At 43.2% G+C, this 65437-nt stretch overlaps 2 protein-coding genes across 2 annotated transcripts; one reads left to right on the forward strand and one right to left on the reverse strand.

Annotated features, from left to right (window-relative positions):
* Positions 1-12513: 12513 nt before the first annotated feature.
* On the forward strand, positions 12514-30279 carry PCNX4 (pecanex 4). Its single transcript, XM_064713954.1, has 12 exons — positions 12514-12672; positions 15376-15470; positions 15784-16509; positions 18161-18340; positions 18429-18943; positions 19741-19841; positions 19990-20112; positions 21491-21854; positions 25316-25419; positions 25843-26879; positions 27365-27551; positions 28314-30279. Exons 3-12 carry the CDS (start codon positions 15821-15823, stop codon positions 28563-28565), a joined length of 3552 nt encoding a protein of 1183 aa, XP_064570024.1. The 5' UTR covers positions 12514-12672; positions 15376-15470; positions 15784-15820; the 3' UTR covers positions 28566-30279.
* Positions 30280-31242: 963 nt separating this feature from the next.
* Positions 31243-51534, reverse strand: DHRS7 (dehydrogenase/reductase 7). The gene is made up of 7 exons (XM_064715323.1): positions 51348-51534; positions 46057-46209; positions 40124-40230; positions 39576-39815; positions 33610-33732; positions 31980-32195; positions 31243-31459 (listed from the first exon to the last, which is right to left on the reverse strand). Exons 1-7 carry the CDS (start codon positions 51481-51483, stop codon positions 31424-31426), a joined length of 1011 nt encoding a protein of 336 aa, XP_064571393.1. The 5' UTR covers positions 51484-51534; the 3' UTR covers positions 31243-31423.
* Between the last annotated feature and the right edge of the window lie 13903 nt (positions 51535-65437).

The following is a 65437-nucleotide window of genomic DNA, read 5'->3' on the forward strand; positions in this document are numbered from 1 at the left end:
ACAGGGTTTCCAAAACCATGGACTGAGTCTCCTCTGATTCCCTAACAGCACACTGAAAGGCAGGACTGCAGACAGAAACCAGCTCCTTTTTTCCTTCTTTGCTGAAGAAATAAAAGGGGAAATAATTATTTAATGTTTTATTTGTCCATGGCTTTTTGTTGTTGCTATTTCAATTGCCACAGCAATTCTGTCCAGTCCTGGGTCTCAATGTGCTGCTCATGGTTCCTGCTGATGACAACAGGGGGAGAAACCACAGATGGACAGAACCCAACAGATCAAAGAGAAGGAAATAATAAAACAAGCCAGGTTAGGATGTGTTTGGGGGGATTCAGATCACCTGAACTTTCACCTTAGAGAAAATAAAACTCCATTAATATTAAAGACAGTGCCAGTTTCAGACTACTTTTAGACCACTTAAGCTAAGGTTTTCTTTACCCACAAAAAGAAAGTAAATGCCACATAAAATGTGAATTTTCTTCAAAGCCGTTAGTCTATCAAAAGGGAAAGGAATTAAATGATGTTTTAAAAATGAAAGCTTTTGATTTAACTCCAGTATTTAAAATGAAGAGTATTAATTGTTTTTCATTCTTGATCTTTAATAAGATGTTAAGAGGTTTCCTAGTGGCATTTGTGGCAATGGGAATAAGTCAAATTGGCAGAAACCCCAAACCACATTTAGCTGTTCCCTATTGTAACATTGAACAAAGGTTTTATTAACATCTTTCCCCTTGTTGGGCCAAAAGTCCCTTTTCAACACAACCATAGCCTTGAGTCTTCAATTTGCTGCTCTGTGGAGAGGATTTATGCCTTCAGATCCAGCATGTTGTTCAGCATCTGTTTACATTCATCCCCATCAAAAGTTACCTATGAGTAGCAGAGATGGTTAGAAAAAGAATATTTTTAATAAATCAGCACCATAGTGTGCTCATGTCTCAAACTGGAAGTCCTTGCCCCAAACATTGAGCATCAACTCTATCCCAGTCCAAACCAAAATTGATTAATTCACTGCCTTTTCAAGACCCAATGTACTGCCAGTCCTTGCTCCTTGATGAATTTAAGATGAAACATCCTTGGAAGGACAATCTGCTGTCACCTGGAGAGAGATATTTCAAGACCATGCATCTAATAGTCACATTTAAAGAGAAACCAACAGTTTGCAGTCCTTCACAGTGAGGTGGTGATGGCACCCAAGGCATTTGGCTCCTCCAGCCTGGAGACACCAGCATCTCACTCACACACCTCCCTCACCAGCACAGCTCCCTCTGTTTGACTGAGCCCTAAGGTCAGCCTTCCCCCTGTGTCAAATTTCCTAATCCACTTTAATATCCAAACACGTCAGCATTTCCTGATGCACTTTGTGCTTTGCCTCAAGGGCACAAGAGCACGTTGTGGGAAATGCATTCCCTTCCTTCATGGAAACAGCCCTTAACCTTGTATCATCTGTGGTTCATGCACCTTTGTGGCCTCAGGGCATTGCAAAGAAGAATTCCCCGTGCTCTTCGTGTCCTTTCACGTGCTGGGTCTCATGGAAAAGATGAAAACAATGAGACTAGTGTGCTTTTATAAATGGGAATAACAAACCCCACTGATTTGGCATGGATTTCTAGCACCTTTAATCTGTTTTCTCACAGCAAACAGCAATTTCTCAGCTTCTTCACCAGCATCTGTGTTTCCAGTTTGTGTTGCAGCTGCAGCTGCAGAAAAGGGAATAAAAGGGGCTGCTCTCCTACCTCGAGAGGGCACCACGAGACAGCTGAAAAAAGGCATGGAAGCAAACAAGCTTTACCTCAGGCACCAAATATTCCTGTCATGAGGATGTTCAATTACAGTAATTAGCAATAATCACATAAGCAACAGGAGCTTCCTTTACCTCCTTTCACCCCTTGGAAGAATGGAGTCTGCTTCATTAAAGCCTCTGCTTCCTGCCTAATCCCAGGGACCCGTTCAGGGGTGTTTCCTTCGCAGACCGGGGGACCTGGATTCACCAGTGCTGCTGCCAACATGCCAGGACAATGTGAGAACTGCAGAAGGAAAAAAACATATTGTAGTGACTCATCTGACTCTGAAATGGAAGTTTTAAAAGTGAGGGAAAGTGTGAAGCATTAACAGGGACTATTAAACACTGTGTGACTGTGGCTATGCTTTCTGAAACTACTCTGACCTACTTATAAGAGATGAGCTCTGTCCATGAAGCAGGATTTGGGGTTTTATTATTAATAATTATGTTTTTCCTCCTACTACCTTTCCAACTTAGTTGGACAGTACGTGATTTGCAGGGGCAAAGATGAAGTTAGCAGATCTACAGGTCACAAGAAATCACATCTGTTTAAAGAAAATATTTTTTTACTATTTTAGATTGGATGCATCTCAGTCCAGTACCTTAAACTCAAGGCCATTCTTCTACCTTTCAAATGAAGCACTCTGAAGGGAAGCCATGGGGAACTGCACTTGCAGGGAATGCAGAGAGCAAGGCAACCCCAGGCAAGGCACTGGGCTCTATCCTGCCATGCAAGGAATGGAGCTGAGGTGTTTTCAGGAACCCAAAGAGATACATATATCCATACCATTAAGATCCTCTACCCTGATATTCTCCAACAGTCAAGTTAGGAGTGAGCAGATTAATTGTAAATTCCATAAATTAATTTTAGCAACATTTCTACTTCCTTTCTCTGCTTCACCCCCTTTAAAATGTTGTTGTTCTAGTCCCACACCTTTCTGACAAATCTAAATTTTGGTACTATTGATAAATTTTCAGGATAAAACCTGAAAGAAAATGAAGACATTTCAAACCAGAGAAGTAAAATAAAAAATCTAAACTATGTTAACGTTAAAAATTAGTCAGTAAGTTTGGGTAAAGAAAGGTAGACAGAGGGTTCTGAATGTGCTTAAATTTCTCAGTATGGATGAAGGAACAGGCCTGGATTTTTCTGATCTCCAAATGCTTGGAAACACATCAAAAAAAGGCAGCACAAAAGCATCCTCCTTCCTGACTTTCCATAAACCAGGAATGTGCTCTCAATGTCTTGAGTGCATTGTCTGAGCCATCCAATAGAGACAGGAAAGTCTGGATTCAAGGTAAAGCACAAAGTAACAGATTTCACAGTTGGGTGTAAATTCATGTCATGAATCAATGACTGTCCCATGTGAATAGCAAATTAGAGCTAAAAAATAGGAATTCTCAGACAGTTCTATTAGGCTTTAGGTCCTTGTACCCCAAAATAGCATGTAATACTATAAAGGCAAAGAACAAACTGGACATATTCAGGACATTTGGCAATTCCAGTCAGTGACATTTCACAACCAGCATTTTGCTGTATCCTCTGTACCCAGGAAACCAGATGGACACTCTACATTCTCACCATTGGTAAGCTGAGGGCAGAGACAATGAGATCTTGCTGTTGGAAAGAGCAACCATGCAGAAAAAACCAACATACCACGGAAACTATGGATTTCACATAAATACACAGAAAATAAGTGGTTCATTTGTAACAAAGAGGATTCCATTAACACATATTTATTTTGGGGGCAGCATTGCCATCCTTAAAGCATAAATGCTACAAATGCAACACTTTAGGACTCAAATTACAACACAGAGAATTAAATAACTGCAGTTTCTTGTTTCAGTATAGATTTACACAGGTAATCTTTGTATGGATTGCCTTTGTCCTCTTTTCAAGAGTTCTGACAGCCTCCTCATCATCAGAGATTATGAGGTCTTACAAGTGTGAGGGTCATGAAATAAAAGATGATGTGTGGGTTTTGTGGGAACCTTAGACACTTCCATCTCCATCCTTCTATCCCAAGCATTTATTTGTAAACACTTCCAAATGGCAAATGGCAATATCATCAAAGTCAACTCAAAGAATTGCAAAGTCACAGAACCACAGACTAGTTTTGGTTGGAAGAGGCCTCTGGAAATCATCAAGTCCAACCCCTCTGCTGAGGCAGAGCCGCCACCTGGAGCCGGTGACACAGGAATACATCCAAGTGGGTTTGGAATGACTCCAGGGAGGGAGAATCCATGATCCTCCTGGGCAGCTTGTTCCAGTGCTCTGCCACCCTCAGTATAAAGTTCTTCCTCTCATTGTGATGAACCTTTTTGTGTTTTAATTTATGGCCACTGCTCCTCATCCTGTCACTGGGCATCACCAGAAAGAATCTGGTACCGTCCTCGTGGCATCCACCTTGGAGATATTTGTACACATTTATGAGATCCCCTCTTTGTCTTCTCCTCCCTGGACTAAGCAGGCCCTCATTTCTCCCCATAAGAAGGATGCTCCAGACTCCTGGTCATGTTTGTGGCTTCCACTGGACCCCCTCCAGAAGCTCCTTGTCCTGCACTCAGATATTAACAGCCCCAAATACCAGTACAGGATGAGACCAACAGCATGGAAAAGAGCTTTGGAGGAAAGGCTCTGCTGGGCATCAAGCTGACCATGAGCCAGCAAGGTGACCACTCAGCAGAGAGGGTCAGCAGCCTCTTGGGGCTGCATTTGGGAAAGTACCTGCAGCAGGTCAAGGGAAGTGATCCTTCTCTCTTCAGCACTAGTGGGGGTCACATCTGCAGTGCTGGGTCCAGTCCTGGGCTTTCCAGCACAAAAGAGATGTGGACATAGTGGGATGAATCCAGCAAAGTGCCAGGATGATGATGAAGGGACTGAGGAATCTGTTATATAAGGAGAAACTGAAGGAACAATTCAGTCTGGAGAAGGTCAGAGAATTATATCAATGTACATAAATCCATGATGTGAAGGAATAAGAAGACAGAGACCGACTCTTCTCTGTGGTACCCAGTGAGCAGATAAGAAGCAATGCAATGGACATGGAGAGGAAACTCCATTTAAATATGAGAAGTTTATACTGGGAAGGAAATCAAACACTGGGAAAGGTTGCCCAGAGTTGTTTTGGTGTCTCCATTCTTGGAGATACTGAAAATCTGAGAGGACACAGCTCTGAGAAACCTGCTGTAAGCAGACTCTGCTCTGAGCAGGGCTTGACCAGACAACCTCCAAAGGTCCATTCCAACCTCAACACTTCTGTGATTCTGTGACTGCCGAGCCAGTTTTCTTTCCAAGTTACTGATGTGTTTGGAAACAGGAAGAGCCACAAGCTGTATCAACAAACTTTTGTGACTGGAAAAGCTGAATTAATTGCTAGAATCACACCAGTCAGCTGGAGAGGACGTGAGTTTCTGTTGGATGGGCTGCCAATGTAAACATTATTGTTGCAGAATCTGAGCTCTAGCGGAGGGCTGGGTGCCAGATTTCTTGATGTGCCTTGAGAACATCGACTTTGTTAGCCACAGTAGCAGCCTGATAAGAGCTGCATGTGATAGCAGTGGGAGGGGCTGGCTGAAACCAGGACTGAGCCTGTGCCACTGGATCTGCTGCAGCAAAAGGGGTACAGAGACCTTAGCCCAGCCAGAAAATCACCCTGTGGCAAACAAGTGCCAGATATAGAAAAGAACCATGGAGATGGTTCCAGAGCAGCCAACCTGGCCTTCTCATACTCTGGGGGAAGCTATCAGCAACCCTCAGATCCCCCTGTTCATTTTTATCTGCCACCCAGCCCCTGGAGGAGAAGCATTTCAGGAACATTCATTTCAGCAGAAATACTGTGCTCTTCCATGGCTGCAGGTGGAGTGGGAGTAATGGGCAGGCACCAGAGCAGGAGCAGGGAAGGGATAAGCAAAACTGAACGCTGTGAAGGGGTGGGCTGGCAACTGAACCTCTTGGTGCAACCATCCAAGCCTCTTCATGGGTGGAAAACAGGAGTGGAGAAAAAATGGCCCCTCCCTTCCAATTTCAGGTTAAACGATGAGCTGTTTGATTGTGATAAGGGAGATTTTGTTTCCAGCTTTGCCTGTTTGGAAGAGGGCTCTTTTAAGCTCCAGTTCCTGGAATATACTTAAGCTTTCACCTTTTTTTTCAGGATTAACAATTTCAGAAGAAGCAATGTAAACATAATTCATAAAGATACAAACTAAGAAGCAACACTCCTCACATCTCAAAATCCTTCAGCCTAGTTTTTAAGTCCATCATGTAAGTTAGGGAAGAAAGTCTACCTAATTATTTCATCTGCAAAGACAGACAAAAATACTATTTTAAAGTACATCAAGTGTATTCCACAGCCCATTTTTAGATCTAATAGTGTGGTCTGCTGCATCAATCATCATATGGCTGTAGGTTTCACGGATTCAATTGCATTGCTTGCCTGCCCCCTTGTATACAGATGACATGAAATGAAACAAACTGGAGCTAGATGCTATGGAATTATTTATTTTGAAAAATGATTGCACATTTTTAATCATGTTTGGCATGGTTAATTAAGTAGACCTGCTCAGGAACAAAATTAATCTTTAGGCTGGCTTTATTTTTCATTTTGTAAAATACTATGTCTCGACATGTTGAACTATCATTTATTCCCAACAACACTGGTGTTTGTGTAGCACACTCAATAAACATCCAACAAAGGACGTCCTCTGCATTTTGTTACTGCTCAAGCAATTTTCACTTCAAACCAGGTTATTCTTTACTCCTTGCTCTCTTGTCCAGTTCTGCACATCAGATGTATATAATTGCCATCCTCCAAATTGCATACACAGCCAGTTTATTTCTCACATCCAAAACAGAAGCACAAGAATAAAGGCTGACTAAGACAAGTATAATTGCTGTTCATAGAACAATCCTCAGAGATTCAAAACTAGAAAAGTTTGTGAGCATATATTTAATTTAAAACATGCTTGTATTTCCATTGCCTTTGAGAGAATCTGTTTTATGTTAAGGCTTCTACAGAAATTCTCACACTTGAATTACACACAAGCTAAAGAACTTCACTGGAGCAAGATCTGAGCACCTCACAAACTGAGCAGATTCATTTCAGTAAATGCAACCTTCTTTGTCTTTCAGAAACTTAATTCCTTTATTGTCTTTACACTGCAATAGATTCACACTTCAATGTAAGATCTAAAATGGAGAATAGAAATATGACATACATATTAAGTAAAATTTCAGATATGAGAGTTTCTAATCTGCAAAAAAGCTTCACTGGAAGTTGTTCGTTCTTTGCAAATTACCTGTGACAAGTCAGAATTTCCCTGATCAGCCTCTCAAATACTCAGTGTCTGTTCAGAGGAGTATCTAAAAACTCATCATGCCCAGTCCTTGACGAGGAACAAGAATTCAATTCAAACTGAAAAGAGGCAGTGCTGGGAGAGGTTCTGACATTCAGAAAGGGTAGCAGGATAAAAGAGAGAGAAAAATGACAGACTCAGTCTGCACCATTACTAAAATTAGATCACTTCTTTTGTTCTCCTGAACCTTCTGCTCTATTTGCCAGGAATCATATTAGCAACAGAAACTGTGAGAATCTGTCCAACCTTATTAGAGAAGCTGGGCACAAAGAAATTATGAAAATCTCTCCTAAATGTACTTGCACATAAAAGAGAAAAAGGAGAGTTTCAGAATTCTTCAAGATTAGATCAGAACCAATGTCAGAAAAACTGGACATCAAAATAACAGAGATTAATTAACAGTATTGCAGTGTGCTGCACATCAGCACAGATCAGAACTTTACCATTTCTGTCTTTTTATTATTTTTTTTATTTATATAAGTTTCACTACTTGGGACAGACCTAGACAGGCTCTTCACAATAGCAACCAGTTTACCCAAAATGCTTTATTGTGTAAGATACAGTTCAATATTGCCACCCAAAAGAGATGTGAAGGTCCAGCTTTGCTCCTGGGGAGGATTTGGATGGTTGCCTGGGAATCCTTCTCCATGTGGAACATAATAGTTTATAATGCTGTAGGGGTAAGAGAGGATTCTGGTGTATACCAAGGAATCATAGCTGAATTCTCAATATTGTTGGAATTTCACAAGAGGGTCTTCACACTGAGACATTCCCTGCCTGGGCTGCTGTTCTGAAGACACAATTAGAAACAACAGGTAAGGAGTAATTAATACTTTAATTCAGGCACACAAGGGAAATGTGATTGAGTGATGGGATCAGGCTCCGTCTCTAGTCTGATTTCACTAGAATAGCTGCTAGTGGTTTTTCCATAGCCCTGTCCATGGCTTTGTGGTTAGGACATCTTTCAGGAGTGAGCTAAGAAGGTCCTTGGCCTCCCTCCTCTTGGGATGGGCCACTTGAACCCCTCAACAAGGCAGTTCCTGACACCAAACCACTGCTTTTTGCTCCTCCTCAGAAGGTACCAGCCCACCAGGGACATCCCAGTTCTGAGTGGATCAAGGCACTTTTTGCACCATCACACACCAGCAGCTCAGACCTGCTTCTGGAGAGATGTTTCCTAATGACCACTGCAGCAGCTCTACACTTAACGAGCATCCAACTCCCTCCAGAGACACCTCCTGCATTCCCAATATCCCACAGAGCCCAAATGTTGCACTGAGATCTCTGAATTTTCTTGTTCAAGAATATGCCTAAGTCTTTGAGAAGCTGGATGCTGGATACTGGTGACCTGAGCCAAGTTTTAACAAACAGCAAGTGTGTATATGATAATTTTTAATTGGGTGAACTGTCAAGGACACAGGAGACACTACTTTGTTGGTGATTCAAACATTCCTGCTCCACTGGAAGCTACAAAGTGTCCCAGAGCTCCAGCTGTAAGAGCTTGTGTGTCCCTGGAGCAGAGAGTGTCCCACATGATTGTCACCGTGATATTTTCTGAAAAATCTTCTTTGCCCAGGATTTTTCTGCTCAGAAGCTGAGGACCCTCAGAAAAGAAATGTAAACAATAATTATCTGATTGCTTTGGAACGTGGTCTGGAGGTTACTTACCAACAGGTGCATCTTTGATTGGTTCCATGTGAATTATGTTGACTTAATGACCAATCCCAGTCCAGCTGTGTTGGGACTGTGGTCAGTCACTGGTTTTTATTATTTTTTCCTTTCTAGCCTTTTGATGTATCCCTTCTCTTTCTTTAGTATGGTGTTACTATAGAATAGAATAGAATAGAATAGAATAGAATAGAATAGAATAGAATAGAATAGAATAGATATTATATATAGAATCTATATTATTATATATAGAATAGATATATAATATATAATATATAATATATAATATATAATATATAATATATAATATATAATATATAATATATAATATATAATATATAATATATAATATATAATATGTAATATATTATATATTATAATTTATATATTATAAATTATAATATATTATATTATAATTAATATATAATAATATACATTATATATTATTCTATATATTATTATATATAGAATAGATATATAAATAAATATATATTATTTATTATTATATTCTTATTATAGAAGAATATGGAGTCAGATTCATCTCTTCCCTCATCCTGGGACCCTCACAACCACCACACACGATCTGTCTCTGTTTATATCCACACACTGGGGTGTAAATGACAACTGTGAAGGCTGCATGGCCACAGGACTCTTGCACCCTGTCAAGCTAAAGATGCAGAATATCCCATAGTCAATCCTGGGTTGTCACTTACGATTCCAGTAGTACAAAAATTTGCTGTTTGTAATTCTCTCTCTGTCCCTTTCTCCTCGGATCAGTGACAGATTCTCAAAATACAGCAATGGAAAGAGACTTCCAAGAGAAGTGAGTCTTTCCCAAAACATACAATATTTAACTAGATTGCTTCCATAATCAAGATGTCTTCAACATGAAAGGCAAAGAGGAGGGAAAAAAGGAAAACCTACCGTGATAAACAACAAAAAGAATTCAGGTCAAAGCTGCTGATTTTAAGATTATCCTACACAAATTAAACAGAAATCTGCAAACTTAGTATTTTATCCTTCATCTGAAGAATATAGCTCTTATAAAATCCAAACTACTTTGTGTATAAAGTTAAATTGATGAGAAACACTCTCATGTTTTAATGTTGTAAAAACCAGCTAGGTAGGAATACTGAAATGACTTGAAGCATATGTTCAGCTGCCATGCAGGAAGGGCATCTGAAAGGGAGCTGATGCTTCAGTTACTAACATTTATTACATGGATGTTACCCTGGAACTCTTAGTGGTTGCTCAGAAATGTCAACAAAAGCCTTTCCCTTTAGGAAAACATGGGTATCTTCCACATGCAGGAATGGGGAACATTTTCCTAAAGTTTATTTTAAAGGGATAAAGTCACCCAGAAAGGAGTGAGCTCTTCTGCCAACCTACGGCCACGTTGTCAAAAGGCATTACTGCCACGGCAGCCACAGGAAAGAAGTCATGGGTAACACACATCCAGCACACACAGGTCTCCAGAAACCTACACAGACTCAGGATGGGTCCCCTGCAGGATACAGGACAGATTGAGTAAAACAAGAAGTCAGATTTTACTCTGATATCCTCCCTTTGGGAATGCCAGCCTGCAGATTGCAATAAAACAATAATTAACTTCGGGCATCTGGAAAAAGTTCCATAATCTGATTTGATAGTAAACTTATTTTTTGCTCTAGCAGTAAATGTCTTAAAAAAAAGATCCTACAAGTTCTATCTTTCTTAATAATCAAGAACTGCAAGAAAATCTGTTTCCCCTACCCTTACAGCAACACACAAAGATGCATTTCCAAACAGAAAACACTTATTTTTTTGGTTTATCTCTGAAGAGAAGAAAGGTCAGTAAGAAAAATATTTGTACTTGTACTACTACAAACAAAGTCAACATTAAAAATATGGAAATGTTCATATTCAGGGAGTTAGGACTAACAGACTTTTCACAAACTGAACAGGCAAGCCAAAAACCAAGTCCAAAATCTGGAAATGGTTTATGTGTATCATAATTTTAAGAGGATCAGGAGTCCTGTTAAATTCAGTGAGATAGTTCATGTTTCCAGCTATATATTGTGTGATATCCAGAAAAAAAGACAGCTGGAGGTCAGCAGAATTTACCTTGAACAGTTATTCTGTTGGCAAGTTTTATCTTATTTTATATGAACAAGAAAACTCTTAGAACTCTTAAGAGAAATAAATTACTATGCTCCCTTCACCAGTAGTCAGTTTGCACTGCCTGAAATTCTGATTTATTCTTTTTGAGCAAGAAGTGAAAATATAGGAAATGATTCCTTGGAGTTTTGAAGGAGCTTTATGTGAGTTTTGAAACACAAGCAGCAGAACTTGCAAAGAAATAAATCCAGTGACTGCTTCCCTCACTCCGCTGTTGTTATTTAGGATTTAAACATTCCAGAAGAGAATTGTCATCTTTACAAAGCTGTAACTGAATTGGCAAACTGGGACAGGATGAAACTTGACAACCAAAAAGTAAATACCTGCTACCCATCTTTAGGGAATTGCAAAGAAATGCTATTTACCTTGGAATACCTATGAGATATAAATAATTTTAATAGGATTGCAACAGATGCATTTGAAAGAGGGGATGAAAAAATATTAGATCAAGGATAGTGAAAAAACCATATTTTTTTAAAATTGATTGTGCAAGAGGATGGAATTATCTGTGCTACTGAAGTACATTTAAAGGAAATTCAATAAAGACAAATGATCATCGTCCTCTGGTGATGTTTCCAAGGTTTTACACTGGATTCCCCAATCCAACTGCCTTTTTATTATCTCTGAAGAATAAAGATTAACAGACCTACAAAAATGTTATGATGCTTCTGATGAGAACTGTTCCCAGTCAATCCATTGTCTAAAATTCCAAGCACATGCTTGTGTGTCAAATTACATATTCAGATTTAAATGGATATAACTGTTCCTAACTATCTACATGGTGATTGTTCTAACAGGGATTAAGGTAGATGTGTGCCCTGGTGTTAATACACTGAATTATACATTTTAGTATTATTAGATATTAATTATATTATGCGTGCTGACTCTGTTAAATATTCTCAGTGTTTAACGGGTGTAATTTGAAGGGGCAGCATTTGGATTTATATTTCAGTTTGCCACTGAATGCTAGAAGAAAACAGAATTAATTTGGTTCTGAGGCTAAAACCAGTGTTCATATATTGAATTAGTTAATACATAAATGCCATTAATATTCAAGATTAGTGGAATTTTTAGGGTTATTCTGTTATGGTGTCAGAATGCTGGGGACCTTCTCGCTCTCTTTAACTCCCTGACGGGAGGGTGAAGCCAGGTGGGGATCGGGATCTGCTTCCAAGGAACAAGGAGCAGGATGAGAGGACACAGTCTGAACATGTACCAGGGGAGGTAAATTGGACATTAGAGGAATTTTTTCCAGGAAGAAAGATCAGATATTGCAATGGGCGGGCCCCGGGAGCGGCGGAGTCACGGTCGCCGGTGGTGTTAGAGACTGGTCGGGCACTCAGTGCCATAGTATGGCCATGGACTGGACTCGATGATGCCAGAGGTCTTTTCCACCCGGATCCATTCTGGGATCCTGCCCTCACCCGTGAGGGAGCGGGAGCACCGCGGCCCCTCAGCGCTGCGGTACCGACCCCGCCGGGAGCAGCGCCGGGAGCGGGGCCGGGGCCGGCCGGAGCCATTTCCCGCAGGCAGCGCGTCCCCACCGCCTCCCTCAGGCGGGCAAAATGGCGGCGGCCGCTGAGGGGCGGGAAAAAGGGGCGGGCAGAGAACGGCAGCGCTCCGCCATCCTCCTCCTCCTCCTCCTCCTCTATCTCCCAGCGCCCGCTCGGCCCCGTGCCCTGCCGCCCCCTGCCCGCTCCGAGCTCGGGCCGCAGGTAGGTGCCATCCCCGCCGTGGGTTTGCCCCCGGGCCCTTCCCCTCCGCAGACCGCAGAGGTGTTTTTGTACTCGCTGGGTGTTGGGTGTTTTTATTCAGAGCCTGCAGAGGAGGTGAGGGGAGCTGGGTGGGTGGGAAGCATGGTGGCCCCGGTGGGAACCCCTCTGGTGAGGGGCAGCGGTGCCGCGGGGGGAAGAGGCCAGCGACCTTCCCAAAGGTGATCCCGGGATGCTCATCCCATAACTGATGGGATGTGCGGTCCTAAATGCGGTGTCCCCTGGGGAATGGAGTCAGCACTGCTGATCCTCCTGGCTGCAAGCTGGCCTGCAGCAAACTGGGGTCTTCAGCCATGGATGTTCCTCCGGGGAATCCTTAACCCGGTGTGTGGGAGCATCTGGATTTTGTGGGATGCCACAGCCGCCCCTCCACCTCCCACCTCCCTTATCATCTCCAGCTTGGCTAGCAGGTGCTTTTTAACCCCTGCCCTTAAACACCTGTAAGACCACCGAGATAAGGATTTTTAAACCAGTGTTTCAGCTGCTTAGGTGGCAGACAGCTGTACACAAACTCTGTAATCTGCTAAAAATAAAAGCAAACCAAACTCGGCTGATCTGCCATCAGCCCACGTGAAGGATGGTGTTCATTTAGAAAAAAAATCGTGCCCTCCTGTGAATTCCTGCCTGAATTTGTGGCAAGGTTTGTTTTTTCCCTTTTGTAATAATGAGGTTATTGCAGGGAAAACTTGTGAAGTGACTTTATGGTGTTAAAGCCCTTTTTCCATGCCTGCTGTGATACCATCCAAGTGGCACAGATCCCCCCGGTGATGACAGACTGTTGTGTTAGGGCTTGTTTGGGTATCCAGGCAAGTTGTCAAAGTGGGGCCGGGCCTGTAAGTCAGGAATGTGCATTGAAGCCAGGTCCTGTAAACACTCACAAATGTGTGCAGCCTCGTTGCTAGGGCTTTGCACAGAAATAACACACGGGTGAGTCCCTCTTTGAAGTCCTGATGTGCTACCTGAGTAGTTCGAAGCCAGGAGAACAGCAGAGGGAAGAGTTTCCATAGTTAGCAAGCTTCAGTAAATAAATTCACCTCTTTTTATGGCTCGTTCTGGAGCAGAGCCAAGTGGAACTATATTGTTTATGTGCGTAGATTCTTGTGTCTCACACAGAGATGCCTATTGTTTACACAGAAACTGTAAGGGGAATGTTTTGTTAACATTTGGTTAGCAATATAAACTGACAAACACAAATGCAGACTGGAACTTGAAACAAAAATAGCCTTTCTCAGAGCAGAAAAACACAGCTGCCCAAAAACTGTTTTTCAAGGAAAACTCTGCACCTATTGGTTCTCTATTTTCTTTTTCAACTCAGCTTCTGTCATTTCCATGCCTGTAAATCTTCTACTGCATGTAGCTATCCCAGCAACTTAAGCTCCATGCCCATGCACCCTCTAAACAGTGCTTATTTTTCTAAAGAAGATTGATTCAATTGTGATATTTTATAATTACATTTGAAATTTGGTTTTAGTTGGGTGTGCCGCTGTTGCATTCTCAAATTCCTGAGCTGACTGGGATAAATTCCCCTGTCCTTTGTCAACATGTGTCTTTTCCATTAGTTCCAGCAGGACTGACTGCTGCCTTCTTACATTTGAGAAACTTTCAGTGGCTTAAAATAGTAGGATCAAAAAAACCCTGTTTTTTCAATATTTTATTGAAAAAAAACCCCAAAAATCCGCAGCCTACATAAAGAGTGGTTACAGAGCCTGTGGGGTTCTGCTTTCCATGATGAAGTATATTGACTTAGTGGATGTAGAATGTAAATTTTCAGTCATGATAATGCATAAAATCTCATTTGCACTGTTTGCAGCTTCATTCCCCAATGATCAGCATCTACCAACATTCAAGTGACTGATACTGTTTAAATAAATGAGGTGAATTGTTCTCAGAAGGGCTCAGAAATGTGTGGTATTGTGGCAAAAAGGGATCCCAGTAGTTTGAGGATTCTGTGGCAGCCAAATGTTTAATTTTTAATGTCTCACCAGTGATGGCAGTGGGTGTTCATCAGATTGTACAGCTCCAGTGGAAGAAAGTCAGAATTTCTGTCCTTGCACATCTCCTAATGCACACAATCTATTTTATAGAGTTATTATTAATGACATTGGCACTGCTTTTTTTTGTGCTGTTTTTTTCACCCTATTTCTTAGCTTGAGTATTTCTGCCTGTCACTCATAGATTCTTGCTTTCATGATTAGTAGCACTGAATTATATTTGAATATCACAGTTCTCACCTTACATTCATTGTTTCTACATTGCCTGATCCTCTGTAAATGAGCATTCAAACCTATTTCTGTTTGATGGGTTGTTTAAAATGTCTACAAGTATCTTTTTTTCCCTTCTTTCAGCTTTTTCCATTGGCACCATGAAGAATATATCCTAATTCTGCTACAACTCACAAATATTGTGTTTGATTTTTTTTTTTAATTTATAAGTTTTAGAAAGCAGAAAGTGAACTGCTTATTTTAGTTTACCCTGAGATCATGTCCTGCAGCAGGGCTGTGTAGGGAGGATGGTAACAGTGCTGGTGTGGAAAACAATTTGTAATACTTTGACTTATTTATGTTGAAAAAGCTTTATTGCATGTAATACTTTCACATATTTATGTAGAAAAAGTTTATTGCATAAAGTTATTTTCTTTTTTTACAGAGACCTCTGTGTGCCTGAGTCCCTGCATTGTGTGGCTGCTCACTGGAATCACAGATTCAATACACAGAGATCCTTAACAGGATTTGGAATTGGAGGTCTGTGCCAAAGTGGGATTGCAATCAGATTGAGTGGGAAGAATGTCAGTTTTAGGAAGGTATTCTGATGGGAAGATGGGTAGGTTTTGTCATCTCCCAAGAGCAGGTTATATATTTTTATTTGCACCCTTCAGATGGAAGAATGTGTTCACATTTTAAAGTAGAGGTTTGCTTATTGTATTCTGAGAATTCTAACAGCAACATGTCAGAATTCCACTGTAGCTTGGTAAATAAAAGAAGACACAAGAATTCCTTGGGTTCTGAATTCCACAGTCAGTAATGTGTCCATGTTTTCCTTCCTGTTCTCCTGCAGGAAAGATGATCCCCAGCCAGCCCTGCTGAGCCACAGGATGGGGCCAGATGTCCCCCTGCTCAATGACTACAAGCAGGAGTTCTTCCTGAAGCGCTTCCCTCAGACCCTGCTGGGAGGCCCCAGGTTCAAATTAGGCTACTGTGCCCCTCCCTACATCTATGTGAACCAGATCATCCTTTTCCTGACCCCATGGCTCTGGGGAGGAGTGGGGACACTCCTGTACCAGCTGGGGGTGATGCAGGACTTGTGCACAGCAGCCCTGTCAGGAGGACTCATGTTTGTTACTGCTCTTGCTCTTCAGATGACAAACCTCTATGCAAAGCAGAAAACAGTGACAGTAGAAAGAATGCAAATTCAGAGTACCCTGACAGATGAAGATGAGTTTGAATTTTCCAGCTGTGTAGGTTCAGAGACAGTAAAATTTATTATTCCTGGCAAGAAGTACATAATCAACACTGTATTGCATTCCCTTCTGGCAGGGGTGTTGTGTGGGCTGGGAACTTGGTATTTGCTGCCAAACAGAATAACCTTGTTATACAGCAACATTGGAGGAACTGTTGTGATCTTTGTGTTTGGATGGGTGACCATATGTATAGGAGAGTATTCATTAATCATAAACACAGCCACTGAAACAGCCACTTTCCAAGCACTGGATACTTATGAAATCACTGCTCTGATGAGACCTTTCTACATTTTTGTCTTTATTGCAGTGGATCTTGCATGCAGGTAAATGTAATAATGGATTTAACCACTTTAAGTGATGGTTATTCTGTGTATTTTTGATGGGAAAGGTTAAATTATTTTTCCAGGGAAAATTTATTTTGAGATTCTAATCAAGTGTAGTAACTTCAAAGGAAGAGGATTGATGCACATGTGATAAAATTTGATGTTCTATGCTGTCTATAAAAGGTTCTTAAAATTTTATAGCATCCCATGTAAACTAGGAAGAGCAGTTTGTAAGAGATAGGTTAAAACTTATTTTCTACCATGTCATTTTTCATATTTTTGTATTGGAGCATTTGCAAATACGTCCTTTTAAAGGATGTGCTTTGAAAACACATGTTCCTGACCTGGAATCATAAATCTAAACACTGCAAGCTTCAGGATTACTGGATTTATGTCCAGATTTCATCCTGGAATACTTTCTAATTTAAGCTCTGTAAAGTGATAGCACAGGCTTTTATACAACAGGCAAAAAAAAGAACCCAAAACCCTTGAATTTTGTTTTGATGAATGGATATGCAAATGGGAATATTGCTGTGGCTTTGTGATGCAGATTTGGAACTTGGATTTTTAAATGCTTTTCCAATACCAAAGAGCTTTGTCAGTCTACAAATTAGGAGAGTCACATTTCTGTTTTTCAGATGAGTGTCTCAGCTGAATTATTTGTAGTATCAGGGTCCTAAAACAAGATGCTTTTAGATTTACTCTCTGCATTCTTTCTCCCTGTCAGGTGATATTTATAGCACTTTATCACATGTAATATTTTATGGATGGGTAACTTCAGATACATTTAAAAAAGCATGTTTGAATTTGCTGGTTTTGCACTGGGAGATGTCCTTGTTAATGATTTACCCTAATTGCCACCTCAGGTGAGGTATGAGAATTCCACATGTGGTCTTGGACTCCAAATCCTTCTATTCCATTTCCTGAGGAGAAGGTTAAGACATTGTCAAAATTCCTGATAAAATTCCACTGAGGCTTGCTTACTTATTAAAATGGAGAGGGAAACCAAATATCTTGGCAGTCTACCACCTTTAGTTGGTAAACTACATCTAGGTTAGAATTTATGCAAATTTCTAATGCTGATCTTTGTGTTTTTGCAAGAAGATGTTGACATTTTTATGTAGAAATATATTCCCTCTTTAGGAATATACAGTATTATCTGGAGGAGGTGTACAGGCAACATGCCAGTTCTAGTGTTAAAGCTTAGATCTTGGGCCTTGAAATTGCATAAAATTCTGCTTTTGTGTCTCTGAAAAAACACTTTGCAATTTTTTGTTAAACAGTTGAGGCCTTGGAGCCTGTAGATGTTTATTTTTTGCACGAGTATTTTTTCAGTGTATTATCACAGCAGTAGCAAAAATAATTGGGATAATTGCATCACTGTATTCATCTGAAGGCTTCAAAACTTTTAAATGAAAATTTAGTCTGTAAATGAAAATTTAGTGTTCTGGTGTTCTAATTAATGTGTTACTGTCCCAAGCATAAATATATTTGCTTATTTTTCCTTTTTAAAGATACTCATTGGGTTTTATAGGTTGAATGTGTAAGGTTTTTACTTTGGGATTTGCTGTAGCAATTAAACAGGAAGTCTTCCCACACAGAAGTTATTTTTCCTTTCACAGAATTCAAATGCATTTCTTCTTTTATCCAGGTTTGCTGTCAACGCACCCATTCTAGAGCAGACAAACCAGATTTTGCACATCCTGTTTCTTTTTCTGCCATTCTTGTGGGCAATGGGAATTCTGCCCCCACTTGATGCACTTTTTCTCTGGGGAATGGAACAACTGTTGGAGTTTGGACTAGGAGGTTCACCAATGTCAAGTAACACCAAGTAAATGTTTCTACAATTGTAAAATATATCAGTGTTGTTTATAACCTTTTTCTTTTCAAGCAAATCTTCTTTATTTTCTCCTTCACAGGTTGTTAGTAATGTTTCTCATTTCTGCTGGAACAGCAATAGCATCGTATTTCATTCCCAGCCCCCTCGGTGTGATCCTCTTCATGACTGGATTTGGGTTCATACTGAGTCTTAACCTAAGTGAGATTGGGTTTGCCTTCAAACACACCATGATCAGCCATTTAGCCTCCAGCAAAGCTAAAAATGCTCACAGAGGTCTTAGATTACAATTTGGGTGGAGGGAATTTATTTTCTACGTGACTGTGTTGGCGTTTGCTCTCACAGAAGCAGGCCTGCTGCATCAATTTGCAGGCTCCTCATCATCTTCCCAAGGCAGACCCCAGGCCATAGCAAGTTACATTCTGATCCTATTACTTGTAATGATGTGGATTCTTAGAGAGATTCAGAGAGTTTACTTGTTTGGAGTCTTCAGAAACCCCTTTTACCCAAAGGATGTCAGGACTGTGGCTGTGTTCATGGAGAAGCAAAGAAGGCTAATGAAAGTTGGTGTTGTCAGGAGGATTTTACTAACACTAGGTAGGAATACACCACTGTCTGTTGTTTGTTAGATGATGCTTGTAGGGAGATTGAAACTCTAGAATTGCTCTATGTGCAAGATTCTGTGAATGAACCAAGGGCAACCAAGTGGCTGGAAATACTTGTTGATGTCTTGTTAAATTGTCTATTGAGGTCAAAGTTACTGGTCCAGCATATTTGAAAGTGATTAAATTTGGAAGTGATTTATTTCTTTTATAGGGGTGAACCTAAAAAATTGAGCCTTTTAAAAGCCCAGCTGAGAAAGCAGGGCCTTTTAAAGGATTTTAGTTACAACTGCAGTACCATCTTTTGAAAAGATGTACTTGGAAACAAAATGAGTTGAAAGTCTTCAAGCTGACTAAATATTTGGTTCTTAGAGCTTGCTGGTAAAGGAAAGAGCCTCCTTTCTCTGGTAGGTTAGAGACAAATGCATCTACTTTGAGGGAATAAATATTGATTTAAATTATTTAATTTCATACAGAAGTATTAGTTTGGGAAAGTAGATTGATGACTGCTATTCCATGTTTATTTGTACTTATTTGGAGAAACAAATAAAGGACAAAAGAAGTAATAGCAAGTAAGAGCTAAGCATCGATGTAAATGTTTGTTGTCCAAGGCCATTAGTGCAAACAAATTGTTCAATATTGTTGGAGTGTAATACAAAGAGGAGTTTGTGTTGATGAGGGGAAGGTTTCTCTTTTTCTGCTGGGATTTCCATTCTGCAATAAGACTGCTTACCTCTGTTTGCTTTTTTTTACATTTTTGGAAGGTCAGTGATGCTTTTGTTTCAATTGCAGTGTCTCCGTTTGCTATGATAGCATTCCTGTCACTTGACCATTCCCTACAAAACCTGCATTCCGTGTCTGTTTCCATTGGATTCACAAGGATGTTCAGGATGGTAATTTGAATTTTAAATATGTTAGCCTTAGAAATGCTCTTCTACATGACTTGAGAACCAAAGTGACCTGGAAGAAATATCCCAGGTTATGAAAGCAGAGATAAGTAGATGTGGTTTTTAATGTATTTCTAACATATCTCTATTTTAGGTCTGGCAAAATACAGAAAATGCCTTACTAGACATGGTGGTTGTGTCAGCAGCACAAATGTTGGTGGTTAATCCAGACCTCTGGTGGAACAAGAGCCTTGATACAGGAATCAAACTCTTGCTGGTAATTGTAGGAGCGTGGGGAGGTGGGAGGGTCGGAGATGAGAGATCTCTGAAGCCAGGTTGTGGAACCTGTGGTTTATTGCAAAGGGCCTGGGTGGTTTATTGCAAAGGGCCTGGGTGGTTTATTGCAAAGGGCCTGGGTGGTTTATTGCAAAGGGCCTGGGTGGTTTATTGCAAAGGGCCTGGGTGGTTTATTGCAAAGGGCCTGGGTGGTTTATTGCAAAGGGCCTGGGTGGTTTATTGCAAAGGGCCTGGGTGCAGGGCCCTGCTTGGAGCCGCCAGCTGCAGCTTGGAGCAGGCCCGAGAGAAGAGAGGGGGAGAGAGAATGAGAGGGTGAGAGAGTAAAAAGGTAAGAGAATGAGGTTCCCATTACAATAAATCTTCTGTGTTGAATATTCTAATTCTCACTAACCAATCTAGTACAATATACAAATCCTATAGCATTTACATACAGCCTATAAGAATCACTACATTACTATACTGTGTTACATTTTAAACCCTAAAAACTCCTCTTTGGGCCCCTTCTGCCAAGCTGGCAGGGTCTGCTCTGACCCTTGGGCCTGTCTGCAAACAGAGGGTGTTGTTCCATCAAAAGGGGATCACATTCAGCTGGCCACACCATTGTTTTCCAGTTGTTCAGTAACTGAGGTATCTCAAAGCTTGCTTTCATTTCAATCTTGCTTATAGTTTCCATATTCTCAAAATCTTTTGCCAGACAATCATATTTATAAGGCTTTCCTTATAAATATGGAAATGGGTAATGGTCATATTGTAAAATTAAGCAGATAATTGTTTTCTGAAATATCTATTTCTGTTGGAGAATTACAACAGGGGCCAAGACCCAGCAGACAGAAGCTAAAAACTGTACTAAGATATATTCTCACACCAGGGAATGATAGCCATGCTTCATTTTCATAAAATTACTGTATCTGTGCCGAGTGTGCTGCAGGCTACAAACCCTGTGCTTCCTGCTGCAGGTCGGCCTCCTGTGGGATCGGCTGCTGCAGTTCCTGTCCAAGCTGCACTTTGTCATGGCCATCTTCCTGTACTAAGATATATTCTCACACCAAGCAATGATAGCCGTGCTTCATTTTCATAAAATTACTGTAGCTATGCTGTGGCTACATACTCTATGTAGTAGAGTGTGCTGCAGGCTACAAACCCTCTTCTTCCTGCCCCTGAGCCGCAGGTCGGCCTCCTGCGGGATTGGCTGCTGCAGTTCCTGTCCAAGCTGCACTTTGTCATTGCCATGTTCCTGTACTAAGATATATTCTCACACCAAGCAATGGATAGCCATGCTTTATTTTCTTTAAGTTACTGTATCTGTGCCGAGTGTGCTGCAGGCTACAAACCCTGTTCTTCCTGCCCCTGTGTCCCAGGTCGGTCTCCTGCGGGATCGGCTGCTGCAGTTCCTGTCCAAGCTGCACTTTGCCATGGCCATCCTGCTGACCTCGTGGACGGAGAAGAAGCAGCGCCGCAGATCCAGCGCCGCCCTGATCGCGCTCAACGTCGCCTTCTTCCCCGTGCTGCTGGCCCTGGTGGCCGTGGCGGCGCTGCTCTCCTCGCCCCTGCTGCCGCTCTTCACGCTGCCCGTGTTCCTGGTGGGCTTCCCGCGGCCGCTGCGGAGCTGGCCGGGCCCCGCGGGCGGCACCGCCTGCGTCTGCTCCGACACCGTCTACTACCGGCAGCTGGTGCCCGGCCTGGCGGCGGCGCTGCAGTCTGCGCTGGCGGCCGGCGGCCTGGGTGCGTACAGGGAACGCTCTGCAATGATGCAGATAAATAGTGCAGCAAATGTGCTTTTCCAGACAAAACTTTGGCATCAGATCCCTCCCAATGCCCCTAAATTGTTTGGATCGGATCCCTCCCAATGTCTTAAACCCCTTGGGATTGGATCCCTCCCAACACCTTAAACCCCTTGGGATCAGATCCCTCCCGATGCCCCAAACCCTTGGAATCAGATCCCTCCCAAGGCCCTAAAACCCTTGGGATCAGATCCCTCCAAATGCCCCAAACCCCTTGGGATCAGGTCCTTTCCAATGCCCTAAAACCCTTGGGGATCAGATCCCTCCCAATGCCTCAAACCCCTTGGGACTCGATCCCTCACAACGCCCTAAAGCCCTCAGGATCAGATCCCTCCCAGTGCCTCAAACCCCTTGGGATCAGGTCCCTCCCAAGGACCCAAAAGTGTTTGGATCAGATCCCTCCCAAGGCCCCGAAAACCCTTTGGATCAGGTCCCTCCCAATGCCCTAAAACCCTTGGGATCAGATCCCTCCCAAGGCCCTAAAACCCTTGGGATCAGATCCCTCCCAAGGCCCTAAAACCCTTGGGATCAGATCCCTCCCAAGGCCCTAAAACCCTTTGGATCAGGTCCCTCCCAATGCCCTAAAACCCTTGGGACCAGATCCATCCTAATGCCATAAAGCCCTCAGGATCAGATCCCTCCCAACACCCTAAAACCCTTGGGACTGGATCCCTCACAACGCCCTAAAGCCCTCAGGATCAGATCCCTCCCAGTGCCTTATACCCCTTGGGATCAGATCCCTCCCAAGGCCCCAAAACCTCTTGGGATCAGATCCTTCCCAATGCCCCAAACCCCTTGGGATCAGATCCCTCCCAAGGCCCCAAAACTGTTTGGATCAGATCCCTCCCAATGCCCTAAGCCCCTTGGGATTGGATCCTTGTGAAGGGAGGAGAATCAGTGGTTGAAAACCAAGTTTCACAGCTGGGTTAAATCTGATATTCAGAGATTGCTCAGGATGAAGTGGTTACTTTTATCCTTCTTGTACAACCAACAATAGGACAAAGGGGAAGAATAGAAAAGAATAGAACAGCTACAAGTTGCAGCAGGGGAGGTTCTGGTTGGATATTGGGGAAAATTTTTTCACTGGACAAATGTTTAAGCATTGGAACAGGCTCCCCAGTAAGGTGGTGGTGTCCCCATCCCTGGGAGCATTCCAGAAACAAGGAGATGTAGCAGGTTGTGAAATGGTTTCATGGTGGTATTCAGTCAAAGGCTGGGCTTGATGATCTGGGAGATCTTTTCCAGCTAATGATTCCACAATGTCTGCTTGTTACAATCCTATAAAAAAAGAAATCTTTGGTTACCTTTAAGGAGAGACTAAATGGGGGTGAAACAGTATCAGTCCTAATCTTTGTGTACTGAATAAAAAGAATGGAATGCATTCATCCCACCTAACTGGAGGCAGTAAATTGGGTTTAGACAGCAAAAATAAGGATGTGTGTCAGCCTGCTGTCTGTAGGTCTGTCTGTCTCTGCATCCATCCCGTTACTCAGCATCCAGAAGGTGACTTTGTGGTAACTGGTTATGGTGAAATACATGATGTAGCCTAAATAAACAGCTGAGAACAAACCCATTGATAAGATTTAATGTCTTATCTTGTGCAGGCAGTTGGGGTGGGATTGTAGCAGCACTTGTGGGTTTACGGCCTGGTAAAGGCATTGTGATGGGATTTTCACAGAATTTGTGGGTTTACAGCCTGGTAAAGGCATTGTGATGGGATTTTCACAGAATTTGTGGGTTTACAGCCTGGTAAAGGCATTGTGATGGGATTTTCACAGAATTACAGAGGCAGAGGTGAAGAAATGCCCAGTATTTTCCCCAGCTGGAGACAGAGTAACTGTTTTAAAATTGCAAGGTCATTTTCTTGAGAAACAGCCTTTGTGTAACCTAAATAATCAAAAGATTGTAGCCCTTAGACAAGAGGCAAATATTTACATGAGCCTCTTAGAAAATGGCTTATGGCTGGAAAAAGTGGCCTAATATTTGAAGGCAGTGGAAGTTAACCTTAATCAGGCTTTTCTGAAGAAAATATCCAGGTGCTTTACTGGGAAATATGTGCTGCACTTGCATCACTGGTTAGAGAGAGGTACTCAATAAAACCAAGAAGTCTTTTTTCTCTAAAGAAGGATACTTCAGTTTGTCTACTGTTTTCTACTTACAATAGATATGTTTATTATATTAATATGTAGCTATCTGTCATATATATATTCTATCTATCTATCTATCTATCTATCTATCTATCTATCTATCTATATTTTATAAATATACATATTTTAATAAGGGTTTTTTCCCCCATTGCCATCATGACTGTGGTGGCATGTATGCCTTAGAATAAATAATTTAAAACACTAGTCTTGAGGGGTAAAAAGTCTCTTTTTTAATGGGAAAATCTGTGAATGAATGTCTTGAAGCAAGAAAAACTCTGGTGTTCTCAGATGAGTTCAAAAGGAAGTGATGCCACTTTGTGTGTCGCTAATTTAAACCCAGAGTTTTTTCTGCGTAAAGGAGTTTTAGTAGTTTTAACTGCTAGCAAGAAAGGAATTAAAGTCTTTGCAAAATGTTAGCAAGAAAATGCACTTCATTAGCTCAGTGGGTTAGAAAAGGTTACTTAAATTTTAACTACTGTTTAATGGTTGGTTTCACTGATTTCACCTTACAACATTTTAAAACTAAAATGTTCTGTGAGTGGTCACCAGACATGAGTGACAGCAGAAGCAGGTCATAAACTGGCAGCAAATGTCATGCTTAAGAATAAAACCATTGTGTTATGGGATTGACATTCAGATATGGTTCAAATACAGAATAACCACCAGTTCTTAGGAAATTTGGCATTGCTTTTTTTTGTGACAGAGGTTAAAAAAAAGTTTGGGTGGTTTTTTTTTTCTTTTGAGTACTAATTTGCTGTTCTTCAGGACCTGATTTTCAAATTCCAGTTCAATTATATTTTTATTTCTGTGATAACAAATAAACTTCCCACTCCACAGCAAATTGGGCCATTAGGAAACTCCTGTGCTATAGAATGATTCTGTAATGTATTCTCAGCAAGGAGGACCTCAGGTCTCCAGAGAACACTCCAGTGGGAACTCTGTGGTTGGAAATGCAGCCAAAAATGATCTTTAATCATGAAAGTCATCTCTGCAAAGGGAGTTGAGGGTGGAGTTGTTTAACCCTGGTCTGGTGTGAATAATGTAGTCCTGCAGTTGTGTGAGGTTTTCCAGCTTTCCACAGCTTTTTCAAAGCTGCAGTTTCAGCCAGTTTTTCCAAGATTTTAAGGTGCTAGTTATTTCTAAGGTGCCAGTTATTTCTGCTGATGCAGAAATATTTTGTGTTTGTGTCAAATCCTTCCCTTGGCATGTAGAAAAGGTAATGAGCAGTTTTTGTTTGGTTTCTTTTCTTGCCCAGGTCTGTCTCTGCCTGGGTCTCATTACTTGTGCCGCTTCCAGGACAGGCTGATGTGGATTTTGGTGCTGGAAAAAGGCTTCACATACTGTGGTGTGAACATTAAGGTAATTGCATGCTGAGCACTGAGATGTTGATGTTTGGAAATCATGCAAACATTTTGCTGTGTAACATTTCAGCAGTGTAACTGATTTACATTTAATTTCCTAAGATGAGTGTTGTACTAATTAGCCTTGCAATTTACATGAGTAGCAGATGTGAAATTTTTTTTATCATTTAGCTTGTGACAGAATATCTTTAATAAGCTGGCTAATAAGATTTGCATCAAGCAAAGATTTATTTAAGACACTGATCTGTGCCTAATATTGCAGTGAGTGCTTTGTTATTGCTGTTATCTCTGGATAGATTTGTAGATTCAGTTGTGGAAATACTGACAATCATTTTATTCAGAATAATTCTGTTGCAGGCAAAATGCTGGCATTTAAAGTTATGTCCTGGTGTAGACTAACAGGTTTTCATGTGTGCTTTAGGGGCTAGAACTGCAGGAAACATCCTGCCATGCTGCTGAAGCTCACAGAGTGGATGAAATTTTTGAAATGGCCTTTGAACAGCAGGAGCACACAAAGATTCTGTCTCCCAATCCCCATTTTGGGCACATCCTGACTCCCTGTACTGTGGTTCCTGTGAGGCTCTATTCTGATGCCAGGAATGTGTTATCTGGAATAATTGATTCCCATGAGAATTTAAAGCACCTGAAAGATGATTTTGTGAAAGTGCTTGTGTGGATGCTTGTCCAGTATTGTTATAAAAAATCCAAGACGTGGGAAAGCCCAGGCAGTGCCAACAGGAACAAACAAGAATCATTTCCAGAAAATCAGCACAGTGGAGCAGTGAAAGGATGCAGAGCTCTGAGGGAAGAAGACAGCTTTAGTGTTGATACAGTGGAGGACTGGACTGATGATAGTGACATTTTTGATTTTGAACCCAGTAGCAGAACAAGAGACAGAAAAGATGCTGGGCACTTGGGACTGACACCCAAAGTGCACCTGTCTATTCCAGGGTCCATAGAAACACAGAGCCAAGATTTCCTACAAGAAATGTCTCCAGAAGATAAATTAAACAGGACTGTGGTGCTTGGGCTGCCTGCTGTGGACAAAGGGAAGCAGCCAGAAGTTGTACCTCGTGTAGAATTCAGTTGCTCTTACTCAGAGCTGCTGAGCATCCCTGAAGAATGGAGAACAGCACCAGTGCCTTCTTCCAAAGTCAGTGAAATGAGGCAGAGGTTTCCTGAGGAATGGTACCACTTTGTTCTGAGCCAGCTGGACTTCTTTCATCTGCAAGAGAAGCCTTCCAGCTTGCTGACAGAGCTGATGGAAGATGAAGCTCTGAAGGAGCTGTACATCCTGGGGGTGCTGTCGTGCTGCTTTGGGCTGTTTGGGCTGGACAACGCCGTGCCTGCCCCTCGCCACGTCTTCAGGGCCTACACGGGCGGCATCCCCTGGTCTGCTGGCTTGGGCTGGCTCACAGGCAAACCAGAGCTCTTCCAGCTGGCATTAAAAGCATTCAGGTAAAAGAAAAAAAAACAATTTCTGAGATTAGAAATTTATATAGAGAAGTGCCATTTCATTAATGTTTGGTTAAACCCATATAGTTTAAATTTATTTGTAGGTTTTTCCTATATAAATACTGCCTGGCATGTGGTATGGAGGTTCTTCTTTCTTCTCCACAGCAGCTGCCTCCAATCTGCTGTGTTAACTGGGAAAAACAACCTGTTTTCACTGACCCCAGCTCTCAACAGTTGTGCTGGGTTTAGATATTTGGCAGTAACCATTATCAGGCACTGGGGATGTGTTGGAGGTGAATGAGAGGTGTTTAAGCTGATGTGTTTTACATGTGGGTGAGCTAAAAGCACAACCAGACTGGCAGGGACTCAGCTGGCAAGCAGTGACTGTGCCAGAGTTGGTGCAGCCTCTCCACCCTCTGTGGCCTGAAGAGCTTTCTCCCTCCTGCCTTTGCCACACAAGTGACTGTGTGACATTCTGCACCTTTCAGATACACCTTTAAACTCATGCTGGACAAAGCCAGCCTGGGCCCAGTGGAGAACTTCAGAGAGCTGGTGAATTACCTGGAGGGGTACGAAAGCGATTGGTACATTGGGCTGGTGTCAGACCTGGAGTGGCAGCAGGCAGTTCTGCAGGAAAAGCCATACCTGTTCTCTCTGGGGCATGACCCAAGCATGGTAAGGAGAAAAGTTACTCAAAGTTTGGGTTTCTTTTTCACTGTTCTTTTTTTTCCCCTCTTGTAATTGTGTTCTAAACCATGAAGGCAAGCAGTGTTGATTTGTCCTAAAGAGGAACTGGCACCACTGTTGTTGAAAACCCCACTGCACTGTTCTTCAGATGCAGCAATGTTTCCTGATTATATTCCAGTGGAGGGGACTGGTTTATACTTTGCTGTGTTTAAAGTGTTTGTAGAGTGCAGCCCTATTACTGTCATGGTTTTTTGAAAAATCCTTTTGCCCAGGATTTTCTCCTGGGAAGCTGAGAAGCCTCAGAGAAAAATAAAAACAATAATTACCTCATTTTGCTTCTCCTGTGTTTTGCTGCTTTAGAATGTGGTTTAGAAATTGTTTATCCAACAGGTGGTTGTTTGATTGGTTTCATGTTTTTACTTAATGACCAATCACCATCAGGCTGTGTTGGACTCTGAGGAGTCAATTATGAGTTTTTAGTTAGGATACTTACAGAAGGCTTAACAAGATACTTACTTGTACAAAATACTCTATTCTTTAGTATAGTTTAATGTTCTTTTATTATTTTATGATTTTATATTGTATGAGTTGACCTCCTAAAAACATAGAGTCAAATTCAATTCCTCCTTCATCCTGCAAACCCCAAAAACACCACACAGCCCCAAAGCTTCACTCAGAGCTTTGCAACCAAAACGCTCTGGTCTCTTCTCAGCCAATGTCCCGGACATCCTGATCTGTTTGTTCTTGCAGGGAATTTACACCGGGCGAGTCCTCACTCTGCAGGAGCTGCTGGTGCAGGTGGGAAAGCTCAATGCTGAAGCTGTGAGGGGCCAGTGGGCCAACCTGTCCTGGGAGCTGCTCTACGCCACCAACGACGACGAGGAGCGCTACAGCATCCAGGCACAGCCGGCGCTGCTGCGCAACCTGACCGTGCAGGCGGCCGAGCCGCCCCTGGGCTACCCCGTCTACTCCTCACAGCTCCTGCAGCTGCCCCTCTTCTAGGCTGGGCTTTCTCAGTTCTGCATCTTGCTGCTTTGTCTTTTTCCTCTGTGTGGGGCAGTCAAGTGTCCCCGCTGCCCTGTGTGCTGCAGACCAGGTGTTACTCGCAGGGTGGCAGTGCCAGGCTGGTGAGTGTCCTTGGCACAGAGGTGGTGCTGGCCAGAGCCTGCAGCAGGCAGCAAGGTGGGGACTGGTTTCTTGCTGCTGAGATACAAGATACCCTTGTGGCTGGTGAGCCACATGCTGCAATTCTTCACCTTAAAGCAAAGCAGCATAATTCTTATCATTACCATAATTCTGCTCATTAACTATTTTTGGTGCATTCTGATTTATTTTTCCTTTTTTTTTTTTTCCGTGGACAGGTGACCTGCACTGCCAGTCAGGTTATGGCCTCTTGTAGTGTTGTCAACCCCAGAGTTGGCAACCAAAGTGTACATAGGACTATTTATATAATTTTTTTTATTCTGGCCATTTTATATTGGACTGAGTTCAGTTCTAGCATTTGTTATATGACTCTCACTGATCTTCCTTATGTGCAGTAAGTTATCAGCCCTGCTTTAACTAAGGGACAATTTTTACCAAACTACTTGTTTTGGTAGAAAGAATTTTATATAAACCAGTGTGTGCTCTGACACATTGATAGCCTGGATGACTTTATTGATGAAAGAAGTCAATGTATATAATTAGGGGACGGAGGAAATTTTAAGAACAAATGCTATGATTTCATCTCCTTCTTCCAGTATCCATATATATGATATATATATCTGTATACACACACATATATATATACATATATATACATATATATATATCTATGTATATATACATAGATGTTGTTACTTTCAGTCTTTCCCCACCTCCCTAACCAGTCTTCCACAAATGCAGTGAGAGCTTCATGATGGGGGGGTGGGTGGAAATCCAGCTTGAAGTATTTATTTTTTTAACCTCACTACAGGTTGGAGCAGACCTGGACAGCTGGTTTGTGAACAGGTCCCGGTCCAGTTTCCAGTGGTTCATTTTTCCTGTTCACTACCACCAGTCTGAGCACATAACTGTGTTTTCTCATAGTACAGTGGTTACACTGTAGGCAGATGCTGAGCAGGGAGTAGGTAATTGTATTTCCTACTCCTGCAGAATCAATTTAAATCACACCTGCTCTGTAACTGAAGCAGTACTAGTTTGGAACACCCAGCCTTGTCAGGGTCCAAGCACATTTATTACTTCTCATCTTTAAGACCTTTTTTCTCATGTGAAATTTGCCACAGAACCTTGTCCTGGGCTGCTAACTGTTCCTTTAGGTAGTGGCCAGAAATGGTTTTTAAAAACTATGCAATGGTGTGGTGAGTTTCTAAAGCAGGTTGGTGCCACACTGGGCCCTGAGCTGTCTGGAAATACAGAGCCAGGACGGTGATGTGGAAGGGGCTTATAGAGAGCACCTATTTCAGCTCCCTCTCACAAGGAGGCAAATGTTTACTCTCATTTAACACTTCCAAGGCAAGGAGTGTCATGAGCTCCTCAAGCAGTTCCACTTCTCTGCTGCTCTTGCAGCAGCTGGAAAGTTGGAGCTATTTCCTAAATCTAATTTACCCTCCCTTGTCCCATTGTAAATTTGTTACTACTCGTCTTCCATATGGTCACAGAAAATTTAATTATATTTTTTGCAGCAGTCCTTACTCAAAGATGGCTGTAATTTCTGCCCTCATCCTTTGTCTTTTGTAAACTGAATAAACCAGTTGAGAAAGAGCTGAAGAGAGCTGTGATCCTTTTCCCTTCCTTTCTCTGGGCTCTGTCCATCTGGTCCCCAGCCTTGAGGAGAGCTGCTGCTCACTGGGCCCAGTGTTCCAGCAGAGATCCTGACTGGCACCAGATGGAGCAGCACAATTAGCAGCGGGCAGAGTTCCTGCTGGAGCACAGCAATGTGGAGCTGGGCTGTGCTGCCCTGCCACATCCTGTCCCCTGCTGTCACAGCAGTGTCCCACAGCCCCGGTCACTGCTCACAGAGCCCCTGGCACAGCACCCTCACCCTAAACCTGTCTGCATCCTGCTTTTGGCAGAACCAGGAGATAAAGCTTTTGTTCTGTCTCAAATCTGTGCAGCTGAGTGCCCCTGTTCAGCTGGTTTGTTTGTTTGGAGCATTTCTTTGATTTATCTGGAATTCAGGAATTGGAGCACCTTCAGCTCTGTGCTCACAGGCTGCTGCTGGGATTACTGATGGCATCCTGCTCTCAGCAGGACCCATTGTTATCCCTTGTGACCCTGTTTTCTAACCAGGGGTGTGCAGAGCTTTATTTAGTTCTTCCAACACCTCCTGGCTCTAGATTGTGATGTTGATCACACACAGGGCAGTGTAAGGGCAGCAGAGCTGAGAAAGGGGCAGAGGGTAAGTCCTGATGTGTCAGAAATGAAAGGATTCAGCCCTGAACACACATTTTGCTCAAGGAACACATCCCAAGCACAGACAAGACACCTTTACCCTCTACACCACACCCTTCTCCTTGTAGGGTTTTGTTAATCAACATGAATTCAGAATGAAAGTGAGGGAAGCAGGATGCTGGGGTCTGTCATTTTAGGCTGCTCACCAGGTATTTGCCTGTGTGAGAGCAGCAGCTCAGCCTCTCGTGTGTTTCATTCCTTGTAAGCTTAAAAACTCAGCCTGTGGGAATTTGACATGAAACATGTGTGTTTAGAAAGATTTTTATTTAGTCAAGTATGTCATCAGCTCGGTAGATCTGTCGAGTTACAGGATGACAGAGACATAACAAAACCAAAAAAAAAAAAAAAAGCTGTTGTTTGCAGTCATGCAGTATGAAAGGTTTCTCAGCCTTAGCCCAAGTACAGCAGGATTTCTTACACACTCGTCCTCACTTCCTCTTCCTTGAGTAAGAGGCATCAGCATCCTGGGGGGAGAGAACATGAAATCAGTATTTCCCCACCCTGTGTTAAAAACAACACAGTGCCTGAAAGATTTCCTTTGAAACAGCTTGTGACCATGGGCAGTTAGAGGGTGAAAGCACAAAGTTTTAAGCTGCATGTGCCACCCTTACTTTTGCATTTCCTGTACTTTATTATTTACTTGAGATGCTTTTGTGGAGCTGCACTTCAGCTCTCCCTGTGTCCCGAAGCTCCCTGGGTGAGACACAGGCTCAGTCACACTTTCCCTGCTCTCAGAAGAGCTCCTCCAGCGGGCCTACAGCCTATTCTTACTGTCATCTATGCATTTAATTTATGTCATATGGGGTCAATAAATGTACACACCATGGATAACCGCAACAATTTCCATCCAAAACTCTTAAGCAATGATCCTGTCCTGCACATTATGGCTTAAATGTGACTGAGGAGCAACACAATCCCAACAAACATTGCCACAGCAGAGTGCAACAAGCAAGCAGGGGGCAGAGGGGCGCTGTGCACACTCACAATTCCACTCTTGAAGTTCTGGATCCTCCTCTTGCCCATCCTGTTCATGAGCCACCAGGCCCAGGTGGGGGCGTACTGCCACAGGTAGCACACGGCCAGGTACGGGTGGTCGCTGATCCACGCCTCCTTCACGTCGTTGGCCACGCTCACCAGGGTGAGCCGGGCACAGCGATCCGTGGGCATCTTGTGGGACTGGTCCCCGCTGTTCTCGATGGACTGGGGGGCACAGAGCAGGGAGGGGTTACAGCTGCAGCCCTGGCACTGACAGGGAGGGAAAGGGCCACGCTCCATGCCACAGGCATATTCCTCCTTGTTTCCCCACAAGAACTCACCCAGAGACTGGGGCAGAGGAACCCATCCCTCACTATCCTCTGGTTTCTGTGTGGGAACACTTTCCACCTTCCTTTGGCTCAAATAAAGCACCCTTTTAATTAATGCCTCTATTGATGGGTCAAAGTTCTTAAAAAAATGGATCTCCAAGCTCTATTCTGCTTCAGCAGGGCTTCCACTTGATGGGGATTGTTGAACAAATTCCCCCATGTGCAGCTCTGAGGAATGGGAACTCCTCAGGTCCCAGCTGTGCCTGCCCACACTATAAGCTGTGCCCACACTACACTACAAGTTACTCAAGTACCCAAGTGAGTAGGTGAGGTCACATTCCCCATAAACCTAAATATTCCTGCCAGTTCTCTCCATCCCAACCTAGAGAGAAGCTGCCAGCTGCTTTGGAGCAGGGACATCAGCCTGTTTTGTCACTGTATTATTTACTGAACACAAACCACAGCCCTGTGAACTCCTGCACATTTCACTCAGCAATAACAGGCCACTCTAGCAATCTGTCCTTCTGTTTCACAGGGCAGAAGCAGTTCTGGTCGAGATTTGCTCCTCCTCCCTGGGCTTCTGCCACACTGAAATCTGAGGAATGTGTTTTGCAACTTTCACCATTGTTGAAAAAGTACACTTTTTCTTTCACGCAAGTCAGAAGTTTTGCAACACAAAAATCGTTCCAGAACTTGATTCAAAAATGAGAGATCCCCTCCCCCTCACACTGGTGGGTCATCCTCAGCTTCAAATCGATTGAATTTAGGGCAGATTACAGTCTGATGCATCACAGTAGCAATTTTTGCCAGCTGCTTTGTCAGACAGCCTTTACTAAAAGCCATTGTGCAGTTGGAAGGTTTTGCTTTTCCTCCTGGAACAATCCCTAACAGGAAAGGAATGCACAGCTCGTGTCAGCTGAGCCAGGGCTGTGCCAGCAGCAGCAGCGTCACCCAGCAGGGCACAGCGTGACCAGGGCAAACAAAACCCCACCTGTGCAAGGACAGCACTCCCCAGCAGAGCTGTGGCCAGAAAATCCTGGCTTTCCCCCCAAAACTGCAGCACAGGGGCTGTGCAGCACGTTTTACTACACTTGGGTTGTTTGTGTTGGAAGAGAGAAGGAATAGCAATTATCAAACTCAATTTTCAGTTGATACCACCAAGAATTACAAGATATACACAGTCCTGCACCACTCAGAGCATTTCTTGGTTAGTGTTTGCAGGGAGGACAAAACCAGACAAAGCTATCCCACAAAGGATCACTGTCCCCACAGCAGAAGTTGGGTTTGTCACAGCAGAACTGAGCCCTTACCTTTGCAAGATTCTCAGTAAAGACATTTTGGATGATCTGGGACTGCACAGGCCCTGGGCAGATTTGGATAATGCTTATCTCAGGGTAGTCAGTCAGCTCAGTCCTCAGAGAATTAAAGAATCCCTAGAAGACAAAAATATAGTTAAATCTTCCTTTCCCATGTTTTCTGCAAGGTTTAGCTGATGACAATTTTTCATACAAATTTATACGGTAAAGATAACAAGATTCCACTCCAAGCAATTCCTTCTATTTTCTTTGACTTTTCACACTCAATGGCTAATTTAGCATTTTATCAGCAGTTACAGACATTGATCTAAAAACCAGTGAGGAATCCATCCCCATCTCACCAAATACACAGTAACTTCTCTAAACTACAGCCAGATTCTGCTGTCCCTGTACTGAGGACAAGCCCTAATGTTTGGCACTGGAAATGCCACCAATCCTAAGTATTGCAATATCATGGAAATCACCTTTTGCAGGTCAATTGCTGTTTGGGGTAACAATAAAGAGTTCACACAGTTTCTATGAAGTAAGTGACACTGGCTTATGTAAGAAAAGGATGAAAATTTTCACATAGCAAAGTCAAAAATGCACCCTGACACTTCAAGGGGTGAATTTGCAGCACTGAATTTGCTACAGAGTTTGAAATTGGCAGTCACATAGATACAAATCTTATTTCAGCTCAGGAATATGCTACCAGTGTATCCAAGTTAAACCAAAATTACAAAAATTGTGAGTACTTCTTTTAAGCTAAGAGAATACAAGGTTTTCTGAATCTCTGTAGCAATGCATATTTAGACAGCAACTATTATGGGAAACATGGCAAATTCAGAGGGGTGCATTGCACCAAAGCTGTGGTCAAGCACTCTGGAGGATGATTTAGCCAACACCCCATCATGTCTTATCTTTGGCCTGGCTGCCAGGAGCCCCCTGTATCTATTCCAACACATAATTCTGTGTCACAGCAGAGACACAGAGTGAGCACAGGCTGATAAACTTCTCCCACTGTAGTAAAATTTTATCACTTTGCTCCCATCCAGCTTGGGAGGAGGGCTGGCTGCCCCAGAGCTCTTCCCTGAGCTGCAACAGAGGCTAAACCCAGTGAGATTTGGGCCTGTGGTGACACAGAACCAGCAGCTGGGACAAGCCACCAAAGCCCAGCAAGGAGCAGCACAATCTGACCATCAGCAGGGGCTCCAGTTTCCCAGGGCTGGTGGCTAATTCCAATTTATGGATTCCATAGAAGCTTCACAGTTCAGTTCCCTAAAAACATTGAACAGGAATTTGAAGTTGTGAGTACCCACAGGCTCCAGATCTGGGGCTGGATCTTCACAGCATGTCAGCAAAGCCTCAAGTGGATTAAATCCTAATATGGAAACTGATGTGCCCAGAAATCTGCTCCTGGACAGATGGGAATCTGCTCCTGGACACTCAGCAGTTTTGGTTTAAAATTCCAGGCCCTCCCCTGGCTCCCCCACCCTCATGTGCACAAGCAGGGCTGTGTTTTATCCAGCACTCCAGGCTAATCCTACATCCCAACCTCCATTTTCCCCTTCCATTTCCCCTTCCTTCCCTGAGGGACCCTGAGCGTTCCAGAAAATCCCCAAACCCCCAGGTGGTGCAGTGCTGTTACTGGACAGCACTGCTGGAGACTCAGTCCAGCTGAGCATAAAATCACACCTAAAAAGGCACACACACCAAATCACACCCAAAAAGGCACATACACCAAATCACACCTAAAAAGGCACACACACCAAATCACACCCAAAAAGGCACATACACCAAATCACACCTAAAAAGGCACATACACAAAATCACACCTAAAAAGGCACATACACCAAATCACACCTAAAAAGGCACATACACAAAATCACACCTAAAAAGGCACACACACCAAATCACACCCAAAAAGGCACATACACAAAATCACACCTAAAAAGGCACATACACCAAATCACACCTAAAAAGGCACACACACCAAATCACACCCAAAAAGGCACATACACAAAATCACACCTAAAAAGGCACAACACCAAATCACACCCAAAAAAGGCACACACACCAAATCACACCTAAAAAGGCACACACACCAAATCACACCCAAAAAGGCACATACACAAAATCACACCTAAAAAGGCACATACACAAAATCACACCTAAAAAGGCACACACACCAAATCACACCCAAAAAGGCACATACACCAAATCACACCCAAAAAGGCACATACACCAAATCACACCCAAAAAGGCACATACACCAAATCACACCTAAAAAGGCACACACACCAAATCACACCCAAAAAGGCACACACACCAAATCACACCCAAAAAGGCACACACACCAAATCACACCCAAAAAGGCACACACACCAAATCACACCTAAAAAGGCACACACACCAAATCACACCCAAAAAGGCACACACACCAAATCACACCAAAAAGGCACACACACCAAATCACACCCAAAAAGGCACACACACAAAATCACACCCAAAAAGGCACACACACCAAATCACACCCAAAAAGGCACACACACCAAATCACACCCAAAAAGGCACACACACCAAATCACACCCAAAAAGGCACATACACAAAATCACACCTAAAAAGGCACACAGAGCCCCACCTGCCCACCACTCCCTGCCCACTGGAGGTGAGGAGCAGAACTGGCTCCCATTTTGCCTGAAGGGAACACACTCAAGATGCACTTCCAGGAGTCAAGGAGGTGGAAGAGCATTTGTCTGGGAATGCTGTGATGGAAGGGAAGCCAGAGCATGGCTCAGTCACTTTTGACAAAGCTCCTCCACATGCTCAGGTGCTGGGAGGCTCCTGGGATCCAAGCTGTACCTAAAGCTGGGCACCTGAGCAGTCACACGGGCACACAGCAGCAGCAGGCAGCTCCAGGGCACTGGCAATGCCAAGCTGATTCCTTTGAACATGAAAAAAATAGCAGCCAACAAGCAGTAAACATGAAATGCAAGCAGCCAGAGATGCCAGTGAGCTCCTGGTCCTGCTCTGCAGCTGTCCCTCATCCTTCCCTCGTGCTGCAGCTCCAAGGTTTTACCCCACACAAGTGGCACAGCCTTCACCAGCAGCACAGGAGGGCCAGGACACTCACCCACCCTAAATCCTGGCTGAGGCACACTGCCAAGGGCTCCTGAAAACCAGACTCTCACACAGTCCCCTCTGGGGACATGTTTTATAATCCCAGCACTTATCCTTGATATTCAAAGATAGCTGGTATGAAATTCCTCTGCTTCCCCCCAGAAGAGAAGCTTTACATTCCTCAGCAAGAAAAAATAAGGGCTTCCTCTTATTGAAATTTAGACAGGGACAGACCCAGGTTTGGGAGCAGAAAAGGAGCTCCAGTGCAAGAGGAAGAACCTGAGTGTTTCCACCAAGGCCAGACTGAAGGAATTCCACTAAAAACCAGACAGTGAGCAGAGAGAGGAGCTGCAGCTGCCCAGTCCCTGTGCTGCTTAGACAAGTTCCTGATGAAGGAACATTTTGAAGGCCTCCATTCCTGATCCATGCCACCAAGCAGATGAATTACAGCAGGGGGAATGGCTCATGAGCTCCATGAGCATCATCCCTCCAGGAGGGAAACTGCAGCAGGCACATGCAGACTCCTGTGGGCCTGACTCATGCTCTTACAGCACTGAAATAAAGGGTAATTTCATCAGTAGAACATTGTTATGAAGAATTCCAGTTGGCATGAATCAAAGCATGATTGTTTCAAGGACAGATTCTAATTCCAGGCAGAATTCCTTCCTTCCTTCCTCCTACAACTGCCATTTAAAGGAATTTTTTAAACCCCCAAAAACACCCAAACAACAAAAAAACCAACAAGAAACATAAAAAAAACAACAAGAAAAAAAAGAAAAAAACAAGAAAAAAACCAAAAAAAGCAAGAAAAAACAACACAAAAAAAAACCCACAAAAACAAACAAACAAACAAACAAAAAACCAGCAAGGAAAAAAAAAAAAAAACCAAAAACCAAAACCAAACCAAGTAAAAGGAAGGACTTTTTCAAAAATAGCTGTAATTAAGTTTGCAGCATTAAGTGTGTCAGTTGTGACAGACTTCAAGGCATGAATTTAAAAAAAAATACCAAAACAAGCCAAAAACCACAACAGACAAATCCATGTCAGATGGGCTCACATATTTAATAACTGGTGGCCAAAGCACAACCTTCAAGAAGATCTTGGAATACAGGACAGGTGGATCCATGCTGGGAAACCTGAACAGGAAAAGCACCAGTTTTCCTTTGGCTTATTTTTCCCCTCCCTTCTTCCAGTCTCTCTTTCTTTTTGGTCACCATCAGAAGTGAGTTACAGGGCTGCCACTCCTTCAGAATTCCTTTATCTGAACTGCCCTGAAGTGTGTTCTTTCAAAAAAGTTTTTTCTTATTTTTGGGGGCTTCAAAATTCCTTTGCCCTCATCTAGCTGTAACTCCAGACTGATCAAAGACTCTCAGGCAGAGTATTTCCCAAACCAATACTGCAAGTCCTGTTTCAACACCTGCAATTAGTCTTTCTAGACTTACTGGGAAAGAAATAAGGAAGGAGGTTTGGAGTCTGGCCTAGTTATTGAGCAGAGGTAGAAGTTAATAAAGATAGAAGCAGTTCAGTCAGCTTATTTTAATTAATTTTAGTAAACTATCCCTTTAAAGCTTTGTCTGTGCTCTCAATCTTAACATGAGATTGAGAATCCTGAGTATTTTTAAAGCAACATGTGAATTCCTTGTGCTCTGCAATTAATTAGCCATGCTTAGCCCAGCTGCACCACACCCAGAGATAATTCAACTGAAAGAACATTTAATAAATAAAGGAGCATGAAGGGAAGTCAGGCTTCTGCTCATTGCATTCTTCTAATTTTAATCTACCAGGCTTAACCCAAAAGCTGGCCTGTAATGGGCAATTCCAGCATTGCCACTCCAGTGAAAAGCAGCAAATCTCTCCCCATCACTAACTGAAAAAAAATTTTTAGCAGAGATCTGTCACCATATTCTACATCTTATATTTTCAAGAGGCTTTGCAGTGTCAGTCACTTGTTACATTTTTGTTGCTGCTGGTCAAATTGTCAAAAAGATATTGATCCCTTGGCTTAAGCAGTTGTTTGTTCTGTTCACGTGCTGAAATGCAGCAGGGAGTAAGAAGATGCCAGTTTTTAAAACACCACTGAGCACAGCTGAAGTTTGTTTTACTGACCTCAAAATGTACATTAGCAGGAGGCCAAACAGTGGTGAAAGACAAATACACCCAAACAAATTTACTAGTTAAGCAAGAGATTCCTCAATGATACAGGCAGAAACTTTTCTGAACTCCTCTTTTCTGTTTTTCTACCCCAGTGACACTGCTTTCAAAAGCTTTTTCCAGGCAGTGTTGAGTGCTAAGTGTCAGGCAGAAGGTAACTTCCTATGGCACTGGGAGCTGCAGTTCTTCACATCACAGAAAGACACAACTCTTGGGAAGAGTCTTCAGCTGCTCCCAGATGGATCAGGAGCTCTCACTTCTCTGAGCAGTCTGCCTTACCACTCACTGTTCTCATTTCCCTGTCCTAAAAACCTCCTCAAGTTGTAAAACTCTCACCAGTGACTCTCCCTAAAAGAATTGAGAACTTTAGGCCTCTATATGCATCAGAATAATGCTCTCATAGAGGTAATCCCTCATCTGAAGGCCAGAGGCTGAGGTTTTGTGTTTCATATTTCAATTTAACCATGTAGTGGTTAGAACCAACAAAGCTGGGACTTCCATTCCAGGCAGGGAAAAAAATCTACAGTGGGAACTATTTCACATTTCAGAGCAAATTAATTCTAAAGGACTTCCAATACCTGAGCATGTTGCATATGCTGTGTGAAATTTCAGGTGAGACTTGTGTTTTCTGCACAGAACCAAGCCCTGTGCTGCAGCAGTGGCACTGATCCTCTTAATTAACTTGATTAACTTCCAGCCTGTAACTCACCTGCAGGGCGTGCTTGCTGGCACAGTAGCCAGTGGCAAGAGGGGCTCCCATGATGCCCATCACACTGCTGACAGTGACAATCTTCCCCTTCTTCCTCTGGATCATGTGGTTCAGGACATACTTTGTCAGGGAGATGGTGCCCAGGTAGTTGAGCTCAATGATGGCATTGTAGACATCCAGGTTGGTGTCCACGAACAAGGAGCGCTGCGAGCGCCCACCATTGTTCACCAGAACATCAATCTTCAGAGAGACAGGAAGATAAATTAATACAAACACAATTTCCCTTTAATACTTGTGCTTCCTCAGGCAATTCAGTTCAGTTTAGCCCTTGGGAAGGAGCAGTGATTATTTGTTTGTTGATGAAAACCAGAAGCAAGCAACAGAAGGGATAAAAATGCAGGTACGTTTTGGTAAGTTTAATATTGAAGCTGAAGGAAGGTGTAGACACTTCTGAATTTATCATACAGTAAAATAAAAGTGAAATATGAGCATAAATGCAGGTCTAGGAGACAAAGAAATAAAAGTTTAACCCCAGAAGCACACCTTACCTTGCCAAAGTGCTTGAGCACACTGTTGGTTGCAGCCTCATGAGAGGATCTGTCAGTCAGGTCGAGACGCAGAACGAGGATATCATTGTCACTCAGGCTGCTAATCTCTAAAAAACAACCATAAGGCAATGGGAGCTGATGAGATTCCCAAAGTCAGAACTGTGGGAAACATAACATGCTTTTAAACACCACATTTTCACAAAGACAACATCAAGAAACCATAACATCAAGTTAGAAATAAAATGCTTGCTTTGTTTTCATTTTGACCCCACACAGAATCTATTTTTAATCTGTTCCTACCAAGTGTGTTTCTCACTATGTTTTTGTATGTGAAAAGCCTGACTTTATAAACAGGCTTTGCAGCACAATACAGAAGTTTCACTTCTCCAAACAGATTGCAGTAGTTAGGAGTAAAATCCAGCTGAAACTTTTCACTGAGAGATTCAGAATCACATTGGGAGCCCTGACACTTTGCTTGGATGTCAACAGGTCAAGCATGTTTATTCCTGACAACAGGACTTGTACAATTCACACCCAAAACACAACATACATACCTGAGCAGCTATGAGGCAAAGTCTATAGAAGCTGAATTTTGGGGATTTTTTGGGAGGAGATAAAAGGCTTTTGTTTAACTGACAGCTTTTAACATATCCATGCCCTGAAATAAAAGTCAGCTGCCATCAAATTCCAGCCTTTTTGTCACGTTTTCCCCCCACTGTCTCTTCAGAACAACTGACCTTTTCCATAGAAGGCATTTCTTGAGCAGTGATTTGTTACCCTGGGGTTTTGGGGCAGATGACTCACAAAAACAAAATCTTCACCATTTCAAGCTTTTTGAAAACTACATCTAACAAGAATTTTTACATGATTTCTATCAGTTTGTCAGTGCTATTTTTTCCCTGAATGGTTTCCTAGCCACATCTAGGTGTGGTTGCTCCCCCCTCCAGAGAGCCCCAGGCTTTGAGTTTTTAATTACTACTGCTTGCAAATATAGAGCAAGTTGAACTTTGTCTTAACAGTGATATAGAAATAAAGAGGTTACTTAAACCCACGAGTTGCCTCTGTTCAAAGGTCATTAGTATTTAACCCACTGGTTAAATAAATAAATAATAAACCAAACTGTCTGGTTTCATGCTAGCAGTGTTTCCATTTATTGCTCCCTCCAGCTGCTCCATGTGCATTTTCTCCTCCATTTCTTCCAGAAATGCAGCAGTAAAATGTAGTTTAGGCTGCCCTCTCAGGGGCACACCTCTGCCTGTGCTGGTTTGCACAGCTGGTACCTGTTGGGGTGTGGATGTTTCTGCCATGGGTTAACAAGACCCCAGGGCCAGCCCAGCCATGAAAGCTACACAGGGAAGAAAGGAAAGAGCAGAGCAAGAGGCACAGGCTGCTGGTAAGGAAGGAAGTGCTCTTTTATAAGATGTAAGAAACATCTGACATCAGGAAACTTTAAACCAGAAACCTTGTACAGGATTTCCACATTCAAACTGTGCATCTCCAGCAGCTTCCTTGGTTCTTGTCTAGGGTGAGGGGTCCTCACTTCAGGGACTCCTCAGACAGCTTTTACAAAAACCAAACACTCCTGTTACTCTTTTCTGAACCCCTTCTCCCATTCACTATCCCATTTTTTTATTATTATTTTTTATTATTATTATTTTTTTATTATTATTTTTTGGCTGATGACCAGCCTTGTGCCTGGTGCAGAAGACACACAGATGTCCCAATTTCTGCACTGCCAGAATGGAGTTCCTCACTGCTTTTACCTACAAACCCTAATATCCCACTGCCCCTTTTGTCTACTCCACTACCAAAGTGAGATTTTTAAGGGAACAATTATGATATCCAGAAAAAACACTTGGTCCCAAGTGGGAGACCTTAGTTTGAAGCTCATTGCTTGGATTTCAGACTAACAACTCTTTTCAATACATGGTAATCCCAGGTAGCAGTTTCTCATAACATGATAAACACCACAGCTCAGAGTAGTATTTTCCAGCTCTTCTGCATTTCCTCTTCTTTCTTTTCTTCCTCCCTTGCATAAATGCCCTTCAACAGAGGTTGAGCTCTCAGCAGAGGCTGATCAATGTGACCTCCTGGGGTCCATTTCAACCTCAATTACTGTATAATTCTTGAATTTATAGGTTGCCTGTCACTCATTTGGCCTATCCATAATTAAATCATATTTGACCTTTGCCAAACAGAGAAACATCCCCTCCTATTTTTCTTTTTAGGGTTTTTGAGAGAAAACAGCCTCCATCATTTCTGAGAAAAGAAAGAGAAAGAGTGGTTGGGGGAAATAGAGAAGCCTCTTGCAGGAGCTGAGTTACACAAGTTTTCTCTCCCTCCTGCCCAAGTGCAGTGAAGTGGTGAATTGGCATATGCATGACTCAACAGGGATTACCTCTCCCTCTCTCTCTCCCTCAGCTTTTAAGCAGTGTAGAATGCACAAACCTGTACCACAGGGTGGTGTCACTAAACTTTGAACAAGATCTATGTGCTTGTTTCTGACACAGCTCAGTTGCTGCAGTGTTCAGCAGGCGTGTTGCAGCACATGAGCCCCAGTTATGCCCCATAAATCAGCCAAACTCACACTGGTGTTGCACATTGCTGCTCAGGCTTCATCCACCCCATTCAAACCTCACAGGACAGTCCTGCACTCAGCTGCCAGGAGAAAACATGCAGGTGGAAGCAGGCACAGGCCACCCAGGAAGCACATGGGCAAGCATGCAGAGATGGAATCAGGGAGATCAGCACCCAGGTGGAGCTGAAAGTGAAAATTCCACTGGAAAGGCAGCAAAGGCTTCTCAGGTGCAGCAGCAACAAAAGGGAGGCCAAAGACAGGGTGAGCTCACTGCTGGACAGGGATGGTGAGGAAGAAATGCTGAAATGCACAGAAAAACCTGAGGTACTCAAGGCCGCCTTTGCCCCAGTCTTCTCTGGCAAGATCTCCTCTCAGGTCTCCCACACTCCTGAGGCTGGGAAAGAAACACTACCAGAGTCAGACAAATCAGGGACAAAATGCACCTACAAGCAGGGCAAAATATGCATCTGTGATTTACAAGAGCTGACCTTTTTGATTCATTCCTTTTTGGAATTTTCTTCTCCCCAGGGACAGCAAGAAAACCAATGTCACAAAGCCTAACCTCAGTCTTTGGAAAAATGACAAAATGGCAATTCCTCCTGAAAGCAATTTCCAAGGAAGTGGAGGACAAGAAGTTGTGTGAGAAAAGCTACCACGGATTTAGCATGGCCAACTCAATTGCTTTTTGTGATCAGCTGTGCCATCCCTCCATGATCAATATATCTGACTATCTTCATTAATGACCCAGATGATGGGAAAAAAACATATTTTCATAAAATTTTGATTTAACATCAAGTTCAGAGGAGCAGTCCTGCTGCAGGGCTGGACTGCCATGCAGAGACGCCTTAACAAGTTCAAAGTACAGTTTGACAAACCTCATTAAGCTCCATTAATTAAAAGGCAGATTTTCACACCTATGACAGGACATAGAAGCTGGCTGTAGAAAACATGAACTATCATAGAATAGTTTAGGCTGGAAGGGACCTTAAATGTCACTCCTGCCATGGAGGGACACCTTCCACTAGACCAGGCTGCTCAAAGACTCATCCAGCCTGGTCTTGGATGCTTCCAGGGATGGCACAGCCACAGCCACTCTGGGTAACCTGTCCCAGGGCCTCACCAGCCTTAAAAGCAAAAATTTCTACCAAATATCTAATCCAAACCTGGTTTCTGCCAGTTTAAAGGCACTCCCCCTTGTCCTGTCACTTCCTGCCCTGGTTATGTTTCTGTGTCATTGAAGAGTTTCCAATATTCCTACAAATCAGACCTTCAGTTAAAGCAAAGTTCATGAGCAAACATTTGCCAAGTACAGGGCTACATAAGAATTCCAAGGATGTGCATGGCACAGCTCAGACATCCAGAGGGACAGTGGAAGTTGGCAGAGGCAGAAATCTGTCACTATAGGACACAAAATAACAAGATGCACACACACAGCTCTCAAAGGTAAAAAGAGCACTTTTAATTTCTGACTCCAACATTTATAGATTTCCAAAAGTGACAGTGGATTGGAGGGTGACAGTGCCACCTCTCCAATGACACTGGACAAACCAACAATCCATCAAATTTCTCCTCCTCCATAAAAGAATGCAAAACAATAAGTTATCTAACAAAAAAAAAGTTATTTAACAAAACAATATTAAGTTATTTACATAAAGTGTGTGAGAAAGTTCGTTACAAGAATGTAAACATCAGAAGGCTTAGAAAAACTTAAAAAATCAGGGCAACAGAAATCATCTCAGATAAATCAATACTCTTGGCCCACATGACTTGAAATAATATTTCTGAATATTCCTTAGCACATCCCACAGGTATTTCCTGAAAGTGCCCATCCAGGATTGCAGCTGCTGCCAGCCTGTCTCGTGTCATCAATTTTGCAATCACAACAAACAGCCACGGACGCAAACGGTGTTGCAGATTTCTGCTGACCATTGCATCACACAGCACTGGCATTTTGTCACAATTGCTACTTCACCACACTGTCATCAATGTCCCTGCCTCTTTTTAAATATCAGACTCTTCAGGTGACTGCTTTTTGGAGCCTTCAGAAAATAAACCAGGATAAAAGGAGTTTATTTTTGAAAGTTCCTTGAAAGCTTTTCTGAGTAGGCTGCTGCAACTTTCAGCTTTCTAGACATGTCTAGGTGCTAATCCAAGAAAAACATCTGATTATTCTCTAGCACACATTCCAAGTAGACTGTGGACATTCTGTCAACATTGCTAAGACTGAACTCTTGGTGTGATAACACATTCCACATAAAATACTTCATCCCGAGATATAGAGGATAAATAGTCTGAAAAAATGCATAATGTTAATCATGTTCAAACCCTCCATCTATCAGTGTGAATTAACTGCCTATTCCTCCTGCTGCCAAGCCAGAAAACAGGAGGGAAAAAGAGAAACAGGAGGAGTGAAGCCAGACCACTGAGTCATCAGGCATATGAAAGCTAACTGGAAGATAACTGGAATAGTTAAAAATTTTGCTCCACATTTTTTTTTCTCTTGATTACTGGAGATCCTCCTTCTTCCACGTTTTTAGAACAACTTTTTCTGAACATTTTTATTAGTCTTTTCCAAAGAGTAAAGTCAGTTTTCTCTCTGCCTGTAACATGAACAAACCTGAAGAAAGTATTTCTTAGCTGCAAGCAGCTAGCTGGTTTGGTTCTTTACAGGATGATACCTCTGGGATTGTTTCCTCCAGTCCCCACAGTATTTATTCCATTTCTTAATCTAGTATCTTACAAGAGTGTCACAGACATCTTTTATGAAAAATCCTTTCCTTGGGATTTTTCCTCCAAAAAGCTGAGAGGCCTCAAGAATAAAATGTAAACAATGATTATCTGCTGCTGTGGAATGCAACAGGTGCACCTGTGATTGGCCCATGTTGGATGTTTGTAATTAATGGCCAATCACAGTGAGCTGGTTTGGACAGAGTGTGAGACACAAGCCTTTGTTATCATTCTTTGCTATTCTATTCTTAGCTAGCCTTCTGAGGAAATCCTTTCTGCTATTCTTTTAGTATAGTTTTAATGTAATATATATCATAAAATAATAAATCAAGCCTTCAGAAACATGGAGTCAGATCCTTGTCTCTTCCCTCAACCTGAGACCCCTGTGAACATGAACAAGAGCACTTGCAACTGATAATGAGATTTTTAGGTAACAGTGGCTTATGTAGGAAGTTGAAATGCATATCTGTACAAAGGCTTCTCATGCTACAAAAAGAAGGTACCAGCTCTGTAGAAAGGTGACTTTCCTCATTAAATTTATTCTGGTGATATGTGGGTTAGTGCTCCTGTGGCAATTCCAGCCCAGCCAGGGTGGAACTGCTGGCATGGAGTGCCAGGTTGTACTTACGAAGGCATTTCTTTTTCACTCTCTGCAGCTCATCCTCCCTCCTGGCAGAGATGGCAAGCAAGGCTCCCAGCTTTGCCAGCTGGTAGGACAGCTCTTCTCCGATGCCACTCGAGGCTCCTGTCACCCAGACAACCTTGCCACGCAGCTCATGTTCTAGCAAAAGAACCAAGACAGCAGTTCACACATTGCCAATGCCAGGATAAGCAGCTAACTCACTGCAGGGGTGGAATCTGGTGCTGTTTTTAAGAAATATGCTCATTTTGGATGGTATTACAAAATCCTGACTTCTTCTAGTCACATGCAGTTGTGAAATTGTTCATAGTTGTTCTGTTGCCATTTGAACTTTGTTCCAAGGCTGATCTGAATAAACATGGTTATTTACCTGAGGGAAGGAATCTGATTGCATTTCTGCAGCCCATCCACACATAACAGGTCCACTAACCTCATCAAAAACAGTTTCAGAGGAAAAGGGGAGAGAAAATTCTTGGAACTGACAGGAAACAGTTACTGTACTGCAAATACAAACAAAAGCCTAAGCAAGTCTTTCCAAATAATGTTTCATCCCAAAAAATGTTCCAGGGTAATTGCTGACTGAGTAAAATTCTCTGAACAGAAGGACAGCTAATCACAAAAAATGGGTTTCTATCCTCTTTGTTTAGGATCTGATGCAGGTTAGCTCCTGCACTGGCCAGGGCACATACACAGAGTTCCCAAGGTGTCAATTCACACGTGGATTCCCCAGCTCCTGCCCTGACACGCTTTTTTAACCTGCAGTAAAATTAAGAGCGTCCTGCTCTGTTTACAGCTCTGCTGATAATGCCTGTTCCCACTTGTCCACAACCATCCATGGTACACCTGGGCACTGGGAAAAGCCTTTGCTTTCCAGGCATATATCCAAAATCATCCAATTCCACAGATGGCTGAAAAACCACTCCGTTAATTCCAGAACATGATTTAGGGATGAAAGATCACAAATGTCAGAGCACCTTCCAGAAGGAATCATTGCCTGACACGTGTCTGTGTTCCTCAAGACCAGCCACAGTGAATATCAGTCTTGGGGAAAATCTGACTCACTCAGAGCTCTGCTGACAGGAGCTCTTCCCTCTGTTCCTCAAGTTTGTGCATTCCAACATCTAGCCAACCAAGGAAGACTTCAAGGCATAATTCAAATATCAGAGCCAAATGCAGTTCCTGAGACTTAAAGGCAGTTCCAGTCTGAAAAGGCTCAGAGTAGCTTTTTTCAGCTCACTGAAATTTAACCACTAATTTAATTTAGAAAAAAATATTCTTTTTCCACTGTGGCTGAGACTGCTTTTACTTCCTGCTCTCACCAGCAATCAGCTCCTGGTTCTCTCTACACCACACTGTGTTTCAAATTTCTACTTTTGGGGTCCTAATGGCACAAATCCTACAGAGACCAGCACCAAAACCCTTCACCCTTCAGACAAAAGCAGTGAGCACTCAAGACTGACTGTCAGAGCTCAGCTTGACTTTGTGGGGCTGGCAGTAAGTATTATTTGTCTTTTCTTAAGCTGACTGCATTTCAGCCAAAAAAAATCCCTCCTAAACCCAGGCTTTTGTGGCTTGGGCTTGTTTGGAGTTTCTTGTTTCTAAAAACACTAACAACAGCAACAGGAGTCACTTCCCAAGGGAGAGATGTATTCCAAGGTTATGAACTGGGGATGTGGAAAGAGATTCTGTTGAAGTTGCAGAAATATTCACTGTGTTCATCATTAGAACAAATGGCTGCTGTCTGTAAAGCTTATTCACACCCTTTCCCTACAGTTTTATTCCAACACATTCCCAATTTATTGAATTAAACACAAACTTGTGAGTTTGCCTCTCCTACAACATTTTTTTTCTGAAAACCCAGGCAGACAAACACTACACAAACAAAACAACATAAATGTAACTTCAAAACAACACATGAACGTCATTTCAGCCCTGCTTACCACACTCACTCCTCTTGCTACTGAAAACAAATGGGCTTCCTCCTCCTACCACTGAGTTTCCCTGTTCCCAACCTGTCTTGGGCAGCTTCTCAGCAGTTATTCAGGATCTTGTTCTGTGAACAGAATAAGTAACTGAGATAAGGAGAGTTTTCCCACCAACTCCCCAGAGCTGCTGAGAGTTAACACAATGGGAAACCTCAAATGCTGGTGGTGCAGAACAAGCACCAAACCATCAACTTTGCTCCAGAATAAATGTCCTGTTGTTGCTGGAAATAAGTTTAAAAATTAACCATGCAAAAATTAAAAAATAAAAGCAGATTATACCATTCCTAACCATTAACTACTGTGCTACAAGGCATAACAAATGAGAGGCTGAACTGACCAGCACTGCAAGTAACCCAAAAAGTTGCTTTGTGATTCTGCTTAAGAGTTTTTTCCAACATTTCATAGCTCAGAGCCCTAAAGAATCACACCATTACTCCTAAATTTAAGAGCAGGGCATTCATACATGGAAGGTTCCCCCTTAGCTTGATAATATCAAGCTGCCTGTGAAAAGCACTGGGTTTAGGGTGACTTCTGTGCACCCAGAAAAGCACAACACAGAAGGAAAGGCATCCAGCACCCAAAAATCCTTCTGTCCTGACCACACACATATTCAGAGGATGGGAAGCAATCCAGCACCTGCCAATGAATACATCCAAAAGTCAAATTTCCCTATAGAATTGACTCACTGGATTGGAACAAGTCTTACCTATATTAAGGCATTTCTTTGTAATTATAGTTTATGGCACAAGAAACACAGATCAGTCCACCTTCTTCTAAATATCTTCATCTCCAAAAACTTCAACACCCATAATAATATTATTGGAGTGATAACACAAAATAATGACTGCAAGAGTGATGGTTCCAACAACACATTTAATTAAAAATTAAGGGGTCCGCTCATTATTTATCTAGGCATCCTAAATTACATGCACAATATGGGGAGAAGTTATTTAATGAAACATCTTTCCTGTGTTTGTCTCTTCTGTTTTCCTGCCTGGTTTGTTAAATTGTACCATTTCAGTTAAATATTTTACTTAATAGCAAGCACAGAGGCTGGGGGGGAAGAGGAGGTGGCCAAAACACAGCTGACCTATAATGTTGATGATTTTTTGCCTGATTCTTTTTTGTATTACATGTCTAAACAACCCCATCATAAAGTTACACTACACTGGTCTTTGCATGTGAATTTTTAGACTACTTAAAGGGTTTCCAGGCCTTCAATAATTCTGAAGGCTACATTCAAATAACACTTTGTATGCCCAAGAGAGCTCCTACATCTTGATGCACATTGCACATAGGTCCCTGAGGACAAAACTTCAATTCTGCTTGTATTAGTCAAGATTTATCTCACTTCTCTGCCCTGATTCTTTCCATGCTCTTTACAAAGTCCACACACTGAGATTTTTTTGCAGTTTTCTTACAGTAAGGGAATGTTCTGATGGAGTTGATAAAAACTTTGACTGAGTACCTAAACAGCTATGAGAGATTGCTCACACTGGTTTAAATGCAGTATTTTCTAGAGCTGTATTACTTGTGCTAGTCCATCTAATGGAGAACAGAAAAGGATGCACACTTGTAGGAAACTTCTGCTGAGAGCAGGAGACAAGGATGTCTCAAGTTTGTCCTACTCTTCTCTCCAGCTGTTCCTCACACCAAACTTCACCTGCAGCACCATCCCCTAAGGAATCACGGTCCCAAGCTCAAACCTTCACCCCACCACTCCTGGTCCACCTTCATTCCATGTAGTTCCTTCTCCCTATCTAAACCCTACAGCCCATTTCAATTCCCACACGGGATATTCAATTTCAATTCCCACATGGGATATTCAATTTCAATTCCCACATGGGATCTCTTACAGTGCCTCTCATCCCACCTTCTGTCCCCAGTCTCCACTTCTACCTAAAGTACCCATAACCAGCAGTCCACAGCAGCCACAAATCACTCCAGCAGGCTAAACTAAGGGGGGATATTCACAAATTTGTGCCTTTTCTGACCAAAAGCCTCTATTAAGCATACGAAACCTATGATTTCTAGGTGTTTGATATCTAGGTTTCTAGGTCCAGAAATAGGGAGAATCACAGTCAGAATAGAAAGTTCAACAGGAGCAAGAACTGGAAGTGTCTATCTGACAGCATTTCATTGAACTTTTGTCCCCCAGGTGACCATGGCAGCACCTTTCAGAGATGCAGGGACTGTCCCCATCAGCATCTCCTGGGGGCTGCTCCCTGGAGCCGATCAGAGCACAATGCACGGAACAGGAAACCCTGTCAGCCCCAGCTTTAACAATACTCATGTTTGCTTCACTGCCGACAGCCCTGTGAATGCAGTATCAGCTTGGAGATCGCAGAACAGGCTGGAGCAGCAGCTGAACAGGCTCCAAAGCCACTCGTCCCGGCCACAGGATCCAGGCATCCCCGTCCCTTCCCGAGCCTTCCTCCCGCACTGTCCCTGTGCTCAGCTGCCCCGTGGGGCCCTGCCAGGACCGGGAACCTGCCCAGAAACTGCACAAAACAAACAGTTCTGGCCCAAAAGAACCAGAAGCTGCACAAAAAAAACCAGTTCTGGCCCAAAAGAACCAGCCCTTGGCCCGGACCCACGGGAGCTCCCAAAGTGACTTTTTGGGAGCTGCTTTGCCGGCACGAGGGGCACCACGCACCTTTGTTGTGCGGAAATAAACAAAACTCTACAACTTTGGTGAAAGTTGCAAAGCTGGACACGTGGGAATTTATTTATTACAGCGCTGGACGCATGTGGGAATCGTTTCTTTAGAATGACATGCGTACTTCTGGGAGCTTCAGGTCCTTTTTTATCTTCTTCTCAAATACAAATATGCATACAATTTTCACAATAGGTTCATACATATTTATTTTTACGAATTTTGCGTGATATTTGTGGCTAGTTTTTCTTTATCAGAAAGAATTCTTAGGTCAGGTTGACGGGCTCTCACAGCAGTTTCTGTGTCTATCTCGCCCTTCCTTATCTCTGTCTTTCACTGAAGCAGCTTCTCTGAGCTGCTTTTTGCAGCCAGACCACACAGCAAGCTACATATTTAACTCAAAGATATACATTCTACCTAAAGTAAAATGGATTTCTACCTTAGAAAACTTCTACTCTGCCTCATTTTACCCAGGTAAAGGGCAGGTAAAGTACACTTTTGGGGTATGTTTATGGCATGTTTATGTTTATGGACACGCCACGGGACAGCCGATGCCACCAGCACCGCTGTGCTCCCCGCCACCCCCTTTACCGAGCGCGCCACCGCTCCCCTCACGGTGCCCTGGTAGGTGACATTACCTGGCTTCTTCCCCCACCTCTCGGCCCAGAGCAGCGTGAGGTCCCCGTCGGCCCTCAGCCATCGCACCAGCTGCACCAGCAGCGCCAGGAGGGCCCCTCCGGCCAGCGCCAAGCACAGCGCGCACCCCCAGGCCATGGCTACGGCACCGCGGCCCACCCTCACGGCGCCCCTTTATCGGGAGCCGCCCCGCTGCCCGCGGCCAGCGCCGGCCTCCTCCCCGCCTCCCTCCCTCCCTTCCACCCCCGTCCCTCCCTCCCTTCCCCGGTCGCTCCCCGGCGGGCCCGAGGCTGCGGCGATAAGCGTGGGCTCTGTGGGGCACAGGCCGAGCGAGCCGCCGGGGGTGAAGGTCGCGTTCTGGGAGCGGAGCGCTTTATGTCCCCTGCTGGCCGTGCCCTCAGGGCTGCCCGACCTTTCCCCGCTGCCCACCGCACGTCCCGGGCAGCGGGACCGCGTCCAGGGCTTGGCTTCGGTGTGCGGAGAGCAAACGCTGCTCCCAGAACAAAAAGCAGCGTCCTGTTTTCCTCCTGGCTGTGCCTACGAGACAGCGGCGATTCCTTTTCTCTCTGGAGCTCTCCGAGGGCTCCAGTCCAGCTGCACTCACCCCCAGCCCCAGGTGTATTTGTTTTGGTTCTGGGTAAATTTTGGAGAGAACTTTTTAAAGGATTTTTTTTAGGAAATGTGAAAATGCGTGTATTTTATGATTGGCTTTTCACAAATATTAAAATGAATATTATGTGTGTTGAGTTAGAAAATAACGTTAGAAAGTATTAATTCTCTTAAGCAGTGTGTTAAATACAGGTTATAAAAAATGTTAAAATAGAAACTATGCTATGTAGGATACTTTAATTTAAAGAAAGGACTCGCAGCGAAATAGCAGCCACAGGACACCTAAATCTTTCAGAGAAAAAGAATTTCTTGCCCTCTTATCAGAAGAAACGAACTTCTTCCCACCTCAAAGGCGCTGTCAGGATTCAGAGGAAGAAGTTGAGATGACCAGACAGAATCCTGTGTTTGAATGGAATTTAAGCATCATGTAAGAGGTGTATGAATATGCAACAGGCTGTTGCTTTTAAGGGTTAATCCTTTGTTAATGTGTGTCCTTTTTCGGGCTTGTGCTGCCCATAAAAAGGTACCCAGACATCTGTAACTCTTTTGTCTCTATTGTCTCATATTGTCCTAACCCAAATTGTCCAAATTCTTATTACTCTATTATATTACTATTTTTATAACCATTTTATAACTATTAAACTTTTAAAATTTTAAAAATAAGTGATTGGTATTTTTCACAGGAAAATAGATTTAATTGGTTTCTTTCCTTAACTGGTCTAGGAGAATTATTTTTTTTTTTAGGAAAGTGGGAAAAAAACCTTGTTTATTAAACAATAAATTTTTTTATTGCTCTGAAAGAGATGACAAACTCAGAAAGTTTCTTTTCTGGGTTGCAGCTCAGCTTACTCAGTTTCTTATCAGTCTTTTTGGTGCTGGAAGCATTGTGGCTCAGGCCCGGCCCGGTGGGCTACAGGTGTGAGTTGCTGGTGCTCTTTTGGGTGTTTAGTTTAGAGAAGGTTTAAATAGGTCTAAAGAAAAGGGAAAAAAACTCCTACAGTTTAGGGAACTTTGCTTTAGCTAGCTAAAACTAACTAAAACAAAGGAGAGCTCTGTCCTGCTGTCTGTCCATCCGCAGACAACACAGTCCAGGAGCAGGAATGTGGAGGAATGAGTGCAATGCCTGAAAACAAACTGCTGCTTCTTCTCTCCCCCCTTCACTCTCTGGAACAAGGCTTAAAGGTGCAAAACTTATTATTCAGCATCAACAGAACAAGACAATTGGGGATAAAAGCATCATGTAGTCAACCCAGGACAACAGGTCACATCCTTTCCCAGCCACGTTCCTGCAGGAATGCTGCCCTTGGACATGCCTCCTGCTTCCCCACCTGGGAATGCAAACCCAGTTCTCACGTGTACCCTCTCTGGCCAATGTTTCAGGCCTTGGGCTCCAAAATTCCTGGTGTTGGATACCCCCAGGTACTAAAAACACCAGGGACTGCAGCATTTCTGGTCATCACATCACTGTTCTTAATGACAGATTTGTTAGTGCTTGTGTGCAGAGGTGAAAAACTCTGTTCTTACTGCTTTGATGTACCAAAGTATTTCACAAGAGGAGGTACAGATGAAAACAAGAGGCTGGAGTGGGACTTTTTACAAGGACAAGCAGGAAAGGCCTTAACCTAAAGGAGGGTAGGTTTGCATTTGGTATAAGGAAGAAATTCTTCCCTGTGAGGGTGATGAGATCCTGGCACAGGTTGCCCACTGCAGCTGTGGCTGCCCCGTTCCAGTGTTCCAGGCCAGCTTGGATGGGGCTTGGAGCAACCTGGGAGAGTGGAAGCTGTCCCTGCCTGTCCGGTTTATCTCGGCTGTTTGAGGGGCCTGGAAAGGCCCGAGGTGGCCCGAAAACCTCTTTTACAATCCGATTCATGGCATCTGGGACGACATGGATGAGGACTAGGAAAATTATTACAATATAAAATCCTACCCTTAAAATTCTTCTCCAAATGGGAGAAATGTCAAAGAAATCTACCAGCTGATCAATATATGATCCTTTGTCAGTTTCCCCTGTGATAGGTAAATTTACCCCATTGCCTATTGCAATTCAAGACCCCAAGGAGAAAACCTCCCAGTCTTTCGTTCTTATACAGAAATATTCAAGACCCCAAAGAGAAAACCCCCCAGAGTCTTTCGTTTCTCTTGTTTCTCTTCTGAGTTGTCCTTTGCAGTCTGAGTCCCGACTTTTGTCTGAGTATTCGTTTCTTCTTATATCTTGTTGAGGAAAATCGCTGCATAGTTGCAGACTCGTTACGAAATGATGCTGTAGCTCTGCTGAACCGATCTGGCATGTCGTGCACTCAGGGGTTACCTAGTTTTTGATTCAACTGACAATAGGGTTAGAAAACACACAAGCCTCCCCAGGAGGGGAGAGGCTTGGGACTCCACGAGGGTTTTTACCAAAGGCACCAAGTCTGGAGAGGGCCCCTCCTCGCCTGAGACGTCACCGGGGGTCTGGCCCGCCCCCGCCCGCGCTCTGCGCATGCGTGCTTTCCGAGCTGCTCTCTGTCTCTCCCGAGGTAATTTTTCCTCTCCCTTTTTATTCCGCCTCTGAATTTTCCCCCTTCGGTCTGCCCCGACTCTGTCTCCTCCTCCTCCGACGCTGTGTGTGTGTGGCCTTTCGTCAGTGTGTGCGGCCGCCCCCGCGTCCGCCGCGCCCGCCGCGACTCGCTCCGGGTTTTTTGCGTCACAACCGCGCGCCCCCTGCGTCTCACCGCAGCTTTCTGGGATTGCGCAATTTCCCCCATGCCGCTGCCCATGTCGGACGCCCCTGCTGCGCTGGCATGTGACTTCTGCCCCGGGTTCTTGCGAGTTTTGCCTGCCGCGCGCGTTTCTGCTACCTTGCCGGCCCCCGGGGCGGCTGCCGCCCCTGGCCCTGAGTCAAGCAAAGCCGCGCGAAAACACGTATCCCTCGCTTTTTCTTCACCTGCGCTCCCCGCCTGCTCCGCTGCAGCCTGGCTTCCCTGCTCCGTTGCCGCGGCATCGCGAGAAAGCGCGCCCCCCGGTCCCCTCTCCCCCCCCTGTTCTCCCTCTGCTCCTGAGTCCTCCATGCTCTCTGGACTTTTTGGACGCTTTTTGGGAGTTTCCCAGGGTTTCTGGGTTTTGGGACCGGGTATTTTAATAATATTTCTTGCTCTTTTTCTCCAAGAGCATTTCCCCCCTGGCTTCTTAAGGCCAGAGCTAATCTTTTCCGGAGTCTTGCTCCCCCCTCTTTTGAGGGCCCCCCCCCGGACGTCTGCTGCGTCTCGGGGGTCTTCCTTCCTGGCCTTTTAAGGCCAGAGCTAATTTTTTTTTTTTTTTTGTATGTTTGTGTCACACCTTATAAGGCGGACGAAGTTTCCCGTTGTTCCTGGGAAGGTGTGCCCCCATGTTCTTATTTTTCAGGCTTTCTTACCAAATCTGTTGTTCAGAGCAGTCTGGACGTCTCGATCTGTCCAGCAGATTACGAGAGGTGGTCCCAGGGCGCCTTCTGGTTCCAGTCCGGGCTGTTCTGCTAGGAATTATCTTCGGCAGAAACTGAGAGGTGGAATTCTCAGTGACTGCTGTTTTTTTGCAGTCTCTGTTGGCTTTTTTTTTTTTCTTCTTCTCTCTTTTTCTTCAGGGCTTTGAAGGTGGTGGTGGTGCCCCCCCCCGAAAGGTTGTGGTGGTCAGAGCTCACCCAGTGGAAGCCAAGTGTCCGGTTTATCTTCCCCCGAAAGGTTGTGGTGGTTCTGGCCCGCCCAGGGAACGCCAAGTGTCCGGTTTATCTCGGCTGTTTGAGGGGCCTGGAAAGGCCCGAGGTGGCCTTGGGGCAGCCCGCGTATCGAAGGACGAGAAGAGGCTTCAGTTCTTCTTTCTGGTTTTATGTTTATTAATTGTTTATCTAAAAGATGTTCTTTCAGCCGAACAAAGATCTGCTCAGCAGTCAGCCATGGGCACACTGTCTCTGCCCTCCCGGGCAGCCACGTATCTTTATACCCTTTGCTACGTATACAATATTTATCATTTTTCCCCAATACCATCTATTGTTATAACTCGGTGTACTCTTAGTAATAACCAATCCAAAGGTGCCACCGTGGCCAAAGAAGATGGAGGAGAGGAGGAAGAAGAAGGAGGGTAGGACACACCCCAATTCCTCCATCTTACTCCTCTAAACCCCCCTGTACATAAATCCTAAACCCTGTTTCTCACCCTCTAATTAGCTAATCTTTTCACCCTTCACCCGGTGAAGCCCTCATCCTTGTCGTCTCCTGCGCAGGGTTAAAGTCCAGCCACCAGACACTTCTGGCAACATTCCAGGACTCCCGAGACCCCCAAGCTGGTCTCGGAGGCTCAGCATCTCAGGACTGAGATCTTGAGATCCGACACCTGCCCATGGCAGCAGGGCTGGAACAAGATGATCTGTGAGGTGTCTTTCAACCCAAACTGTTCTATGACTCTGTGAAAAGAGTAACCCACAGTAATTCTTGGCTCCTCACCAGATATGACACAAATGCATGCAGAGCTCATGCTTGGGACATACATCCTGTTCCCAAAAATCTCACAGGCTCAGGCCCCTGATCTATCAGCAGATGCAGCACAGGATGGCTCTTCACCACATGCAGCTGCTCAGTCTGTTCCAGCTCCACCAGTGAGCAAAGATTTCATGAATCACCTCCTGAATTACCATAAAATTTGCATTACAGCTTTTTGAGGCAAAACACAGCCATGGTCTACCTTTGAACCTTTGGACTCCTACTGATTTTTCAGCAAATCAGTCCAAACCTAATTCATACAAGGAAAATGTGACAGAAAATAAAAATACACCATCAGCTTACTTTGTTTCTGTAAATAGCCCCAGTCATCAGCCCTGTCCAAACTAATAACATAAATTAAATGGTTATGGTAGTTCAGAATATAAACAGACCTGTGAAGGTTATAAAGGAAATCACAGAACTATGAATGTTCACAGTTACACAGCTACAGGTAACAGCTATTCTTTATATTCCTCTGTTTTCTCCTGTTTTACTGAGTTGAGAACTATTTATCATGTGTTAATGCAATGCACAATGTAATGGAACCTTAATGTAATAGAAAATATAAATAATATCAATAAATAGCAAGTAATTATACTGTTTTCTGGGTCTCATTTCCTACTTGTGCTACATGCAGGGGTGCACACACAATTGTGGAGCTTTGTGCCACAACACACCCAAACAGGCAGTATAAAGCTGGAAAAGGATGTAAACTGCAGCTGCACAGTGCATTCCCAGTGGGGATTTTGCCAGATATCCCCAAAGACACAGGAATGCAGCTGAGCACAGAAAATATAAGTAGGAGAAATTCACAAGCATCTTGTGATTGGTTAGTGGTGAGAATTTATTGTGTTAACTCTGTGCTTTAACGCTTCTTTTACAACAAAGCTGAGTACAATATATTTCTCTTGTTTAAAAGAAAGGTTAAATCAGGGAGGTTTTGTGCATTGTACACCTGCAGTCTCCATCAGTTGAGATTTTATGTCCTGCCCTGAGACAGGCATGAAGTTCCTGCTTGGTGTCAACCTGAGCTTCAGAAGGAGAGCACTTAGAAAACTTAAAACACCCTTTACAAGGTAATGTCCATTCTTGCTGTTTTACAACTTATAAAAAGTAAGTACACTCATCTCATTAGTATTATCTTAATGAGCGGCAAGTACATCTTAAAGTTACTCAGAGAAGCTGTGGCTGCTCCATCCCTGGAAGTCTCCCATGCTAAGATGGGAGAGTTCTTAAGGAATTGATGGGAAATTTTTTAAGGAATTTTCTATTCAAGTCTATTCTATGAATTCTGAAAGGATCACATCATAATGGAGCCCTTGGATTTGACAAACATCTTTTCCAAAGAAGACCAAAAAAACATTTCTCCTTATAATGCCTGAACTTAGTTTCCACTTGAGAAGCTAATTTTCACTTTCTGCAGAGGCCATCACTGCTAACAGCTTTTAAAAGTCAGCCAAAGTGAACCTGCACATCAGCAGCAGGAGTGACAGCTCTGCTGCACTTTGCCCCGTGGCTGATGCAGGTGGCACTTTGGAGTTCAGCAAACATTCTGATCTCTGCAAACGTGCTGAACTCCAGCTGGGAAGCGCAAGAGCCAATGTAGAGCTGGAGTGCAAGGCCCTGAAAAGAAAATCACAGTTACTGGTGAGGGAGGTCACAGTCTTGCCCCACACCCTCTGTGAGCCCTGCTGATGTTCCCCTGCTGTGTCGGTGGCAGCAGACAACAGGTCAATTAAAGTCAGCACATAATATGATAACGAGCCTTATTCTCAAGAGTTACACAAATTATATTGACACACTTAGTGTAAATAAAAGCAAGATAAGCTGCCTTCTGTCTCTAAAGCAATATGGCAGAAATATAGATTTGATTGGATTGCTCTTTTTACATTTTTATTTTCTCCAGCTGTGCAGTGTTGAGGAGACTTTGTGAAGAAGTAGAACTGAGGGATGGAGAGCTGTCCTGCAGAGAAAGACTTGGGGATACTGATGGGTGAAAAATTGGACATGAGCCAGCAATATGATCTTGCAGCCCACATTTTCCACCTCTACTCTGCACTGGTGAGACTGAAGGTCTGTGTCCTGCTATGGATTTCTGGGACCACAAAAAAGGTGTGGACATGTTGGAGGAGGGCCATTAAAATGGTCAGTGGGCTGTGGCAAAAGGCTGAGGGAGTTGCAGTTGCTCACCTGGGAGAAGAAAAGGCTCCATGGAGAACATATTGTGGCCTGTTAATATATAAAGGGACTTCTAAGAAACACAAAGGTTACAAAAGATGTAGTGTCAGGACAAGGGGCAACAGTTTTAAACTGAAAGAGGGCAGAGTTAGATTTGATATTAAGAAATTCTTCCTTGTGAGGATGATGAGGTTGCACAGAGAAGCTGTGGCTACCCCTGCATTGGAAGTATTCCAGGCCAGGTTGGACCAGCCTGGTCTGATGGAAGATGTCCCTGCCCATTGCAGGGGGTTGAAATGAGATGGTCATTCAGGTCCCTTCCAACCCCAACCATTTTGTGATTCTATAAAATGAGTAAATTTGCACAGTTTTGCGGGTGAAGTGCTTCCTCTTGGAATGTTCGCAAGGTGGGCCTCACATGGCTTGTGCCAGCCCTGCTAATAATACTGTGACAGCATGGGTGTGAGTATTTTCTACAGTGCTGTGATGCAATTTCTTTGATCCACATTAGAGTGAATAAAGCTCCAGAGCAATTATCTGAGATTACTTCAGTGTCCGTGTAAAACATAGATTTGAAAAATGCTCTTACTTCACTCAATTATTTATGAGAGTACAATAACACTAAAATGACCAGCAATAAGTAGAGCACCCTCTTCCTCTATTTTCTCTTTCACCATGAGCAAAACAGAATACTTTATAATGAGAAAAGCTCTTTGCTTTGTTTAGGAAAACAAAACTTTAGGGAGGATCTGTCATAAAATGAATGCAAGTGAAGTAAGGCCATGTCTCCATCCTCTCTGCTTCAGCATGTAATTTGTGCTGTATGGTTTAGTGTTGCCTGAAGAGGAGACAAACAGGCACACATCCAGCCAAAGACAGTCCCATGTAAATGTAACAGAGTGCCAAAAATACTTCTTACATACATCTGTCTGATCTGACAATGGATATGTACTTTCCCTCTATTGATTTTATTTTATACCTTTTTCAACCACAAATTATTATTTCAGGAAGTGTCATCTCCTTTTTAATAGCATTTACTGAAAACCTAAAACTGCATCCTAGGTAAGAATCATCCATTTGAGCCCTTTAAATGTGGCAATCATTAGGACCTGATGTTGATTCAAGGAACAATTCTGCTGGCGCTACATCAATGAAAATTTTCCTCTTGCTTACAAACAGCACAAACTCCCCTGTTTTCTGCATCCAAGTTACCTTCTGGAGTTCAAGTCTCTGAGGTTTTCAGCACTTAAGCCTCTGCATTCCTATCTCCCCTAATTGCCTCTCATTTCAGCTTTTAGCAGCATGTTGTTCCACCTTCATGTTTTCTCACACATAACCCCTTCTGCCTGCTGCCTTTCTCAGGCAATTTAGAGACTTGAAGAAAATAACTCCCATCTTTTCTTCCTTCAAATCATTCCTCAATTTTGCTTATGACTTGCATCCATTTCATTTCACTTTGTTTAGTTAAACTTTTGTGTGTGAGCTCCCATCAATTTAAAACTTGAAGTCTAATTCTAATAATCATAGAATTATAGAATGGTTTGGGTTTGAAAGGACCTTCAAGATCACCCAGTTCCAACCCCTCTGCCATGGGCAGGGACACCTTCCACTATCCCAGGCTGCTTCAAGCCCCATCCAACCTGGCCTGGGAGACTTCCAGGGATGGAGCAGCCACAGCTTCTCTGGGCACCCTGTGCCTGGGCCTCTCCACCCTCACAGGGAAGAATTTCTTCCTAAATTCTAATCTAACCTCAGTCAGTTTAAAGCCATTCCCCTTTATCCTGTCACTCCAGGCCCTTGTCCAAAGTTCCTCTCCAGCTCTTTTGGAGCCTCTTTAGGCACTGGAAGGTTCCCTAAGGACTCCCTGAAGCCTTCCCTTCCCCAGGCTGAACAATTAAGACGAGATGAAATGCTGTGTCTTCTATTCATTGGTAAAACAGTAAATACAGCTGTGAGCCACTGTTTCACAGTTCAACACAGCCTGTTCCCAAGCAGTAGATGCTAAACTAGAGACATTGCACTTCCTTTTGCCAGAATGAGCTGCATCTATTCCAGTCAGTCAAGCAGGGCCAGGGTGTGGAGTTGTACACTGGCACATGGTCATCCACACTTTCAGTCTCTTCCTGACGTTCCTGGTATGGCTTTGCACACAAGTCCCCAGGAATGTGGGCATGTCTGAGGGACATCGGCTACACACACAAGCCAGGTCAGCCCAGCTGATCTCAGTACTAGAAAGCTCAAAGATTTCTTTACTTGCTAGCAAAGACAGAGCAAAGGTGATTACACAAGTCTTTGCAGCTATTTAGGTAAGTGAAGTGTGAGTGAATCATTTCTCCTCCTCTCCCCTCCTTACATCTCACTGTTTGCTCCCTCAGGAAAAAAAAAATAGAGAAAAATGTCTTATAACAACAGAGCATCACAGAAAAATGCAAAATACCAATATAAAATACACAAGGGTAAGACAATGCTTATTCAGACAGCCAGGACAAAAACAGGAGCATCTTCAGGCACAGAACATGATTCCTGGGTGTTGGTCAGTGACTTTTTGAGGCATGCCCTGGCCAGGATTTCCTCAGTATAAGAAGTAAGAGCCATTTTCCACCTTGTACCTGGTGTGACACTTGTGTTTGAAGCAGTAAAACTCTGCAGTGATCCCAGCCACCTGCAGCTCCACTTGGCCCTGCCCTTCTTCCCAATGTCACATCCGTGGCTTCTCAATTTGATTATAAACTGCTTGGCATTGGGTTTTGCTTCCAAAGTGCTCTGTGAGCATTCACTGACACCTGCATTAACTGTATTTGTTTAAAAGAGACACATTACTTTTAAAGGACAACGTTTGCCTCCAGACAAAGAATTCCTGCACATCAAGTCTCCCCCTGACCCAAAAGGATATTTTATTGTGACTGAAGTGATCCAGATGTGTCCTTCACATAAGGGTGAACTCAAGTCAGGTCTGCCTGAGACCTGCACGTTCCCTCCAGACCACTCTATTTTGACTTCTCTTCCTGTTTATTGACATTAAAAGCCCTTTTACTTGGAGAAATAATAAAAAGAGAAATCCAGAAAAACTTCAGCCGTGTTTGCAGGAGATGGGCCATCTATATGAAGATAAAATTTGTTTATTATGAAGGGACGGTGATGGAACCCAGAGTCCTTGAGTCATATTATCCATTTCCTTTTCATAACATACTTTTTTTAGTTTACATTAGGGGTGTGACTAAATCACCTGTGTTTATTTACATAACTGAAATAGAGAACATGTTCAGGTAAATTGAAGAAAATCCCATTTGATGATAATAGCATTTTGTTTGCGTGACATTACTTCTACATAATTCTTTCTGATTATTCAAAAGAAACATTAGAAGAAGTGAAGATAGAAGTTTTGATTCTGTTTTGCTTTAAAGGAACAGCTTTCTTGCTTCTTGCTACAGACCAAACCATCTTCTCATGGTGAAAAGGCAGCCAATATCATTGTTATTTACACTCTGATTCTTAGATCTCTGTTTTGTGTCTATCACCTTGGGGTGGTTCTTCCAAGGTCACCAAATGTAATGGAAATGTTTGTATTACCTTTCCACATCTGGAATTTTACATATATATATATCTACATATGTGTGTATATATACAATATTTATTCCATTTAAATCTGCTGTGATGAATTTAGAAGAGTATTTTTTTTTTCCACATGGGCTCTCTCAGTGCACTGGAACTGAAAGGATTACTCAAAGACAACAGGGAAAACTTTCTCTCTTGCAACATTAAATATTGTGAGTGAGGGGCAGGAGGAGGAGAAGTATTTCCAAAAGGCTGATTCTGCAGAGTTTTACCTCACTGGGCACCTGCAATAATCAGCAGAAAAAACTCCACCATGGGGGTGGCCAGGGAACATAAGTTGGGAGCCTGCTCTAAATCCTTTGCTGAAAGAATTTTTCTTCCTCCATCTCCTGACACAGAGGTAACTTAAGGAGTAGCTTGTGGAGGGAATGTCTTCCAAAAAGAGATATTTTAAGGAATCAGTCCCTTGTTAGCTATTAGCCAATGATGGAATCACATAATTAAAATTTCTTTCCTAATTGCCAATCTTTTTTTCTTAATAATTAATACTACTTTTTGGACAGCCTCTTAACAGTGCAGTTTTCCTAAGACAGCTACTGTCCCTTCCTTTTCATAGGTGTATTCTGCTTTGGTTTTAATAGAGAACTAAAATAAAGTGAGACTGTTTGGGGTTTTTTACTCTAATATTGTTCACAACTCCAGCACTATTCTGGGACGGGGTTTGTTCTCTGGCTTAGGCCCCCTCTGCTGGTCTTCCCAAAGCAAAACACAAAATATCAGGAATTTTTCATTACCAACCACTCTTTCTAAGAGAAAATTTCAGATTTCTCTTTCTTAATCTTTTACTAGGAGAGATTAAATCACAAGGAAGATCAGCTTTGGGGCTGTGAACTTAGCAAAAGGGCAATTTTTAAAATTAATTCAAAAAAACAATTGCATAATCAAGCATGTGAACCTGTGGAATTTCTCAGGCAAAAAGTCCAAAAGTGAACATGGCCTAAAAAGCTGATCTCAGCCTGATCTGGCCCTTAGCAGCACCCTGTGATTGGCATTTTAATGAAGATATTATGTAAGGAGCTGGAGAAGCATAGGCTGATGGGGATGGGGTTTTGCTGTGTATCTCAGCTAACAAAATCCAGTCCTGCTCAGACAGCACATATTTGAAGGAGATAAACAGGTAAGGAGGTGGCTAAATATTAGCACCCATCTCAGCAACACTGTAAAACAGAGATCTGATTATCTGGGGAAATATCTGGGTGTCAGAGAAGCCAATAAAGCACAGTGCTTTCTTATCCAGGTGAAGGGCAGGACATGCTGGCATTGGGAGAAGGGAAGTTTGGGGCATCTGCTATTCCAGGAATTCCTTTCTGCTACCCAGAACTGTGGAAGGGGCTAACAGTGGGCCTGTTAGCTAAAGAAGAAGCTGAGAAGTAAGAAGAAGCTGATAAAGAGCTCTTTCTAAAGCTGTAACTAAGGAGACTGAGAGAAGAAAGATAAGAGAACTTTGCAGCTAAACAAAGTATTTTTAAAAAGTTAAAGTCACTATAACTTTTCACCAATAGTATTATGTTGACTTATTGTAACCAACAGTTAAAGTAAAAAAAGCATAAACAATTAAAAAGTGTATAAAAGTCAGCCATGTTCAATAATAAAGAGTGGCCAACTGAGACTGCTTGTAGTCTCTACTTTGTGTCGTGACCGCCTTGACAGCAACACAAAACTAAGCCAAGACTGCTCTTCCTAATACCAGCTCCTAAAAATGTTTCCTGCATTGCCCAGGATCAGGCAGAAAAGGGTGGTAGCACAGGTGTCAACCCAAAGATGTTCAGGAGAGTCACAAAAGACAATAATGGTTTATTTTGCATGGGTTTACAGGATTTTTAATGATGTTAAAAAGCATTTCACATGTCACAGCAACAGGCAAGATCCTGGCCATGGGTATTTAAATCAAAGCTCTTTAAGCAGCCTCCTGTTACCTGCTCTGGGTAAGTAAATCCATGAATGTTCTGGAGAAAGTGCAGTGGAGGCAACAAAGGTGGAGAGAGACTTAGAGAGCTGTCATTGCTCAGCTGTAAGGGCAGAAGGATAAGGGAAGGTTTTATTGCTGCCTTCAATCACAGACTCTTTTCAGAGATACAAAGTGATTAGACAAAACACAAATTATGACACAGGAAATTCTGGTGGGAAACAAGAATTTGTTGTCCAGTCAGGTGAGATTTCCATTCTCAAAGACATTTGGGTTGGATATCAGGAAAAGGTTCTTCACCCAGAGGGTGTTTGGGCACTGAACAGGCTCCCCAGGGCAGTGGGCACAGCACCAAGCCTGCCAGAGCTCAGGGAGGGTTTGGACAATGTTCTCAGGCACAGGGTGGGATTCCTGGGGTTGTTCTGTGCAGGGTCAGCATCTGGATTCCATGATCTTTCCAACTCAGGATACACCAAGGTTCTATGGCTCAGCTGGACAAAAACCTAAGCAACTCCTCATTGGGCCTGCTTTGAGCCAGGCATTGAACTAGGTGACCTCCAGAAGTCCCTTCCAACCAAAAATATTCCATGATGTTATGGTAAGTGACTACTGGATCATTAATGCAGCTTAACCTGACGGAAGTTACTTTGACAGTTCTAATGAGTGAATTAGAAATTTAAACCCAATCCAGACTCGATGAAGTCAGTGGGAATCTTGAGCTTAACTTGAAAGGCACTGGATCAACTTCAATGCTTTTAGGATTCACGTTCAAAAAAGATACTAAACTTTGGTTTTGTAGGTGACACTAGAAATTGCCTTTTTTTAAAACTATGAGTTTCTCAACAGGATGCCTCTGCAGCTAGATGAGAACTGCTCTCTTTTGAGTAGTCACAAATCATGCCCAGAGGGTCACCAGCAGAGCAGGAGTTTGCTCAATGTTCTGGGGGTTGTAACTCCATTTTTCAGTTTGCACTTGCAGGAAAATTCCCATTTGCCAGGTGTGATTGGTAATGAGCCTCCTGTCTAACGTGAGTTCAGCTCAGTTCAACTGCTGCTTTCATGGTGAGACATTGCCTATAATAATTGAAATTTATGTCATAGAATGGCAATTCTGTGACCTCTGTAGAGTGAGCTAATGGTTCCAATCCTGTTTTCAGCAGACTGCTGTGAATTAACATGGCCACTGCTTTCCCTTTTCCACCTCATCATTTTTCTTTGTAAGACAAGCTTTTTTCCCCTCTTCCTTCCTTATCTTGTCTCTTACAAGGGATCCTATTATTTATCATCAACATGA

This window comes from Zonotrichia leucophrys, chromosome 5 (assembly GCF_028769735.1).
Source record: "Zonotrichia leucophrys gambelii isolate GWCS_2022_RI chromosome 5, RI_Zleu_2.0, whole genome shotgun sequence".
NCBI classification, from domain to species: domain Eukaryota; kingdom Metazoa; phylum Chordata; class Aves; order Passeriformes; family Passerellidae; genus Zonotrichia; species Zonotrichia leucophrys.

Bases quoted from the DNA above. Each gene is read 5' to 3' on its own strand.
- PCNX4 (XM_064713954.1), top strand. From the start codon at position 15,821: ATGGGGCCAGATGTCCCCCTGCTCAATGACTACAAGCAGGAGTTCTTC. The intron at 20,113-21,490 runs GTAATTGTAGGA...CCTGTGTCCCAG, and splicing joins CAGGAATCAAACTCTTGCTG to GTCGGTCTCCTGCGGGATCG. The intron at 26,880-27,364 runs GTAAAAGAAAAA...TGCACCTTTCAG, and splicing joins CTGGCATTAAAAGCATTCAG to ATACACCTTTAAACTCATGC.
- DHRS7 (XM_064715323.1), bottom strand. From the start codon at position 51,483: ATGGCCTGGGGGTGCGCGCTGTGCTTGGCGCTGGCCGGAGGGGCCCTC. The intron at 46,210-51,347 runs GTAATGTCACCT...TTCTTTTGCTAG, and splicing joins GAGGTGGGGGAAGAAGCCAG to AACATGAGCTGCGTGGCAAG. The intron at 40,231-46,056 runs GTAAGTACAACC...GTTGTTTTTTAG, and splicing joins AGTGAAAAAGAAATGCCTTC to AGATTAGCAGCCTGAGTGAC.